Source organism: Muscardinus avellanarius (genome assembly GCF_963383645.1).
Source record: "Muscardinus avellanarius genome assembly, chromosome: 1".
NCBI lineage: Eukaryota > Metazoa > Chordata > Mammalia > Rodentia > Gliridae > Muscardinus > Muscardinus avellanarius.
Genome location: NC_137786.1, coordinates 194,100,105 through 194,172,193, shown reverse-complemented (window position 1 = coordinate 194,172,193; position 72,089 = coordinate 194,100,105). Strand labels below are relative to the sequence as shown.

Here is a 72,089-nt window from a genome sequence, read left to right as displayed (position 1 = left end):
AGTGCATCTTTCTGAGAGGTCTTGAGAAAATACCAGTTTTAAGAGCAGGTGTGGTGGCTCATGCTTGTAATTCCAGCATTTGGGGGGCTGAGACAGGAGGATCGTGGTTCTCAGACACCCTCAGCTAGTGAAGCCCTCTGCAACTCAGTGTTTCAAAATAAAAAAAAAGAAAGAAATAATGGAGCTGGGAGTGTAGCTTGGGGGTAGAATGCCCCTGAGTTCCATCCCCAGTACTGCAAAACAAAAACAAAAACAGTCTTGATTTGGGAGTAGGGAGACATGAGCTAGACATTATTTTGAGACTAGAGAGCACTTCCTCAAGGAAGAGGCCAGAGTAAGAATACTAATGAACTTTGGAGAGGCCAGGGTAAGGGCAATAATGAACTTTGGATATTCAGAAGGTAGTAAAGGCTACTGAGTTCTGGGACGGTTGTAAAATGAAAGTATCAGGAAATGGGCGGGGGGAGATAGAATTTACTTATTTTAAAATTTGGTCAAAGCCAGATATGAGAACATGCCTATAATCCAGTACTTGGGAGGCTGAGACAGAAGGATTGCAGGTTCAAGGATGGCTTCAGTAAGTAGTGAAACTCTCATCAACCTAAAGAGACCCTATTTCAAAATAAAAATTAAAAACACAGGGCTGGCAGTGTAGCTCAGAGGTAAAGTATACCTGAGTTTAATCTCTAGTACCACAAAAAAATTTTTTTTAGTCAAGGATCCAACGAGTACAGTTACAGGACTGTAGAGCAAACACCACATACCACTTGGCCATTATTGGTGGATAACAGGTGCTCAAAGGGAGGAAGAGAGAGGAAAGAGAGAAAAGAGGAAGAGGAGGAAGATTGGATGTCACCTCTTGATCCTTGGGGCCGTGGTGAGTATGGTCCTCTGCTCCCCACAGCACTCTGGCATAGTGCTTGTCTCTCTATTCTGTAGCTGCCTGCTTCCTCATCTGCCTCTGCCTTCAATCTGGGACTCTGCGAATAAGGTCCTCCCTGCTCACCATTGCATTACCTGAGCCTATCACAGTGCCTACACAGAGTAGGCACTCAATAAATGTTTGTTAGATGAAGGTGTAAAAATCATCAGGAACCCCATTCTAAAGACATGATTAGCTGGGCATGGTAGCTCATGCTTGTAATCCCAGCATTTGGGAGGCTAAGACAGGAGGATCGCAGTTTGCAGCCAGCCTCAGCTACTTAGTGAGGTCCGTTGCAACTCAGAGACTCTGTTTCGAAATAAATTAAAAAAAAAAATAGGGCTGGGCCTGTAGCTCAGAGGTAGAATGCCCCTGGGTTCCATCCCCAGTACTACCCCCCCCCAAAAAAAAAGACATGATTAGAGAACAGGGGAAAGAACTGTAAATTAAAGATTAACTCAGGACCTAGTGGCTCCCAGTTTCAACTAGTCACATAACCCATTTTCAAATTCTACACACGTGAAATAGAATAGCTCATCAGTCACCTTTGCTACAGGGAGCTGGGGGAACAAGGGTGGAGCCCATGACACGGTACCTACACCAGCCATATCAAGAGCTCAAATATCTTGTGGTTGTGGAGGCCACACATAACCCAACCAGAAAGAGCTCATGTGTCTGGTATGTCCCCAGTGTGGGGTAGATCAAGAAGGAAAATCAAGACACATGCTACTGGGTGACCTGAATATAGGGCACCAGAGGCCAGGCTTCTAGCTGCAGTCAGAGCTAAGAACCTTACATACCCACAGAAGGCCTGAAGCAAGAGCGCTCATTTTCCTGGGTTGGCTTCCTCCTACATTATCTGGATACAAAAGTCACAGCCTGGTGAAGGAGTTGTGTGGGCCAGGGAGAGGAGTGCCGGACAGGAGCCTGGAGGCTCAGCCTTCACAGTTTATGGCTGTGAACTGTGAAAACACGTGGCTCTCACTAGATATTGAATCACTCTGGGTCTCATCTAAAAAATGGAACTTGGGGCACAGCACACCTGGGTAGCATGCTGGAATAGGGTGGCATGGGAAAACTATTTGAGTAATTCCTCCTGTGCCACAGATGAGAAAGAAGGGAATCCTCAATCCAAAATTGGAATCCAAATTGGTTTGATCCCCATCCTAAGCATCTATGGATACCTCCAGGAGACTTTCTACCCTGTGAAGAATAAAGTGGACTATTGCCTCTGGAAGGGAAAAGCATTTCCACATTGTTACCTTGGTGCAGAGCCTGGGATGATGGACCAAAGAGAAGAGTGAAGAGAGATAGAACAACGTGTCTATGAGTTGTATTCCCAGAGATGTGACACTGCCGTCATTCCCCATTGGGTCCTTTCTTTCAGGTAACTCATTCAAAGCTGGAGGAAGCCGCCATCCCTAGGACTAGAGGAACAGTCTGCAGGCTGCAGGCAGTGGGCGCAGATCCGGAACCTGGGAGGATGGGAGGCCTGGGCTGGTGCTTTGAGTCACAGAGGTTTGCCAAAGGCGGCCTGGGGCTAAGACCATGGTGGACACATTGCATGCTGGTTAGAGAGTTGTTTAGCCTCTGAAGAAGTAGCTTCATCTACAGGCCAAAAAAAAAAAAGGTAGGGGAGGAGGGGAGGGGAGCTGCTCTCCATGTCAACTATAGGAATTCTAATAGAAGTCAAAAGCAGGAAAAAGAACATCCTATTTTCTCGTATATGCTCTCGACTTCTCATTACTGCCCTTTTGTAAGAACTTATCTGAAATCTGATTAGCAAGAATGTCTGGAAAGCATAGGTCTAAGCCTCCTCCAAATTAGAGAGCCATCAGGCAAAACAAAAACAGATAATAGCCTAAGTGCAATGTGATAGATATTGTTCTAGGGACTGAAATATAGCTGGAAACAAGACAGAAAAAGACTCTTTCTTGAAACTTACTTCTAGAGGGTAGAGATAGACAATTAAAAAGGCAAATCTATAAACAAGGTAACGCAGCAAGACACAGAACATCAGTTGGCTTCAGTTTTCTAGAAGTTGAGAATGAGATAAGGATTGATACAGAATTTGTTAAGGGTACTTTCCCCCTCTTCCCAGCCAAGCATAAAGTGGCCAAGTTATCAATTCCATCCAATAAACACCTGTTACTGATTAACTTGCTGCAGCAAGTGTATGAGGAGGCCTGGGGATGAGGCTCATACTGGTTCTGACAAGGAAGGCAGGTGTCTATGTGTGTGTCCCAAGAGGCAGTGAATGAGACAGGCATGGGCCTAGGAATAAGTTTTACACCATATTAATTCACTACAGACCACTGAATTTAAGTCTGTTGATTCTGGGGTTCCTTGTCTGTGAAGTAGGGTGGGGAGGGAATGGGTTAAATACCTTCTGGAATCTCTTCCAGCCCAAATCCAGCACCAAAAACCATTAGCCATTGAGCATGTCCAATGTGGTGGAAATCTTCACCGAGGCTGTTTGATAATGGTTTTTTAGATGACTTTGTGTCCTCTGTATTTTCTTGCAGCAGGTGTTGTCTCCTGAGTATATGGCATGTGGTGAATATTAATAAAAACGGACTGACACATTGACTCACAATTTAATATTTGCATTGTAATTATTTAGGACATCCATCTCCTGAATCCTCAGATATTAGCATTCCAGACCTCTCCAAGTCATACCTCATGGCCTTCCCAGCACACATCCACTGTGAAGACGATTTCATTATTAAGAATTTCATTTCTCATAATAGATTTTCTTTTCTAACTTGGGCTCCGTAGGCAGGGAGCTGATATTACATGATTTATTGCTTCTGGGTTGCTAGCCTTGGACTGTTCTGCCTGTGTACTAATTTGATGGCACGCTGAACTTCTGCTTTTTTACCAGCTTCTTTTCAGAAGAGCAAACTGCAGCCCTAACACCTTCAAAATAAAAATCAGACAGGCAAACAAATAAAAAATCTCCTCCAGAATGTGGAGGCAAAACATTTCTCTTAAAAATAAAGGTTCATATTTGTTCCAAATGCTACTGTGTTATACATGGATTGTTAAAAGTTGGCTGAAGGAAACAACAGACTACCAGCTGTACTGGTAGGAAATGGAACGGACTGATTAAATCTTAATTAGTATTCATGTAGAGTAAACAACCTCTTGTAGTAAACATCTAAGCACAGTCTTGATAAACTTTAGATTTTGCTTAAAGCATATCTATCTACTACTAATAAAAGTATTTTCTATTGACAATGGAATATATATGAAAATACATAATATTTTCTGTGTAATGTGTATATTTAAAAAGTTCTAAAAGACTGGAGAGAGAGAAAAATTAATTTTTAATGAATGCATTATTTTGCTGTGGTTACTGTCACAAATTACCACAAAGTTGGTGACTTTACAGAAATTTATTTTTGCATAGAAATGGAGAGCAGATATCTGGAGCAAATTATCATTGAGCCAAAATCAAGGTGTCTGCAGAGCTGCACGCTCTCCAAAGGCTCTAGGGAAGAATCTATTGCTTGTCCTTCCAACTTTGGTTGGCTGTCAGTATTCCTTGGCTCATGGATGCATCTCTCTGTTCCATATTCTTCTCGCCTCCTGTGTGTGAAGTCTCTTCGGACCTCTTCTTTATAAATATGCACACAATTGCATTTAAGGTCCATCCACATAACCCAGAATAATCTTCCCGCCTCAAGGTCCCTAACTTAATGACATATGCAGACTCATCCACTTCCTTGGTCAAATAAGGTAACACTCACAGATACCAGCATTAGCACAGGGATATTTTTTGGAGGTCCATTTTCTACTCTACTGTGCTGAACATTTGCTCTTTTCTATTTCCTGACTATATCTGTATCTGCACCTCCTCCCATGAACCTTACAAGGAACACACAGTAAGAAAAACCTCTGGGCAGCTGTGTGTGGTTATGCACACCTTTAATCCCAGTACTTGGGAGGCTAAGACAGGAGGACTTCAGGTTCATGGCCAGCCTCAGCAACTTAGGAGGCCCTCTGGAACTTAGTGAGACCCTGTTTCAAAGTAAAAAATAAAATATGTCTAGAGTGTAGCTCAGAGGTAGCTTGTCCCTGGGTTCAATCCCTAGTACCACAATGGAAAGAAAAAATGGTCGAGGGAGTGGGTAGAGCACCTGTACTCCTTGTTTCTCAGGGGTGGAGGCAGTAGCTAAGAACACAAGCTTTGCTGCGTGAAGACTGGTTTAAATGTCAGCTCATTTACATTTGAGTTGTGTGACTGTGGTGAGAAAGTTGTTGAAACTCACGAATCCAAGTTTTTTCACCTATTAAATGGGAATGCTAATCCTGTCTGCGAGGTAGGACTGTTTGCAAAGGTAACACACACAAAATGCTTAGAACAGTATCTCATCTTTAAAAAATGCTCAGATTCCCAAAAGTTGTTAGTTTAAAGCAACTACTTTAGTTGAAAGAAATGAAATTGTCAAACAGGAGGCACAACCAGGCAGGACAGAGAGGACTTGAATTGGACGGGGAGCTCAGGAGCAGGTATGTGTGAAGTCTGGGTAACTGGCCCAGAAAAGGAGAGTCTTACAGTCTGAAGTTCAAGATCAGGCAGGTTGTGTTAGAATAGTCATAATAACCATTGACACACATGAGCAAATCGTTCCAGGCATTTGCATATACAAACTTATTTAACCCCTCAGTAATCCTATTGATCAAGTATTATCGTCTTCTTGTACAGGTGATGCTCGGAGAGGTCACATGACTAGGTCAAGTTGACATAAAATATTGGGCCTTTTAATCCATTCTGTATTAAAATCTTTGTTCTTAACTATAAGGTAAAATGAGAACATGGAAAGTTCCCAGCACTGTGTTGGCAGCATAACATTTTTCCTTGCCCCTGGTGGAAAAGCAAGAGTACCACAGTATCATAACCTTGGGGAGATGAATGTCCCTCAGGACAGCTGGTAGCCAGTATGTTCAAAGTTATCTTTGGCCATCTTTGATTAGGAAGTGAAGTGAAGCCATTTCAGTTTATTTGGAATTAGCTAGTAAAGGCATATCGAGAGTAAAAGACTCCAGGTTTCCCATATTCTAAGTTCAAAGTCAACCATTTTCCATTCCCGCAGGGTCAGTTGAAAGGGACTAGGCAAGCAGAGCCAGCATCACACTCGCTCCTGGCATTACCTCCCCAAAACATGGAAGACAGGAGAGGTCAGAGATGAGGGATGAGGATGAGGTTGGCTTTGGGAGAAGGGAGTACTTGAAAAGAGAGATTATCCCCTTAGCTCACCTTTCCATAGGTTCTTGACAGGTTCCCATTTCTGCAGGTAAGGGCGAGAGGCCCTATATTGGTTGGAAATTATTTAGGTCGAAGTTAAAGAAAAATATGACCTCAAATACCTTGAACCAATGGTTGCTATATTGGTTCATACTGAGCAAGCTTGACCATGCCATCAGGGATCCAGGCTCTTTCTTTCTGTTACACTGTCCTTCATATGTGGGTTTTAACTTTCTAGCTGTTCAGTTTATGGTTTGGGAAAGGCTGTTTCACTTCTAGGTTTTCTGCTGTTTAAGATAAGAAAACATGAGAAGAGAAAGCCTTCTTGCCACTTCCCCCTCCAACACACTTCTGTTCCATTGGGTAGAACTGGTCACTTGCTTGTTCATTCCAGGTCAATGGCCAAGAAGCACGAGAGTGCTGGGACTGGCTTTGACCAGTCAAGATGCATCCCCTAGAGCTGGAGTAAGGGCCTGTCTTCTGGATGTCATGGTGATCTAGCCACTACCTACGGGGGATGAAGAAGGAAGGGGAAAGGCTACTAGACAGATAATAGATAGTATCTGTCCCACCTCAAGAGAGTTAATAGAAATATTTGATGTTTACAAAAAGAGGAGACTGACATCCCATTCCTTGACTGAATATGTGCTTTGTTCTAATCTTGCTTTCCTGTAGGAGTACTGTTAGATTTGGGAAAGGTATGCTGGGGATAGCTGGGGAAGCCCCTGAAAGTGGGCAGAAACCACTCCCCCAAATCCCACAATGTTGAGACATAAGGAAGATGGTTCCTGTTCAGGCCCAAATTTGTGAGCTTGCTGGGGAGCATCACTGATGCTGCAAAGTACTAGCTAGCGCCTAGAGAATGCAGCATGAAATGTGCTTGCCTAGTCAAAGAAATTATGTTTGTGGAGGAAGATAAAATTCCCAAAGGCTCCAGCCAGCAAGGAATGGTGGTACATGCCTGTAATCCCTTTTGGAGGCTGAGATAGAAGGATAGCAGGTTTGAGACCAGCCTCGGCAACTTAGCAAGTCCTCAGCAACTTAACGAGACCCTGTCTTAAAATAAAAAACAAGCTGGGGATGGTGGCGCACGCTTGTAATCCCCGCACTTGGGAGGCGGAGACAGGAGGATTGCGCAGGTTCGAAGCCAGCCGCGCGCACTGGCTTAGGAGACCCTGTTTCCAAATAAAAATATAAAATAGGTCTGGGAGTGTAGCCCAGAGATAGAAGGGCTTCCAGGAACCCCAGTACCACCAATAAATAAATAAATAAATAAATAAATAAATAAATAAATAAATAAATAAATAGGGCTGGGGTATAGCTTGGAGTTACACCTGGGTTCAACCTTGGTACCAAAATAAATGAATTAAAGGCTCCACCTTATGACTAACTTCTGTATGTCCTACTGCCATGTGTTTACATGGTTTTCTTCAATGTCTTTTCATCCCAGTTTTTATCACCATCATCAAGATAATGCCTTCATATTCAAGGAACAATTCTCTTCCAGCTCTCCCCATACCCCACTTTGGCCTCTAGTATTTCTGGATCCAGCTTATGTGAATGGATCTGATCCATGTGACTGTCAAGTGTAAGGTAGAGATTCCAACTTTGAAAGCAAGTACATATTTGTTCTTAGAAGCTAGATCAAACAGAGGTGACAAGCACAGAAGTTCGGGGCTGGCTTCTTCCCTGCACTGAAGCAATGATTCACTGGTGAGAGTCAGGCTGGAACATGACTAGCTGAAATGCCAGGCAGACTGAGATAAATGCCCTAAGAGATAATGGTGCTATTTTATAGAGGGAAAAACTGAGGCTCAGAGATCAATGACTTGCATGGAGGTTGCACAACCTGTACATGACAGAGCCATCTGTCCTGTCTACGACTTTTGAGGTCTTGCTCCTGGCTGTCTCTGCCATGCCATATTGCAGTGAGATTCCAGAAAAGGAAGAATTAATCTCGCTCTATTCCTAACACCTCCTTCCAGCACTTTCTGTTTCTAATGGATTTACCACCTTGGAACCACTGTTCAGCTCATTTGCCATCTCTGCTGGGAGAGTCTTACCTTACCCTTCAAGCATTTCTCTCCAGAGAGTCCTTTTTGTTCACCAGGAGGTTGAATAAGGAGAGGAGCAGGTTTGGGGTAAAAAACAGATAAGTGAATCAGTACACATTTTCTTGGGAGTTGGTAGCAATGTTTATCCAAAGTTTTAATAACCTAGAAATGGCTTCCACTTAGCAATTCCACTACCAGAGTTTATTCTGAGGAAATAAACAAGCATTGTAAAAATACAAACAAGCACAAAACAAAACAAAAAAATCTGACAGGTCTTAGTAAAGAACTAGATAAAGATGGTATATTCATAAAATTAAATTCTATGCAAGCACCCAAAGTTATTATGTCAACTATATTTTTTTAAATAAGTTATACAATAAACAAAAACAGGCTCTGTGCATAGTATGATCCTATCTTTTATAAATAAGTTGTATTTGAGGGGGTATATTTGTATATAGTGTGAACTCTTCTAATTAACTTCCAACCACTTAGTTGACTCACCGGTGAATCAGTCCTCCCCCTTATACCTGAAAAGCCTCCAGGGCTGATGCTCAGGCTGCTAAAGGCTCTGGGTGGCGGGCTACTAGCCTTTGGACCCACCTACTTCCACTTCTACTAGACAGCTCCTATGCTTAGCAGGATTCGTTTGTGCAGTTGCCTGTGCAATTTGGCAATATACTTTTATTATAATTTCATAGTTAAATATTACTTAAAGAAAGACTAAATCTTTTTTAAAAAGCTATTAAGAAAACTAGCTGGGCATTATGGTGTATGCTTGTAAACCCAGCACTTGGGAAGCTGAGACAGGACTGCAGGTTCGTTTGAGGCCAGCCTCAGCAATGTAGTGAGACTCTCAGCAACTTAGTGAGACTTTTTTAAAAAAAGAAAAAAAAAAAGGGCTGAAGGTGTAGCTCAGAGATAGAATACATCTGGGCTCAATCCCCAGTAACCCTCCCCCCACCACACACACAGTTGAGCAGAATTTCATTGGAGAATTGAATCCAGGGGCATTCTATCTCTGAGGTACACCACCCTATGTTTTACTCTTTATTTATTTATTTTTGGTGGTACTGGGGTTCCCGGAAGCCCTTCTACCTCCGGGCTACCCTCCCAGACATATATATATATATATATATATATATATATATATATATATATATTTATTCCCCTCCCCCCTTTGGAAACAGGGTCTCTTAAGCCAGCGAGGCTGTCTTCGAACCTGCACAATCCTCCTGTCTCTGCCTCCCAAGCACAGGGATTACAAGCATGCACCACCATGCCCGGCGTTACTCTTTATTTTTGAAACAGGGTCTCACTAAGTAGCTGAGGCTGGCTTGAACCTGCAATCCTCCTGTATAAGCTACCAAAGTCCTAGAATTACAAGCACCTGCCCAGCTTATTGCATAATTTTGTAATTCATTCATCTGTTAATGGACATTAGATAGGCCTTTTGGCTGGTTCCATAGTTTGGCAATTGTGAATTGTGCAGCTGTAAACATAAATGTGCATGTGTTACTGTGGTAGTCTGGTTTCAGTTCTTTTGAGTAGATACCCAGGAGTGGTATAATTATACTCAGCCATAAAGAAGAAAAAATTATGTCATTTTCAGGGAAGTGGGTGGAACTGGAGAATTTACGCTAAGTGAGATTGGTCAGTCACAACAAGTGAAAGGTCAGATATTCTCCCTCATATGTGGAAGCTAAGGAGAAATTGGAACACAGGAGTGATTCCAGACAAAGGTGGAGAAATCTTAGTGAAGGAGGGAATCTAACAGAGAGACAGTAGGGGGGAGGAAGACTTGAAGAGGGAAATGCATTAATGTATATAATGCACACACAAACTTATTAAAACTAATCAATGTACTGAACATTGATTAGAAACATTGAAAGTGAGGAGGGAGAGGGAATGGAGTAGAAACTGGGGGAATGCTCATGAGTGCTGTGTGCACGTATGCCTCGATCACCCTGAACTTCATCAAGATGTATCAGTACAATGCACCAATACATAAAATAATTAAGGCAGCTGAAGTGTATCCTGGAAGAAGAAGGCCCTGAGTTCCATCCCCAGTGATACACACGCAAACACACCAGAAAGAAACCAGACCGCAGTGCTGCAGCCAGAGCCACGGCGCGGAACGGCGCGGACGCCATCTTTTCTTGCAGCACCAGGCCCCAGAGAGGAGGGGGACTCAGAACGGAGCCCAGAGCCACAGAGGAGATATGCCAGCCTCACACCCAAGGACACGGCAGCAGCGCCTTAATGCTGGCGGCAGTGGTGAGTTACCAGACGGCACCAGACCAACGCACTCAATGGCCCACCAGGCTCCAGAGAGGAGCGGCGGACAGCAAGCCGAGGTGAGCCGCTGCGGAACAGCTGGGAGGAATTCAGCAGATTTCTCGGCACAGGGAGCATCTAAAGCTACCAGGGGCTGGGCTCAGCACACCATGCAGGGACTCAGAGCGGAGTTCAAAAACAGAGAAGAAATATGCCAGCCTCACGGCCGAAGGTGGGGCAGTGGCACCATATTGCCACCGGCAGCAGCAGCAGCGAATTCACCGAGTCCACTACAGCTCCATCTGCACATTCAACAACAGTGTACTGTACTACCAGGGACTTGACCCAGTGGGGGAGTGGTGGTGGCAGAGATATCACACCATAGGAGAACGCCCAACCTGGCACCCCCCATGGTCTAAAGCAGCCTCGATTTACTCCCTGGGTCTGAGACTCTGCGATACAACCCAGTACAGGAGTAGTGGGGACCGAGATACCACAGACTCGAGATCCAGAGCACCATAAGTGAAGTTGTAGTGACCCAAGGGAAGAACCCAGAGAAGGCACAAACTTCCAAAATCATGGGAAAGAGGAATAACAATGGAGCAATGAATGCCCACAACCCCACAACATCAGAACCTGATAAAACAGAAATGCAGAAATTTCTAGAAGATCAAATCAGGAAAATAACTGTAGAAATAATAGAGGTGTTTCGAAAAGAATTCAGAGAGAGCCAAAAAGAGATAAAGGATGCAATTAATGAAGTAAAGGCCTCAATTCAAAGTACAAACAACTGACTAGACCACATGGAGAATAGAATCTTGATCTTAGAAGATCATTCAAAAAATGAATGCATAGTTTCTAATTTAGAAAAAAAATCCGACAGCAGGAATCTGACATTGAAGAAATATGGGCCCATTTTAAGAGAGCTAACCTAAGAATAATTGGAATAGAGGAGGGAAAAGAAGGTGAAACCAAAGGGATAAGTAATATCTTCAAAGAAATAATAGCAGAAAATTTTCCAAACATAGAGCAAGAGGTTGATACAAAGGTCCAGGAAACTTATAGAACTCTCTTTAGACAGGATCGGAGAAGAGGATCCCCACGCCACATAATTGTCAAAATAACCAATGTTGAAGCCAAGCAGAGAATCTTAAAGGCAACAAAAACAAAGGGCCAAGTGACATTCAGAGACAAACCAATTAGAATCACTCCAGACTTCCCAAACCAAGTCATGAGAGCCAGAAGGGCTTGGAGTAACATATTCCCAATTCTGAAAGAAAACAACTTCCAGCCAAAAATTTCCTACCCAGCAAAACTTTCTATCAAATTAGATGGGGAAATAAGAAACTCCCACAACAAACAGAAACTGAAGGAATTTATGTCTTCAAAACCAACACTAGAGAAAATACTCAAAGAGATTAACTACAAAGAAGAAATAGGTAACACACACCAGAACCAGAGAAACAAGAATTTCCATCCAACAGACAACTAAGATTAGTTATCTGTGGAGATTCATTATTTATGTTAGTCTTTTACCTATCTCTAAATTGTATTGTTTGCTTTTATTGTTGCTAATTTTTAGGATTTCTAGTTGGAATACTAATACACCTTCAGATAGAGCATTTGGAAATATTTTATCCCATTCTATCAGTAACTTTTAACTCAGTTTACATTGTCTTTAGATATACACTATGTTTTTATTTTTTAGGGAGTTTGTTTACCCTTTTGTTGTTTGTGCCATTGAAATCATATCCAAGAAATCACTGCCAATTTCAATGTTGTGAGGTTTTATGACCCAGATTTTCTTCTAAGAGTTTATAGCCTTAAGATTTATATTTAGGTCTTTTATATATTTTGAGTTAATATTTGTATATGGTGTTAGGTAAGGGTCTGATTTTATTCTTTTTCATGTAATTTTAATTTTTCAACAATATTAAGTTAAAAGATAATTATTTCCTCCACCAAATGTTTGTGGAAACCTTGTAAAAAATAACTTGACCATATATAGAAGAATTTATTTCTAGGCTTTTTATTTTACTCCACTAATTTATATATCTGCCTTTATAGCAGTACTACACTGTTTCAATTATTGTAGCTTTATATGGTTTGAAATCAGAAAATATACATCTTCTAGCTTTGTTCTTTTTCAAGATCGTTTTGGGTATCTAGAGTCCATATTCCATATTAGGATAGATATTTTGTGAACAATAAATAAATAAATATATGATAGTTTCACCTTAAAAAAGAAAAAGAAAGAAATATTCTCTGGTAAAGAAAGCAAAAAGAAATATTGAAATGTTATCTCTAAGTCATCAAAAGCTTGGTATCAGACAAATAAAACTGTTATGTGAGATTATCAACGTTAATATTGGATAAATTGCTATAATACTAGATGTCAACCACTAAGCCAAGCATGGGAAGGAGGGATGGGGAGGGAACGGGGTGGGGATCGGGTAGGGGCTAACTGGGCAATGTGTGCATGTATGTCTACAAAACTATTATTTTTATCCCATTATGATGTATGAATACAGTGCACCAATAAAAAATTTAAAAAAAAGAATTTTACAGATTCCAAGACCTAATCTACCATGCTACATATCCACCAAGAATATATACAAGAGCTAGTTTCTCTGCATCCTTGCTAACATTTTGCTTTATCAGTATTTTTTAAATTGGCATTCTAATAGGTTTGTACCTATTTAACTTGAATTGTCCTAATAACTAGCAATATTGAATACCTTTACATATGTTTATTTTTCCACTCACATATCGTTTCTAGTAAGGTGTCTAAGTCTTTTGTTCATCTTTTTATTGTGTTGTTTGTTGAGTTTAGGAAGTTCTTAATTCTGAAAATAAGTCCTTTGTCAGGAATCTCATTTGCGAATATTTTTTATTCTGCTGGTAATTTTTATTTTATCCTCTTAATGTCTTTGGCAGAACAAGTTTATAATTTTAATAAAATCAAATTAATTCATGCTTTCTTCTTGGATTGGGCTTTTGGTACTATATCTCAAAACTTCTACCCTTTGGTCATGAACCTTTCTCCTGTTTTCATCTAAAAGTTTTATGGCTTTACCTTTTACATTTAAATCTATGACCTATTTATTCAGAGTCCATGTACAAGGTGTGAATATAGGTCAAGGTTCACTCCATTAGCTATTGACCTTCTGCTAGTTTGTTTCTGCTAAGTGAGATAATAGCAGCAGATTCTACAGGAATCCCTGGAAGAAGATAACACTCAGCAGTTATCTGTACTGCCTCTTGTAGGAAATTAACTATCTTCCCATGCCGATCTAGAATGAACTTGATGTTATAGAAACCAAACAGACCAATGAGTCTTTCTTCTATAATCATACTGTGCAATCAAATACTGTCCCTACTGGATCCCAAGGAAACTCCTGCTGCTACTTGCAACACAGCCTAGAGAGAATTTCTGTTTGAAGTAGAAAGGGAACACTGGAAATTCCTCTTACACATGTTAATGCATTGTTTATGGGTTGAAAAGCACATGTTAATAGAATCATGATCCCAGAGGTATAAAGTAGGAGTTCCTTCTACAGACTTTCTTCAAAGGGCAAATTTTTATTCAACAAATATATACAGAGTAGCTACTACATGTTAGTAACTAGACAACATAGATGAAAGCAAACAAAACAGACTCGGGCCCTGCCCTCTAGCAAGGGAGGGACGTGGAGTCCAGGTAATTATATAGACACAGACAATACTGTGTACCAAGAGCTGTGGTAGGATGCTGAGGTAATACATGATAGTGATGTCTACATACAAGGAAAACAGGAATGCTTTCTGGAAGAAGTGATACCAAACCTGAGACTTAATAGATAAATTGCAGGGAATTAGGTAGAATGGAGTAAGTAGGATGAGAATAGAAGTAAGAAAGAAGAGTCTTCCAGGCAGGAGAAAATAGCAGATAGAAAGTCCCAGAGGTGAGAGCAGTGTGGTGGAGCATGGAGTCTTAGGTGTCCAGTGTCACTGGTGTGTAAGGGTCAGGGATGAGGCAGGATGGCTCAGGCCCTGAAGGACCTTGAAGGTCAGGGTAAGAACTTCATTTTTAAGAGGACACCAAGAATCCAATGGTGAACTCTGAGCAGGAGTCTATAACCAGTCTAAGTTTGTATTTTAGAAATCTCATTCTGCCTCCATATGGAGATTGAATGCTGGACATGAAGGGAGCAGGCTGGGACACTGATTAGGAAACTGTTGCCAGAGATGGTGAGATCAGATGGGGCCTGGGAACAGAGAATAGTTGATACATTTACATTGCAGTAGACCCCAAGGCTTAAGGAGGAGGGGAAGGAGGAGTACTTAAATACTGTCTTGAGAAATGTGGGGCAGAGAGTCATGCAGAGAAACAGAAGAACTGAGGGGCCCTGGTGGGGAGAGCGGGTGAGGCGGGAACACTGGCCTGCATATTCCCAGTGAGAACTCTTCTTCCTGTAACTTCACTGTCTTGGTCAAGCTTTGTCCTGAGGGGCCCAGCAGAACTATGACCCCTCTGCTAGTCCCCAGCAGCCCTTTGCAGACTTTAAGACATGGGTCACATTCTCTCACGTTTCTTTCTCTCCAGCTTATTCATCCCTAGTTCCTACAGTCACTTTCCATTTGGCATGGATTCCTGCACTCTGCTCTTCCCAAAGAGTTTGTTTGTTTTGTTTGTTTGTTTGTTTGTTTTGTGATACTGGGGATGGAACCCAGGGGCTTTCTACCTCCGGGCTACTCTCCCAGACCTATTTTATATTTTATTTGGAAAAGGGTCTCACTAAGTTGCTGAGAGCCTCACTAAATAGCTGAGGCTGTCTTGGAACCTGTGTGATCCTCCTATCTCAGCCTCCCAAGTACTGGGATTACAAGTGTGCGCCACCATGCCCGATTTTCCCAAAGAGTTTAATCATGATGTGTCCAAACTCTTTGGATAAAGTCTGACAACCCAGAACAGAATGGTCCCCTTCTAGAGTATGGAATTCTGTTGCTACCGCGCGCGCATGCGCGCGCGCACACACACACACACACACACACACACACACACACACATTTGCTCTTGTCAGGGAAGCTACTTCCTTCCTATGAAGATTTGAGCTAACTGACATATCCCAGTGAGATTTGTGGTCACCTTGGGCATTGGAGACAGGCCCGGGCCCAGAGTCTCAGCAGGGGAAACAGGTTTGATGAGGCTCTCACTGACTCACCCTGCAATGGCAGGCAAGCAGGGTTCTGGAAGCATGTCATCTAGCCTCAGCCGGAAGTGTGTGTGTGTGTGTGTGTGTGTGTGTGTGTGTGTGTGTATTGCATTTCCTCTTCCAGTGAGAATTCAGGTATCAGTATCCGTATCTGTTCACTGACTCTCCTGGGTATATGACTTGGGGTGCAGGTGTGGAGCACAAAGATGGGAAACTAGCTCTATCTTTTTCAAAAAGCATGTAACCTTTTTGGGAGAAAGAAAAGATAAGTAGATAGATGGATAGATAGATAGATGGATGGATGGATGGATAGATGATAGACAGACAGATAGACTGGTCAGAGAAAGCCCTTAAAGAGAAGATGGGCCCACAGTTGGACCTCAAAAGGTAGGGACAAAATCAGCTGATGAGAAAGCTAGACAAAGCACCAGGGTGGATGAAGGCAAGTGCAGAGCATCTAAGGAGCATCTGAGGAGGACCTAGGAAAGGAAATGAAGACACTATGGTCACAGCAGGGACTTTCTATATGTGAGTATTAAAAGAAAATGTTGTGAAGGTAGGTTGTAGCCACATTTGGAAACCAGCTTTAGAGGCTAGACTCTCTTATGGGCTAGGAGAGCCACCAAGGCTCATGGACCTAAGGAGATGAATCGAGCCATGGAGGGCTTGATATCTGGTCTGGTGAACCTAGAGAAATCTATCCTACACTCTGTTGACTCCAGGAGACCACAGTTCCAAAGAGGATTAAACCCTTCCATAAAGTGGTCCAGGAAATCCAGAGAGGCACCCGAATGGCCTAATAGCTTAGCTTCAGATGGTATTTCCAGTAGCCCTTTCTAAGAGGAATACGGACAGAGAGGAGAATGAATCTGTTATATGAATGTCCTGGGAAGTGTTTGAGAGGTAAAAATAAAACCTGAAAACTGGAATCAGTACTGATTACATAATTTTCAGGGCCACATATTTACAGGTTATTAAGAGTTTCAAGGTGGCGGTATTAAGCCAAGCACAGGGCCCTTCTAGCATGAGGCCTTCCCAGCATCACAGGCTGCATGCCCGTGATGCTGGCTCTGCCAGGGTAGCGGCAAGGGCAGGTTCTTATCTAAATACACGCAGTAAGTCTGAAGGGGGCTCCCACACCCAGTAGGCTGACAGGTAGTCATTTTCCTCTTCACCCTGGGCAGGTGGAAGCTTAGCATTCTGGTTTACAAAGTTAGCTATGGCTCTTGAACAATAGAGAAGGGGCAAGAAATCTGAGTCTAATCCTGGTTTTGCTTCAAAAATTATGAGTCATTTATTTATTTATTTATTTATTTATTTATTTATTGGTGGTACTGGGGTTCCTGGAAACCCTTCTACTTCTGGGCTACACTCCCAGACCTATTTTAAACTTTTTTATGGAAACAGGGTCTCTTAAGCCAGCGCGGCTGGCTTCAAACCTACGCTATCCTCCTCTCTCCACCTCCCAAGCGCGGGGATTACAAGTGTGCGTCACCACGCCTGCGTCATTTAACTTTTGTGTTAGTGTGTGTGTGTGTGTGTGTGTGTGTGTGTGTGTGACTTGGAATTGAACCCAGAGGCTTCTACCTCTGAGCTACAGCCCCAGCCCTATTTTTTTTTTATTTCAAAACAGGATTTCACAAAATTGATCCTCCCGTCTGTCTCTCAAGTACTGTAATAGGTGTGTACCCCATGCCTGACTGAGTCATTTTACTTTTAGGCCTTTGTTTTTTTTAATCATATTAAGTATTTGGTAGGTTTTGTTTCTCTACCTTTCCATAAAGAAGGCCAGTTCTGGAATATCTACATCACGGCCCCTTGTTGGCATATTTAAAGGAAGAAATGAGTTCCAATGATGGCTCTTTGATTGCAGAATGAGCTCAGTGAAATGCATTTGTATCTCAGTGCAAACTGCAGATACTTTTTTTTTTTGCATTGCATAACCTTCTTTTTTTGCAATACGTTCTTATTTCACTAGAAAAATTATCTTTAACCATTCTCCAAAGAATGTGTTTGAAGAGACTTCTGGTCTATTTTTAACTATTCTGCCAATTATTTGTAGGCCCAAAGATAGCTAACTTCTCTCTGTGCCTCAGCTTCCTCTTCTGTAAAATGGGAGAACTGGACCAGGAGACCGCTAAGGTTTTTTCCAGTCCTCAGTGCTGCATTTCTTTGAATCTATAATGTAACGAGGAGGGATGGGGGGAGGAAATAGGGTGGGAATTGGGGAAGAGCTAAAGGTCTTGTACTCCATTAAGATGTATTACTACAATGTGCCAATAAAAAATTAAAAATAGGAAGAAAAGATAAGGATATGCATAACTAATAAAGGAACTAGTCCAGGACTTAGCTTCGCATAGTTTTAAGATGCACTTAACTGTGTCTATCAACTGATGGAAAGCTCGCCGAGATCAAGAATAATGTATGCTCTATCTTTGATTCTTCAGTTCCCGGCACAGCACCTCACATTCAAGTTAGAATTGAATGGAGTTGGACATGGTGGCACACACTTGTAACCCCAGTACTTGGGAGACTGAGACAGGAGGATCACAGATTCAAGGTCAGCCTCAGCTGCTTACTGAGATCCTATTTTTTTGAGGTACTGGGGATGGGACTCAGGGGCATTCTACCTCTGAGCTACACCCCCAGCCCTATTTTTATTCTTTATTTTGAAACAGGGTCTCATTGAGTTGCAAAGGGCCTCACTAAGTAGTTGAGGCTGTCTGTTAACAGTGATCCTCTTGTCTCAGCCTTCCAAATGCTGGGATTACAAGCACCACCACACTGTCTCCAAGACCCTACTTTAAAATATAAAATAAAAAGAGCTGGCAGTACACGTTGGAAGTAGAATGCCCCTGGATTCAATCCCAAGGACAAAAAAAAATTTGAATGACCTGAACTATCAATGGGTAGACAAAGTATCTGGTATAAAAACTTAAAACAAGTGGACCAAGGAAGTAAAAGCAGATGTTATCAGAAGCCTCAAAAGAAATTGAGGAGCCACTGCGGAACAGCCAGGCGGGATTTCTCGGCGCAGAGGACATCTAAAGCTCCCAGTGTCTGAGCTCAGCACACGCTGCAGGGATTCAGAGTGGAAATCAAAACCAAGAAAAAAAAAAAAAACGCCAGCCCAACAGCTGAGGGCGTAGCAGCGGCGCCATATTGCCATCGGCGGCAGCAGCACCGAATTCACTACAGCTACATCTGCGTACTCAAGAACAGTGAGTCAAATTGCGGGCCACAGCGGAGAAATCCCAGTACTCTACTCACTGGGACTTGACCCAGTGGGAGAGGGGCGGTGGCAGTGATATCACACCATAGGAGAACGTGCAACCTGGCACCCCCCACAGTCTAAAGCAGCCTCTATCGACTCTCTGGGTCGGAGACTCTGTGATACAACCCAGTAAAGGAGTAGTGGGGTCTGAGATACTACTGACTCGAGATCCAGAGCACCTTAAGTGAAGTCATAGTGACCCAAGGGAAGAACCCAGAGAAGGCACAAACTTCCGAAATCATGGGAAAGAGGAATAATACTGGAGCAATGAATGCTCACAACCCCACAACATCAGAACCCGATAAAACAGAAAATCAGAGATTTCTAGAAGATCAAATCAGGAAAATAACTGTAGAAATAATAGAGGTGCTTCGAAAAGAACTCAGAGAGAGCCAAAAAGAGATAAAGGATGCAATTAATGAAGTAAAGGCCTCAATTCAAAGCACAAACAACCGATTAGACCACATGGAGAACAGAATCTCGCTCTTAGAAGATGATCATTCCAAAAATGAATGCATAGTTTCTAATCTAGGAAAAAATATCCGACAGCAGGAATCTGATATTGAAGAAATATGGGCCCATTTTAAGAGAGCTAACCTAAGAATCATTGGAATAGAGGAGGGAAAAGAAAGTGAAACCAAAGGGATCAACAATCTCTTCAAGGAAGTAATAGCAGAAAATTTTCCAGACATAGAGCAAGAGGTCGATACACAGGTCCAGGAAACTTATAGAACTCCCTTTAGACAGGATCGGAGAAGAGGATCCCCACGCCACATAATTGTCAAAATGACCAATGTGGAAGCCAAGCAGAGAATCTTAAAGGCAACAAAAGCAAAGGGCCAAGTGACATTCAGAGGCAAACCAATTAGAATCACTCCAGACTTCCCAAACCAAGTTATGAGACCCAGAAGGGCTTGGAGTAACATATTCCCAATTTTGAAAGAAAACAACTTCCAGCCAAAAATTTCCTACCCAGCAAAACTTTCTTTCAAATTAAATGGAGAAATAAGAAGCTTCCATGACAAACAGAAACTGAAGGAATTTATGTCTTCAAAACCAGCACTAGAGAAAATACTCAAAGAGATTAACTACAAAGAAGAAATAGGTAACACACATCAGAACCAAAGAAACAAGAATTTCCATCCAACAGACAACTAAGATTGGTTATCTGTGGAGATTCATTATTTATGTTAGTCTGTTACCTATCTCTAAAGGGTATTGTTTGCCTTTATTGTTGTTAATTTTTAGGATTTCTAGTTGGAATATTAATATACCTTCAGATATAGCAATTGGAAATATTTTATCCCATTCTATTAGTAACTGTTAACTCTGTTTACATTGTATTTGGATATACAATATGTTTTTTATTTTTTAGGGAGTTTGTATACTCTTCTGTTGCCTGTGCCATTGAAATCATAACCAAGAAATCACTGCCAATTTCAATGTTGTGAGGTTTTATGACCCAGATTTTCTCCTAAAAGTTTATAGTCTTAAGATTTATATTTAGGTCTTTTATCTATTTTGAGTTAATATTTGTATATGGGATTAGGTAAGGGTCCAATTTTATTCTTTTCCATGTAATTATTATTTTTCAATAATATTTAGTTAAAAGATTATTATTTCTACCACCAAATGTTCATGGAAACCTTGTCAAAAATAACTTGACAATATAGGGAAGAATTTAGGCCTAGGCTTTTATTTAACTCCAATGGTTTATATATCTGCCTTTAGAATAGTACTACACTGTTTCAATTATTGTAGCTTTATATGGTTTGAAATCTGAAAATATATATCTTCTAGCTTTGTTCTTTTTCAAGATCGTTGTGGGTACCTAGAGTCCATATTCCATATTAGGATAGATTTTTTTTCTGAAAAATAAATATATAAATATATGATAGTTTCACCTAAAAAATAGAAAAAAATAGATTCTCTGGTAAGAAAGAAAGCAAAAAGAAATATTGAAATGTTATCTTTAAGTCATCAAAAGCTTGGTATCAGACAAATGAAACTGTTATGTGAGATTATCATTTTTAATTTTGGATAAATTGCTATAATACTAGATGTCAACTACTAAGTCAAGCATAGGAGGGGGGATAGGGAGAGAACGGGGTGGGGATTGGGTGGGGGCTGACTGGGCAATGTGTGCATGTATGTCTACAAAAGTATGTATCCCACTATGATGTATGAATACAGTGCACCTATTAAAAATAAATATAAAAAAATTTTCGAATTTAAAAATAAATAAATAAATAAATAAAAATTAAAATTAAAAAAAAAAGAAATTGAGAACTGTCAATTCATACAATTGAGAACTGTCCAATCATACAAAGGCAACAAAAAATTTAAGGCTAAAAACAGACTTCAGATTTCATAATGAATTTACCAGTGAAATGGTTATAGCATGAAAAAGTGTGGCAAGAAGGCATAAATGAGTCAAGAAATTTAGTGCCAAAAATAGAAAGATATAAAGGTCTATAGGCACACTGCAAAATAAAAATAGTTTTTTCTTATTTATTAGTCTTTTTATTTTAAAGAGATTCAACATATTTGTTAACCAAGATGAAGAAGTAAAGAGAGATTGAAGATCTTATGGAGGGAGGGAGGAGGCAACTAATGAATTCATGTCCTGGAGAAGCCCAGAGAGGAAAGGGACGAAGGACACAGCTCCTCCAGTCACCCATGTCTCTGATATCCACCTGTCTGACACATACATACACATCCAGGGCGTGTGTATAAAGATTGGGTGAGGTGACATTTACAGTTCCCTCCTGCTAATTCTGAGACCACCATGTGCATGAGTCCTTATCATGCCCCATAATTCCCAAGTAGATGATGACAAACTACACAAAGAATGACTCTGAAATATAGTCTGGAGCCTTTGACATATCCTGGCCTACCAACCCTACTATGTGATCAAAGAAGGGAAGGACCCTGTGAGACCCACTCTACCTGTGTTGGAACATGGCCCAAGGTAGGAAGGCGGCATAGTAGGAAAAGCTCCAGACTGGGATTTAGGAATTGAGATCTTGTCTCTCTTTGTAATTCTTTATGTTCTCTTGGGTACATCCCTTCTTCTCTGTAGACAAGCAGGAATTTGGAATTGGTGACTGGTTTGTTTCTACAGGCTCTAATACTTGAGCATTACAGAGCCATCCTGGAAGAACTAGCACTGCTCTCTGGCTTGTGGGTAGCTCTGTGATTGATGTGATCACTTAGCTACAAGGAGCAAAACAGGTTTCATAAGGGTAAAGCAAGTAAATCCTTTGAAATCTTCACTCAGTCACTGGAGAGTTCACAGTATCAGCATCAGCTCCAACAGGAAAATCCACATGCCTGCCAGTGACATTCTGGACCCTCCCATCTGGGCTGTGGCGTCACCATGTTTGGCAAAGTGAGGTTCATGTGTGGCTGTGTCCTGATGACGCTGATGAAACTCAGCATCGCCTCAAGGGACCGAGTTTCTGACTGAATTTCAAGTTGTGAGTTCATAACTAGGGTTGCTCTTTCTTAACCAATCTCCATATAGTATTGATGGGAGGCGTATGTATCTCTGTCATTGAATATATTATGACAAATTATCCAGTCATTTAAAATGTGTATTGAGCAACTTGTATATTTATTAAAGGCATTGTACCAGATGAATGAGTGGATGGATGGATGGATGGATGGATGGATGGATGGATGACAAATGAGGAAAATCTCTGGAAAGGAACTTGACAAAGACAGGAATCCCAGGATCTATTCTACAACATCATTGTTTATTAGCTAGGCACACGAGAAAAGATATTTTTCAGTTACAAGTGACAGAAACTTAAATCAAAGAAGTGTATGAAGGAATAAAAAAGAAACATATTGAGTAACATAGCCAAAAAATTCTCAAGAATTCAGTAAAGTCTTTTTTATCCTATAGCTCTAGTTTCTTTCATAATAGCTTCAGCTTTAGACTTTATATTCTCACCCAGTGGTCAGGGTCACCATCACCAACTTCAGGCTTATATTTTTCTAGCTGTACAACCCAGAGGAAAGAGGGTTTTTCCCTTGGATGTTCTAGAAAAAGTCTTCAAGAGGGTTCTCACTGGCCCAGCTTTGACCCTCATAATCATCTCTGAACAAATCTTGCAGCCAGGAAGGTAGGTATTGGACACTAATGGGCAGGGCTTGTTATGGACCTGCCCACCGAATCCAGAGGTGATGTCATCCTCAATTAAGGCCCTGGACTGAGAGTGAAGGCAGGATAACATTTCCAAAAGAGAAGAGAATGGATGAGGGGAGAACAAAAACCTCAGCTGTTCTCTCACTAGGTGACCACGTGGCAGTTCTTTTGCCACGTGGAACCGCTTGGTACCTCCCTGGATTACACTCACTGCACAGGCTTCTTGGAGGTGAAAGCCCTCTGATGGAAAGGGTTATTCTTTTCACATGTCCTTCCCTCAGCACCCACCCTGGATCCTCCCTACACTTGGCCTCAGATCCCTCCCTTTTTGACCTGTGCCACTTAACTTTCCAACCATTCAACTTGACAGCTAGTCATCAAGTACACCTGGAGCACAGAGACTGCCCAGACTATGTCAGGTCCAACCAGAAATACTGCAATGAATAAGACTCTTGCTCTACCCAGGGACTGTCAATTTTGTGACAAATATCCTTCTTGTGTTGTTCCCTAGTTGTTTTCTGTGTAAGTCTCCAAAACAGAAGTATAAACTCCTCAGCATCAGGGCCATGCCTCACCCTTCTCTCAGGTCACCAGATCCCTCCAGGTCATTTCATCCTGCAGGCACCAGCCAAGGGAACCAGAGCCCTGAGAGTCCCTTCTGTGAAATGGTTGGAAGCCCACCCCATAGACCCACCTTGCTGGGACAGACCTACTCTCTGCTCCCTCACAGCACCTGCCTTGCTCCCATTCCTCCTGGGACCCTTAGTCACCTCATCATTGGCACCTTCACTGGCTTAGCAATGACTTCTATCTTTGGCTCCTGAAGTCACTAGAAATGTGTGGTCTTGGCTGTCCTTGGGAGCTGGCTGTGTGTCAGATGAGAAAGGAAAGGATCCTCCTGATGTGCCCAAGTCTGCAAAGGGTACACTGAAACCCTTCCTTCACTTACAACCTTTCCAGGTCTGTACTAGAGACCAGCTCAAAGGACAGCTTACAACTAAGTCTAAAGTAAATCAAAGCCAATGCAACTCAGCAGGGACTAACTGAATGACACTCTCCTAGACACTTACAGAAAGCAGATGATTTTTCGTTCCTTTATTTATTGATCTTTTATTGGTGCTTCATAATGGTATGTCAGAGATACACAGTGATACGATCATATAGGCACACGATGTCATTTGTTCTGTTTTCCACCCCACTTCTCTCCTCTTTCTCCCTCCCCACAGATGACAGTAAGATTCATCGTGATACATTCCTGCATGCACATAATGCTATTTGATTTGTTTTCTTCCCCAAATCTCCCGTTTCCCTCCCCTCTGGCTTCCCTCAGTCCTCTTCCTCTATTCTACATTTCAAGAGGTCCCTTTACTTTCATATTTTGTTTCTAGCTTTCACATATGAAGAGAAACACATGGCTCTTGATTTTCTGGGTCTGGCCGATCTTACTTAACATAATATTCTCCAATTCCATCTATTTTCCTGCAAATGACATAATTTTGTTCTTTATGACGGAGTAAAACTCCACTGTGTGTATATACATTTTCTTTATCCACTCATCTGTTGATATGGATGCCAAGGTTGGCTCCATAACTTGGCTATTGTGAACTGTGCAGCTATAAACATAAATCTGCATATATTACTATAGTATTTTGATCTTAATTTTTTTGGAAAGACACTGGCGAATGTTATAGCTAGGTCATATGGTGGCTCCATTCCCAATCTTTAGAGGAACCTCCAAACCGACAGCCATAGCGGTTGTACTCATTTACCATTCCACCATAAGCGTATAAGCATTCCTTTTCCCCACTTCCTCACTAAGTAGCTGTTTTTTTTATTATTTTATTTTTTACGGGTTTGGGGATGCAACCCAGGGGCATTTGATCTCCAAGCTACCCCCCCCTGCCCTATTTTTTATTCTTTAGTTTGAAACAGGGTCTCACTAAGTTGCAGAGGGCCTCACTAAGTAGTACCTGAGGCTGTCTGAGAACTGCGATCCTCCAGTCTCAGCCTCCCGAATGCAGGGATTACAAGCGTGCGCCACCATGCCGAGCTTGTTTTTTTTCTTTTTCTTTTTTTTTTTAAAGAGGAACATTTTCTGATCCATGTGCTCTTCACTGTGGCTTTCCCGTGCGCTCCCTCTAAGGGTGAGCATCTCTCTGGCATGATTCCATCTTCTGTCCTTTAAACTCAGAGGTGAAGTTACTCTCAGGATCTCAGCCTTTCTCTGTCTCTCCCCACCTCTTCTTTCTGACATTAAAATCAGTCTTTGCCTTTCATACCCGCACAGGGAAGGGGTGGGGCTCGGCTAATGAATGTTTGGGAAGTCCTTTAAGATCCTGGATGAAAGGCACCTTATAAACTACAATAAAAATAAGAGGGGTAATTACTATCCAGGCTAGTGCCCTATAGGATAATTAAAGAGTTTTCCCCTGCCATATTTTGAATTCATGTAGAAGTCCATGGGCTAAAAAATAAAAACTGATTTGAGATTCAGGGACCACTGTTATGTTTCCTCCATTTCAGTACCATGTAGCTGAGTCTTATTTTTTCTTTTTTTTTTTTTTTTTTTTCAGTGCTGGGGACGGAATCCAGGGCTGCTACATGCTGGGCAAGTGCACTTAGCTGTCTCTCTCTATCTAAATTTAAGTAGGAGTAGTACTGCAGCAGCCCAAAGCCAGAAAGGACCTTTGAGATAACCTGTCCAACTTCCTCGGATGGAGATGAAGCCACGAAGGCCCAGAGAGGTGGTGCAACTGGCTCAAAGCTGCACAGTAAATGCAGCAGAGCCTCGGCTCTGGAGGCCCAGTGCTGGCCACCCTCATTCAGGGGTTTCTGTTACTACTCCTAATCAATAATACATCCTATTCAATCTCTGCATACTGGAGACCTATTACACAGTGGAGTGCTGGAATGAGAGAGGATTAGATCCAGTTCAGGGCTCTGTCATGTGTGAAAGGCAGTAGTTGGCAAGTAAGGTTCAGTGGCCTCATATATTAAGTGGGAATGAGAATTCCTGCCTCATTGGGTGGCTGTGAGGAGCACTGAGAAGTGAATACAGAAGCACCTGGCAAGGATTGCATCTTCAGTCTGTGTTGCTAGAATGAATAGTCTTGGCAGCTCCAGAGTTTGACATAGTGCACTTGCTTTGAATAGTGTTGTTCAGTCTATACTTATTGAGCACCTATTATGAGTCAAATGTTGTGCTAAGCTCTCCAGTTCTTTATCTCATTTAATCATCGTGGCTTAGGTTGATTAGTGAACTTTTTCAAGGCCACAGAGCTGAAGAGTGGCATATTCCTAGCTTTATAAGAGCTGAAGAGTGTCATATTCCTGGGCCCCTTAGGTGGGGTCTTTCCAGGCTCTGTGGAGATTGACACTTTGTCAGTTGCAACTCTGTATAGTGTAAAGTGTTGCTGTTACCCCTCAGAGTTGAGAAAGTTTCCCTGGAAAAGAAGTGTCTGGCAGCCCCAGGCTGGTGGCCTGTAGGGAAACTGGCTCAGCATGCTTGGCAGGCCGGGGACAGAAGCACACTATTTCTCTTCAAAGGACAGGTCAGAGAATTAGTACCTTTGAGCTCAGGCTGTTTGATTGGAAGAGGGAATGTTAGGCGACCAGCCCTTTACGATTCGACTCACAATCTTAATGGGTTCCATTTGTTTCAGGTTTAATTTTTCCCCTAGTTGAAACCAAAGGTTCAAACCTGCTGTGTCACATTCTTTCTGTCTCTGTGTGTGGAAGAAACCAGGGTCCTGAGAAAGGCCACTGGGTGAGGCTGGCAAAGGAGGAAGACACTGATTCAAGAGTTGTTACTCATCCATGATGATTTCCTCACCAACCAAGCTTCTCCAAAAACCCCCAGAAACTGGAATGACCAGGGGCTAGCTTCTGAACAATCCCGCTCAGGGTGGATGACTGAGTCAACCTTCCAGGGACTTTCAGGTGGACCAAGAGAATGACAGTGCCTGATACCATCAGAGCTAAAAACGACTCAGAGGCCACCCTGCCAGCCATCTGGCAGGAATTTCCCTCTTTCTTTCTTTCTTTCTTTCTTTCTTTCTTTCTTTCTTTCTTTCTTTCTTTCTTTCTTTCTTTCTTCCTGTGTGTATTACTGGAGACTGAAACCAGGGGCATTCTACATCTGAAATACACCCCCAGCCCTATTTTTATTTTTATTTTGAAACAGGGTCTCACTAGGTTGATGAGAGTCTCACTACTTGCTGAGGCTGTCCTCAAACCTGCAATACTCCTGTCTCAGCCTCCCAAGTACTGGGATTATAAGTGTACACCACTATGCCCAGCTTCCTGGCAGGGATTTCCTTGGGCCTTCTGGAGAGTCAGTTATCTAACATCCGCAGTGAAGGTGAGCTCACTCTTCACATCATTAGATGCTTGCTAAAAGCCACTCTGTAGCTCTAGCCACCGTCCATCTCCCTGTAATTCTCAACCCTGCTCACGGGTCTGCCCTCTGGAACTGCAGGGTCATGCATGTTCCCCTGAAGTACCATTGGTAATATGCCAAACTGAAGGCAATCTTTTCCAGGACTACACCTGCTATGAGAGGGATGGTGTGGTATAGCCCAAAGTCACAGCTTTAACTATCAGAAAACCTTGAATTTGAATCCCAGATCAACAATTTCTACACTGTGTAGCTTTAGAAAATTTATTTAACCTCTCTGAAATTTAGTATACACATCTTTAAGGCAAATAATAATCAGTAGTGCTTTTCTGTGTTGTGAGGCAAACATAGAAAGTGTTTGCCCATAGCAGACATTCAAAGCAGTAATCTTTATATGGCAAGATTAAATCATTATAAAAACACTTATTGAGTGCTTACTGTTTTCAAAGTACTTTTCTGGGTACTGCATACAAGAAGGCAGAGTAGAAGAGTGGAGAGACAATGGACTTTTGTGTGATAAAGACTCAAATTTTTATTCCAAACTCTATCATTTACCAGCTCCATGACTGCAGACAATTGATTGCCTCAAAACCCCTGGGTCACACCTGTCTCATTTCTGAGCAGGGATGTTGTACAGATTAAAAGAGAAATTGTGCTGGGCATGGTGGTGCATGCTTGTAATCCCAGCATTCGGGAGGCAGAAACTGGAGGATCGCAGTTCAAAGACAGATGGCCTCAGCTACTTAGTGAGGCCCTTCGCAACTCAGTGAGATCCTATTTCAAAAATAAAAGGACTAAAAAAAAAAAATAGGTCTGAGGTGTAGCTCCAAGATACAATGACCCTGGGTTCTATCCTCAGTACTGAAAAAAAAAAAAGAGGTGTTGTACATAAAACATGAGCCCCAGTGCCTGGCTTAGCTTGAGCACTCAACCTACTGGCCACAAGATCAAGGGAGCCAGGAAGGCTGACATAAGGCCAAGATCAAGCAAGACAATCAGCCACTTTACTAGGGAAATATAAAGTAATCTTATTTAATTTTAGGGTTTTTGACATTGGACTTTGGACTTCTTTCTTTGTTAACTTCTTTTTTTTTAATCTGGGAAACAGATCTTGTATATAGAGGTACAGTCTTGTTCCTTTGGCTGTATTGTGCTGTGGACACCCTTAGGAGTCTTCTACATTAAGGATAAAAATTTTGCCAATCAGATGGGCATACACTTGGCCAAAGAAAAGTCTAGTCATGTCACTGACTCTTATGAAGTTGCTTTAATTCCTCTTTGATGTAAATGGCTGGTAGCTGATGGTTTCCAGAGAGAAGGCTCCCAGCCTGCAGCTGAAGCATGATGAGAGGGTCTGGCCTTCCTTGAGAGTAGAAAGGGTCAGAGCTGGGATTTAGGGCTGGCTACATCTTCTATTCATAGTGGGGAAACTAAGGCAGAAGATCAGCCATGCAGACTGGGACAACATTAAAGAGAGAGGATGGGTAGAAGAATCAGAAGGCACAAGGACACAGAGGCTCCTGGCCTGCAAATACCAGGCTGGGGCAGTGCCAGGACCTCTGAGCCTACTTCCTGACAGTTACACTTGGCTCAGGAATTAAGTCTGTCAGTTCAGGGTCTCTGTGGGACTGGAAAGGAAGCAGTTGACAGAGATGCCACAAATAAATGTGGTTGTTCTCTTCATTTGAGCCACTAGACTCAGAGAAAAAGGTGTGAAGGAATGAAACAATGTCATTTTGCCCCATCCTGGAATACCCAAAAGGTATAAAGTACCTGTCCTGCTTTTGCTCTAGATCATATGGTGGAAGAAAATTAAGCTTCTCCACCCAGGTAAGTTACCTGGGGGCTTGTAAAAATTCAGATTCTTTTTCAGTAGACCTGGATGGAGCCTGAATTCTGCATCTCTCTCAGGTGATGCTGAGGTTTTCCTGAAACTCTCTACCTATGAAACATTATAAAAATTACATTAGATATATTATAAAATATCTTTAAACATATTTTTCAATCAATAGGAGAAACTTTAAGGAAGGGCAAGACTAGGAGAGAAGGCAGACACATACAAAAACATGTGAAGCTGGCACAAACTGTGTAGAATTCTACACCATCTCATGGCTTAGAACTTTACTAGAAATGGAGGGAGAACACTGCACTCATCTTCATACCCAGACAGAGTAGGGAGGCAAATTGGAAATGCTCTGAATAAAGCCAGGATTCAGAAGGAGCTAGACGCCGAGAAAAAGTGTGATCAATGAAAAATAAAACAAAAGCGCCTGCATAATATAAGTCAGCAGCAAAGAAAAGTACCTGTGTTCACCCTGATTTGGGAGTAGTTAGGAAAAATAATTCCTGAGATTTTGGAGGTACTGGCTGACCCTTCGTGGTTAAGGGATTGGACATGATGCCTATTTAGGCATAATCTGAAAACTCCCAACATGATCAACTGAATTTAAAGTAGTCTCTGAAAAAAAAAAAGCCATAAAACAGTTTGACTTGATTGGCTATCAGTATGTCTTGATGCCTGACAGAGCAATCACAAATCCTCCCTGGAAGAATATACCCTTAAGCCAGGATGTAAATCCTCTAAACTTGGGGTTCACAATGAAAACCACAACATACACAAGGAAACAGGACACCATGAATGATTAGCAGCAGACAGCAAACTGTGGACTCAGGCAAGCAAAGACTTCAAATATTGGGATAAATACAGACTATAAAACAATTATGCTTAATATGTTTAAAGAAATAGAACGTGGTACAAAAATAAGTAAAGGGTGAGAGTCTATGAAAATGACCAGGCAGATATGAAAAACAAAATGCCTACTAACAATAAATAATTTTCTTTAGTTTTCTCTGAAAACCAACATACTTTCTATTATAGAAGTCAGCAAATGTTTGCCTCACCTCTGGCTATTAAATGCAACCAACCCAGACCTGTGCTACACCAGCAGCAGGAAGCAGCTATCACAGATGTTTTTCCAGAATCGCCCTTCTGCCTGGTCCATCCTTTCTCATGACACTTCTCCCAGCTTTTAGGTTCTCTTGCTTTCTTTCCCAGTTCCCAGCACTGACTTCTGGTCTTCCTCTTTATTTATGGGATACAATTAGACACCCTTCAGGTCCCCCTTCACTTCCACGTTTCACGGAAGCACCTTCAGTCCAAGTGTGAGGGAATCTTAAACATCACAATGCCATGCTAGCAGCAGTTATAATTCCGCCCCATTCTTTCTCCACCATTTGCCTACCTGTGATGAGCTCCTTCTACTCCTGCTGGAGATGAGCTCACATCACCAAGTTGCAGTCACTCAGCTAAAAATTGGCAGAGCCAGGACTCAAAACAGGACTCATACCATCTTCCAATGTTTATCAGTATTCTTTCCACACTTTCATCCTTGCCTCCAATTAAAGCAATGATAATAACTAACCAACCTTTCTGTTCTTTTATTATTTTGGTGAACTCTTGCTGGCAATCATCAGATTAAATCGAAACCGCCTTAGTCTTACCCAGTTGGTTGGGGAACTTTGGGGCCATTGCCACTTGTGGTGTTATAATCAAAGGAGTGTTCATGTGTGTCCTATATGTCTGAATATCAGGGCCACAGTTAGCAGAGACAGAAGCACAGGTATCTTTGAGCAAAAGTCACCTCTAAGTATAGCGTGGGGAAAGTGTATGTATAGGGGAGGAACCTGCCCCTGTGAATTCTACCTTTTTTTTTAATGTGGCACTGAGGATTGAACCCAGGGGCATTTCACCCACCTCCAAGCTATACCCAAGTCCTATTTTATTTTTATCTTGAAACAGGGTCTTGCTAGGTTGAAGAGAGTCTCACTACTTGATAAGGCTGTACTCGAACCTCGAACTGGCATCCTCTTGTCTCAGTCTCTCACGTACTGTGATTAAAGGCATGTGGCTTCACACATGGCTGAGTCCCACTTTTATATTATCCCACACTCATCTTAGAGTAGTTATCTTGAAGCCCCACAGAAAAACATTCCCCCCCCCTCAGTGGCAGCTGACATTTATCGAGTCTTTAGCATGTTATAGTACAAGCTTTCATTTTAAACTCTGAGAACACACACACACACACACACACACACACACACACACACACACACACACACACACGCAACAAGACAATTTGTGAACCCAACTAGGTATAATGTGAAGTTTTGGGTTTGCTTTATTTGACTCCTAGAGAAAGAGCTGGAAAGGATGCTCACACTGCCATCTTGTGGGGAGTTTAAGCACTGCAAGTCCACCCGACCAGCCCTGCCATTCAGAGCTGCGGAATGACACAGGTAGGTGCTGCTGCCTGTTTGTCCTAACAGAGGCAAATGAAAAACAAAACAAAACAAAAAACCATCAGAGCAGATGAATAAACAGGGGCCCTTCAGATAACAAAAGTAAAGGACATAAAACAGAGTACTGTAATAGGATGCCTGGGGAAAAGGGATCTGTGTCAGGGTCCAAGTTGTGTTTTCAATAGGCTAGGTGGCATATGTATGTATAGGTGAGCTGAGCCTTGAAAAGCAATAATTTATCAACTATGAGAAGGTCGGGGTCAGCATCTTAGACAGCACAAAGGCCCAGAGGCAGACAGGAGCTTGGCATGTCTGAGCACAGAGAAGCCAGCGTGGGGATGGGGAGGTGCCAGAAACAAAGAGATATTTCCCAGTAAGTGAGGTAGAGGAGCAGGCAGCTCTGTAACCACACCTCATTCATGTGGGGAAATGGAGTCTGTTTTATACTTTTAGTACTTTGATTCCCACCCCTGTACCTTTCCCCACACTCACTCCTTCAGTAAATCCAGCCAGCTCTAAGGCTTCACATCTGTCCCCTGCACAGCCACCAGGACCTGGGTTATCATCCTGCAATAGCTTCCTAGGCATTGCTTTGCCACTTACAAGCCAAAGACGACCTGTCTCATGGATGTAGAGCATCCCTTCCTGCTTAGAACTTTCAATAGCTTTGCATCCAGAACAAACCCAACTCTTAGGTCCTGTTTTTCCCACCCTGGCTTTGTTCCAGGCAGCGTAAAGCCTTAACTCCTTTCTGCCTCAGGGCCTTCGCACTGTGTTCCCTCTACCAGGAGCTTCTTCCCCTGCTTCTTGACAAAGCTGTTGCTTTTCATCCTCCAGGGCTCAGCTTAAACTTCTTTCCAGTAGAGCCCTTGACTGACTCCCTATCACACCACTGTATTGATTTCCTTCATAGCACCTACTATAGCATGTAATTATCTCACTTTTTGGTTGTTTTCTTTTTTCTTTTTTGTTTTTTTGTCTTGGGCAGGGACCGTAACTCTTTTTTTTTCTTTTAACAATTTTTTTATTGAACGTAAATAGTATAAACTATATTTAGTGCCCTCTCCCTCCCACCTCCATTTTCCCTTCCCCCCTCCCACCAATGGTTCCTCTAATATGCCCAAACTAGGAGACACAGAGGATACCAGTGGGACTCCAGATAATGGAGGGGAAATATCAGCAAAGTTTGAATGGACTGTAACTCTTTTGTTCAATGTTGGACAATCAGTGTCTGACAGAGCTCCTGGTATTTGTTTGATATTTGTAGAATGAATGAATGACTCCCAGGAGGTAGGAGCCAACATGGGTGCTAGGTCTATGCTATTGGTATAGACTTTCCTTCTCAAATTTTGTTTTCAGCACAGGACCTCTTTCGAAATGGAATCTTATGCCAAGCCCCAAACTATAAATGTGTGCCCTGCCCTCCTGGTTCTGTCTCTATGTCACCCAGAGCCCTTACTGAGCCGAGTTGTTCTGAATTGCCCCTCAGCCCAACCCTGTTCTGATCCATGGAACAGAAGCAGAATGGAAAATGACATTTGAAATCATCATAAGCAATTAAAGGAGGTAGTAAGAGTCCAGTGAATGAGAAAAAAATTTCACAAGGAAACCTGTGTAGAAACAGAATGATTCATTCCTGGGTGTGGGTGAGCTCTGTAGTTTGTTACTTCAGAGTTTAGTGAGAGACTGGCAGTCCCTCCCCGGCACCCTTTCCCCTCTCCAGCACGTCGCTGCACTCCTCCTAACACCAAGCAGCTAGTGGGTACCAGAGAGGGTGAGCAGCAGGGCCTGGCATCAGGCATCCTGCCAGGTTCGTAGGTGTGTTGACATCTTTTGTGCCCCATTCACTTATCCCCATCTCACTCTTTCAGTTTGGTTATTTCTGGGGCAGTCACCTGTGCCCAAGTGTTGCCTGACCCCTGCACAGAATATCTCCTGCTTTCGGATGGCTGCTCATCAGCTGTGTGACCTTGTGCAAGTCGCTCAACCTCACGCGCCTCAGTTTCATCATCTGGAAAAAGTGGATGATAATGATACCAATATCATGTGATTGCAGGGAAGATCCGTGAGTTAATGAATGCAGAGGGCTCCCAGTAGGCCTGGAACAAGTGAGTGGTAACAAAAAGATCAACATGGTTGTAATAATAATAACAATGACAATAGTGGTTATTATTATTATTATTATTATTATTATTATTACTACTTGAGAGGTGAGGGCTAGAGAGGGAGACCAGGATTCCTAGATCAGAGTCCAAAACATTAAAGCTATTCTTGCTGAGGACAGGAGCTGACATTGGTCTTAAGACCCATGTGATAAGTCATTTACAGAGGAATGGATGGAACTGGAGGACATTATGCTAAGTGAGATTAGTCAGTCACAAAAAATAAGAAATCGAATGCTCTCCCTAGTATGAAAAAACTAGGGAGAAGTGGGTCATAGGAGGAACTCTAGATGAAAGAGATTCTATAGATGAGCAAATAAGGTGAGCTGCGGGCATGGGAGGGGAGAAGAGGGAAATTTTCGAATGCACATGATGTACTTAAACAAACATGAGAAGGAGGCAGGAGGAGGGAATGGGGTTGGAACTGGGTAAGGGCTGATTGGCTGATGTGTGCATGTATGTCTCCACCATCTTATATCCCATTAAGATGTGTGACTACAATGCACCAATAAAAAAATAAAAATAATTCAAAAAATAAAGTATTATTTACTGCTTCCCCCTGCAAAGAAAGAAAAGAAATTGGGCAGGGAAGACCGGAACTACCACCTGTTGAAGGTGCAGAATCTCAGAATTCTTATAATAACTCAAGAGAAGACACTCTTGCTATCTCCTTTGTAGAGATGAGGAAGACGAGGCTTCGAGAAGTTATGGGAGTTGCCTGAGCTTATGTGAGTGATTGAGGACAGCAGCCTGGTCCACTGATTCTGGGCCTGGTCCCTGTGGCCACCCTGAGAGGCTGTAGATGTAGGAAAGTAAAGTCTCATCCTTATTGATACCTCACTGGTACTGTCCAGGGAGAAGAGACAGACAGCAGAGGGTGCCTGTTAGCTCCTTATAATTGCTCCCAAATGCGGCAGGTGAACCCCTGTCATGGCTCAGACCAGGGCCCCGGGCACTGCTCCCTTGATGTGCGATGGGGGGCTGGGCTCTGGGTAAGGTAGTAGGGGTTGGCATCTGTTGGAAGGAGCACTGAGCCAGAGTCAGAAGCTGGATTCTGGCTTGGCTCATTATATGAATGCCAGCATCCCAAACCTGGATAGGTAATAGGTGCTCAATAAAGATTTGTTTGACAAATGGATGAGTAAACCTATGGGTGAATAGCACAGTCCCTATTCTCAGGGAGTTTTCAACCAGAGAAAGAGATAAGACAGACCCAAAGACATCAGTCCAGAACAGCAGCCCTTCGTCAGACATGGGGCAGAGCAGGCAGGGAGCAGGAGCTTGGTGAGGAGCAGTCTGAGGGCTGGATATATTTACATAGGAGAGCTCAATAGGGCCTAAAGGGCAAAGAGGATTACAGAGGGCAGAGAAGGGAGAAGGACAGAGGACAGAGGCACACTGTGCAGGGCTTAGGAGGCAGGGACAGTGTAGCATTTGGCAAGTATGTGAGAAGACAGCTTGGATGGCAGTCATCTTTATTTTCTAGCACATTCTCTTCTAATAAGTCCTTGCCCTCCATGCCCCAAAGTATTTCAGCCAACTGTATAGTTATCTGTAAATTGGAATAAGTTTGCCTCCCCAACACTAGTTTTCTAAAGTTGGACCAGCCACGAGAAGCTGTCTTGGCACAGAGGCCCCAGAGGTCTCCTCAGCCAACAAGCAAGGCCTGAGAGCCTTTCCACCCTCAGGAGTTGGTCTTCAGCCTCCTGAGCTGTAGGCCCAAGTGGAACCAGGTCTATGCCTGGGCTTCTGCCCTCCTTAGTCGCCCAGCCCTCTGTGGCCGAGTTCAGACACACCCTGCCCACTCCCTGAGAGCCAATCCCTCCCATGTCTCCCTGCTCCACCCTGGCCAAACACTGGCAGAGGGCAGCTGGGGAAAACTAGACTGGCAGGCCTCCCCAGGCAGCAGCCAGATCTGCAGGGAGCTGGGGAGAAGAGGGTGACATGGGGGTCACCTGGGGCTCCTGAAAATCAGAGACACAGGGTAAAGAGCTGCTGTCTGCTGAGACCTAAGGGGCAGAGAGTCTATATCTTCTTGTCCCTAACAAAAATCTCCATAGAGTAGAGATAATTATTCTAGCTGTAACAATCTACCTATCCATCTCTACTTGGCTTTCTGGTTTCCAGCCTGCACTCACACGAGGAGTCTACCCAGAGAGACAAGAAGAATGGAAGTGGGACCTGGGGCTTCCCTCTGGCACAGAGCAGGGGCAAGGGAGAGCCACAGTCCTTGTTTGCTGATGTCACCCCACTGCTCGGCCCCAAAGACTAGCAGTGGCAGAGGTGTGCTGAGTGGCTTCAGCCTGGCTGGCCTGGAGACTTGTATTCCAAGGCCAGTCTTCAGAGACCTCCCTAGGGGAAACGATGGGCTGATTAAGATGGCCATAAGAGCAAGGATGCACGGTCTTATGTCACGAAGCTTTGCACGTGCCAAGCACCCACCCAGGCTCCTCACGGATGAAGGTGTTTAAGGGGTTTCACCATCAGTAGGATTAAGTTAGCAATCCTGACTAGGATTTATAGACATAGGAGATCCAGGATTCCAGACCAGAATCCCAGCAGTTGACTTCATAGACATTGCCCTTCTACTAGCAGGAGTTCATTTTTCCATTGCATCACTGTCATGGCCCCTGCTGGCCAGCCAAGGGTTACAGGATCCTAGCAAGGGTCCTTGACTGCCACCTAGTGTCAGCATGGGTTAATGCCACATTTCTTTTCTATTCCTTAGTCTGACTTGATAGCTCAAGGACCAGAAGTAGGGTAGGAGTTAAATCAGCGATGAGTACACACAAGTTTTTTACCCCAATATGATGTTTGAATATAATGCACCAATAAAAAATTTTAAAAGAAAAAAAGGAAATAAATAATATTTGGTTATAAAAAAAAAACAAAAACCAGAAGTAGAAATGTTTAAAGCTTGCTCTTAACTTTTGCCTTCATCCTCCTCCAAAAAACTCCCCACTTGAACTGGGTGTGGTGATGCCTTCGAGATGCTTTTCTTGAAGGCCGAGATAGGAGGATCACAATTTCAAGGACAGCCTCAGCGACTTAGTAAGGCCCTTAGCAACTTAGTGAAATAAATAAATAAATAAATAAATAAATAAATAAATAAATAAATACAATGAAATACAGTTCCAAGGCAAAATGCCTCCTGGTTCAATACCCAGTACCCCCTCCCCCCCAACAACAAAAAAACCAACAAGAAGTCAAAATATTAAAAGCTTGCTTTGTACTTTTCCTGGCTTCAGATCTTTTTTAAAAATTCCCCACTGGAGTTGGAACATGCCTGTAATCCCAGTTCTTGGGAGGCTGAAACGGGAGGATTGCAGGTTCAAGACCAGCCATAATAATTTAGTGAGGTCCTCAGCAATTCAGAGAAGCCCTGCTTTAAAACAAAACAAAAGCTGGGCGTGGTGACGCACGCTTGTAATCCCCGTGCTTGGGAGGCAGAGACAGGAGGATCCGCAGGTTCGAAGCCAGCCGTGCTGGCTTAAGAGACCCTGTTTCCAAAAATAAAATAGGTCTGGGAGTGTAGCCCGGAGGTAGAAGGGCTTCCAGGAACCCCAGTGCCACCAAAACAAACAAACAAACAAACAACAAACACAATAAGCAAAAAGATTGAGAGAATAGCTCAGAGGTAGAATGCCTCTGGATTCAATCCCCAGAAACCCCTTAGATCAAATTCCTCACCCAAATAAGCTAGGCATAGAAAGACAAATACTACATGATCTCACTCCTATGGGGAATCTAAAAAGTTGATCTCATAGACGTTGAGAGTAGAATGGTGGTCACTAGAGGCTGGGAGGGTGGGATGAGGAAATGCCGGTACTACGCATAAGGCAGGTACTAAGTTACAGTAAATGGGAGCAGTGTGCTCTGGTGTGCTATTGACAGCAGCGTGTCTCTAAATAATGATAACACACTGCATACTTAAAAAATCTAAAAGACTCTGAACTACATTATGATGTGAGCCTACAATGCACCAATAAAGCTAGAAGAAAATTTGAATATTTTTACCACAAAGAAATGAGAAGTGTTTGAGGAAAGAGATATGCTTACCCTAATTTGAATATTGCATGATGCACACATATACCAAAACATTGCAAATGTCTGTTTTTGATGTTTCCAGTAAAAATTAATAAAATGTATGCTGTGCCCATGTATGAAGTTATCACTACCAGTCCCTTTTTTATGTAAAAGGAGGTGTAGACAGTAGGGTAGAGCCTGAAGGGAAGCACACCAAGACCTATGCTCATGTTTCCTTGTATGACTTTGAACCTCATTTGATATATAATTATAATGCACCAATAAAAATACAAAATAATTAATCACCCAGGTATTTAACCGGAACAAAATTAGCAATTAACAAAATGTTGGTGAAGGTTTCAGGAGAAACTCTAAATTTAACTTGAAAATTGGCAAAGAAACTTGAGACAGAATAACAACTATATCTATGTCACTGTCATACCAGGTGTTTTACATTGTTTCCACAATCACATTAATTCAACAATTTTATGAGGTATATATTACACTTATTAAACAGATTTCAAAACCAGGGCTCTTAGAGGTTAAATGACTCAATGTTAAGCAGTTAATATGCAGAAAGACTCTTGGCTCACTACTGCCTTAGTTTGCAATGCATGAAAAATTAGCCAACGATTCCCACAATACTCCTGGTGAACTGCAGGTAGATATTAGTCCTATTTTAGGAATGAAAAAATGGAGACCCAGGGAAGTTAAGCAACTTCTAAAAGTCACACAATGAGTACTGCAAACAAGTTAAGCACTGGAATTTATGTTTAAATTGTATCATTTACTAAAAGTGTGGCCTTGAGTAAATCATTGTTTTTTCTTCATTGTTTAGTGAAAAGTCCCCTTTACCCACCCATCTTCCAAGCTAGCTGTATTGCAAGTCAAAGTGTGGTATTTTAATGGATCTGTTCTCAGCTCTTGTTTCTTACCTATTGGTCAATGAGTGCATACCTAGGTTTGTACCAGATGGTCTTCAGAGCAAACTGCAGGTCTTTCTCCTTATGCTTCTATTTTAGAATCATTATCTCTGTATGTTGTTTCTTTTTAAATTTAAAATCAACTTGGAAAAGTTGCATATAAATACTGTGAGGCTTTTACTGGCATTACATTAAATATACAATGGAAAAAATGAAGGTAATTTATATCTTTACAACGTTAAATTTTTCTACCTATGAACAGGTGCTGTATCTTTATTTAGGTGTTAATTTTTGTTGTTTCTATACATGAGATTATATATTTTTTCTTTCAGATTTGCTCCTAAGTACATTTTTATATTGTAACTGATGTCTTTTAAATTCTTTTTGTTACTTTTCTACCACTGAATTTAATTAATATTTTAATAATAATAAAAATAATTTACTTGTATATCCATCTTATAGCCATATAATATCCATATAACTACATTATATGTTTTGTTATTGTTGCCTTTAGATTCTCTCCTTGTTTTCTACCTTGGTCAGTTTGACTATTGTGTGAGGTGGGGAAAATTTTCTCTGATCTTGTTGAAATGGGGTTCTATTAGTTTCCTGTATCTGTGTATTGACCACTTGCTCTATGTTTGGAAATTTTTCTGCTATTACTTCTTTGAAAAGATTGTTGATACCTTTGGTTTCACCTTCTTTTCCCTCCTCCATGACAAGTATTCTAGGTTAGCTCTTAAAATAGGCCCATATTTCTTTAATGTCCAATTCATGCTGTCTAATTGTTTTTTCTAAGTTATCTACTATGCATTCATTTTTGGAATGATCATCTTCTAGGAGCAAGATTTTGTTCTCCATGTGGTGTAATTGATTGTAGCTTGAATTGATGCTTTCATTTCAATTATTGCATACTTTATTTTTTTCAGACTCTCTAAATTCTTTTTGGAAGTCCTGTATAATTTTACAGTTACTTTCCTGATTGACCTTCTGGAAATCTCTGCAGTTCTGTGTTGTCAGGCTCTGTTATTATGGTGTTGTGGTAGTTTATTGATTCCATGTTATTCCTCCTTCTCTTGATTTCAGAAGTTTGTGTCTGTTGCTTTTGATAGATTTCTCTCAGTCTCTAGGCGTCAGCTGATATATGTTAGGGCAAGTTGTGTTGTGTTCGACAGTGAAAGTTGAGTGAGGAGGGAAGTGAAGTCATAACTGGAAGAATAGGATAAAGTCTCAAATAGGAGCAAATAGAATGAGAGTATGAGTTTGGTAAGGTAATACATACTAGAGATTAGAGTTAATGAAAATGTAGTAGTATTCTAGTAACCAATGTAGAGTTTCTTGTATAGTGATGTGAATTTAATACAAGATAAGGAAGAGAGAAAAGATTAAAAAAATAAAAGAAAGAAGAGAGTGGGTATTTACAAAGGAAGAAGCTTGGGAGAGGTTTGGGGGAAAAAGTAAAAAAAAAACAAACAGGCATACATACTCACACACACACAAAAAAAAACCAAAAATCCAAAACCACCCCAACAACCAATTAATACAACTCTAAAGATACATGACTTTTTAGCAGACAGGGCCTCTGCAGTCTCTCTCTCTGTGCAGATACCGAGTGCCACCAGCATCTTTCTGCTGTAAGCCTGTTTCTCTGAGTCTTTCTCAGTCTATACAGATGTTCAGTGTTGATGGGCTTGGCTCTAGTGTTAAGCGCAGGTCACGCTCCATGCTTTCCGCAGATGTGGAGTCTCAGTCTCTCCCAGCCTCTGTAGGTGGCTTATGTCTCTGAGACCAAACTCAATGTAAGAGTCTCTGTTCTCCACAGCTATGGCTGATCTGGTCTGACTTCTCCCTGTTCACCACAATTGTGTGGTCTGTGGTGATCCAGAATCTCCTACTAGTTGGGTCAAGTGTTAAGCATAGGTCTCTTCCCCACACTTTCCACTGATCAGAGCCCGAGTCTGTCTGAGCCTCTGCTATGTCAACAGCAGACTCTATCCCCACCTTCTCCAAACTGAAGCGCAAAGTCTCAGACCCAAGGAGTTTATCGCAGATGTGTGAGTCCCTGGGGATGCTGAGGTGGGTGTTCTCCTGTTGGAACTATGACTTCACTTACAGTGTTATTGAGGACAACTCTGAATCTCTGGAGGGCATGGTAAGCTCAGCCACTACTGCTGCAAGTTGTAGACTCTACCCCCTCCTTTGCTGGGTGGAACTCCAAAGTCTCAGACCCAGGGAGTTTATCGCAGCTGCAGCTGCATGAGTCCCTGGGGGCACCACACTGGGTGTTCTCCTACAGGGACCGTGGCTACACTTACAGTTTTGGTGCATGCAGGTCTGGATCTCTGGAGGGCACGGTGAGCTTGGCCGCCACCACTGCAAGTTGTAGCAGGTGTTTGTGCGGGAGGAACTGATGACTTACAATTCCAGTGATCTGTAGCTGCTTACTTGAGGTCCTTGGATGTTTTCTTGATTGTCCCTGAAGTCAGTCAGTGAGGCAAGATGGTGCTGCCACAGTGCCCTCAGCCTTGAGTTGGGCAGGTTTCTTTTCTGGTGTTGAGCTCTGCTCTATCTGGAGGGCATGGTGAGCTTGGCCGCCACTGCTGGAAGTTGTAGCCAGTGTTTGTGCAGGAGGAACGGATGGCTTACAACCCCAATGGTCTGCAGCTGTTCACTTCAGGTCCTTGGTTGTTTTCCTTTTTGTCTTTGGATTCAGGTGCTGTGAGGCAAGATGGTGTTGCTATGGTGCCTGCTGCCACAAGGCTGGCCAGTTTCTTTTCTACTCTCTGATCTGTCTTCTAATCTTCTTTTCCCCTATCCTTTGTATCTATCATTTTTATTCCTCTACTGATAGTATTTTCTGGCTTTGTAGAATGCTGTTTTTGAGACAATGGAGATCAAGTGTCAGCAGGACTAGTATGTGCTGCTTCCTTCGGTTGCCATCTTCCTGGAAGTCTAGTTTCATTCTTAAATATATTGATATTCAATTTTCTCAGCACCATGCATTCAAGAGGCTTTTTTCCCCAATATGTGTTTTTTGGCACTTTTGTTAAGAATCAGAGAGCCGGGCATGGTGGTGTAAGACCCCTGCAGAGGGGAGACCCTAAATCAACCTCGGGATAAGCGACGACGGCAAGAACCACGAGAAACTCTACTTGATGCAAAAGCAGAAGGTAAGAATTTTTATTAGGGGGCCAGTGCACTGGGGCCGACTCGTATCTCACTTAAGAGCAGAGGAGTTCGGCCACGAGCAACTGAAAGTGTGGATATTTTTAGGGAAAAGACCATCAGTTAGGGGAGTTTGGGCTAAGTTACATGCGTTTACAAAATATTACAGAATCATTTGAAAAAGTACATTCTGTTAGTCAAGTGTTAGATAAGATACCAGGTGTAGTCAGCAGGCTCCCGGCACAGGGCGCACTGACCCGGTCAGTATAGATAAGATGCTAGGTACGTTCCTGGAACAGGGTGGGCTTATTGCATATTTTTCATTCTTAAGCTATGCTTCTTAAGCTGCAAGCTGCAGTAATATATACTTTTTCTTTTTAACTATTAGCTGGCTGTTTTAACTATTAGCTGGCTGCTAGGGCTTGCGATTTTTCTTCTAAATGGGGCTTTCAGTGGCGCACCTTGTAATCCAAGCATTTGGGAAGCTGAGACAGGAGGATCAAGGTTCACGGACAGCCTCAGCTACTTAGTGAGGATCTTTGCAACTCAGTGAGATCCTGTTTCAAAATAAAGAATAAAAAATAGGCCTGGGGTGTAGATCAAAGGAAGAATGCCACTGGGTTCCATTCCCAGTACTTCAAAAAATAAAAAAAGAATCAGAGGACTATAACCATATGGGTTTGTCTCTGTGTCTTCTGTTCTCTTCCATCAGTCTATGTGTCTGTTTTTATGTCAGTACCATGCTGTTTTAATAACTAAGGTGTTAAGATTTGAATCTGAAATGTTCCCACAAAAGCTCCTGGAGGAATGTCTGGTCTCAAGGTTCAGTTGTGGGGCATGGCTGAAGGAGGTGGTCACTTGGGACATGGCCTTGAGGACTGTATTTGTCTCTGGCTATTTTCTGCCTCCCTTTCTGCTTCTCAGCTGCTATAGCTGAGCAGCTTCCTTCACCATGCCCTGTCACCACAATTGTTTCTGCCTTAGAGACATCAGTCATTGCCTGAACGTCTGTAACTGTGAACCAGATAAACATTTCCTCTTCTAAGTTGTTCTTGCCAAGTATTTTGGTTACAGCAACTAAAAGCCGACAAACACAGACAGCTCTGTAGTATAATTTGAGATCAGGCATTGTGATGCCTTTAGCAATGATTTTTTTTGGAGGGGGCGGGTCTGAGGGTGGAACCCAGGGGCATTTAACCTCCGAGTTACTGGCTAAAATTTCCAGTACTACATTGACTAGGAAGGATAAGAGTGGACATACCATTCTTATTCCTGATTTTGTTCATTTTCATTTTAATTTTTTATTGGTACATTATAGTTTCACATAATAATGTGGATAATATTGACAATGGTATATATTCACACAGTACTTGATGCCCTCTCCCATCCTCTTCCCTCCTTCCAATAATGAGTGTCCAGGTTGACCATGCTACATTCACACTTATACACATATTCAAATGTAGCTCCTCCATTAATCAACCTCAGCTTTCTTCTTCTCCTACCCTTCCTTTCTAGCTTTGCTAAAGTTTCCCCTCCATTATCTGGATTCCCTCTGGTATCCCTAATACTCCCTAGTTTGGGTATATTAGAGAAAACATATGTCCCTTCTCTTTCTGTGCTTGGCTGATCTCACTTGACATAATGTTCTCCAGGTCTATCTTCTTGTGAATGATATGATTTTGTCTTTCTTTATTGCTGCGTAGAATTCCATTGTGAGAATTTTTCATAATTTCACAATCCATTTATTTGCTGATGGAGACCTATGTTGGTTCTATATTTGGGCTATTACAAATTGTGCTGCTATAAATGTGGGTATGCATATGTTACTAATTTCAACCCCTTTGGAAAGATACCCAGGAGTGTTATATGGTGGATTATATGGTGGATCCATTCCCAGTTTTCTAAGGAATCTCCACACTGATCTTCATATCAGCTGAACTAGTTTGCACTCCCACCAACAGTGTAAAAGAGTTCCTCTTTCCCCACATCTTCACCAACATTTGTTGTTATTTGACTTCTTTAGGCTTTCCACTTTAATTGGTGTTAGATGGAATCTCAGCGTAGTTTTCATTTGCATCTTCCTGATGGCTAATTATGTTGAACAAAATTTTTTCATGTATCTATTGGCCATTTGTATCTCTTCTTTTGTGAGGTGTCTATTCAATTCAGCTGCCCATTTCTTGATTGGGCAGCTGAATTTTTTTTTTTTTTTAGTGTAAAGTCTTTTGAGCTGTTTGTTTATTCTAAATATTAGCCCTCTATCCAAGTAGTGGTTGGTAAATATCTTTTCCCATTCTATAGGCTTTCTCTTTAGGATCTTGATAGTTTCCTTTGATGAGCAGAAACTTTTTAGTTTGATGCCATCCCACTTGTTAATTCTTGTTTTAATTTCCTGTGCTGTGGAGGCCAGGAAGTTCAGGATTAGGGATTCTCCTTCTTGCATCTCTTATAGGTCAGTATTCATGATTTCCTTATTTCCTCACTGTTCTTCATTTTCATATTTTCAGGGTTCTTGGACTTGTTTTTCTGATGTTTTGGCATCTTCTTTTTTTGTGTGTGACTCTGTGCATAATCTGTCTGATTCAATCTTAGCAGTAGGGATTTAGAGGTATCAGCAGATTTACAAATATAAATCAAAGACAAAAAAACAACCAAAAGAAAAAAAAAAAGAACAACAACAGAAAAAGAACAAAAAGAACTAGCAACAGTGAGAAAGAAAAAACAAAACAAAAACAAAAACAAAAAACAAAAAACAGCAGTCCTGCTAATTTACATATATAGGGCCTGGGCCCATATAATATCTGTATGTGATAGATTCTGGAGTGTATTCCAATGTCTCTCATTTGCTTTGTAACCTATTGTCATGTTTTGGACCCACTTTATGTGTTTGCATCTCTCTCACCTCTGACAGCTTTGTGTTCAGGTGTTAGGGCGTTAGGTGTCACTGTAGATGAGTTCCATGTAAACTCAGGATTCTGTGTTTTCCCACCCTGTGCTCTGACTTTCTGGCCCTGGGCTCTACATTTTCTGGCCCTAGGTTCTTTCTCTCTGGCCCTGGGCTCCACGCCCGCCAGTCCTGGGTCTGTGATCTCCAACTCTGTGCTTTGTGCTTTCAAGCCTTCAGCTCTGAGCTTTCTGTGTGTGGGCTCTGTGCTTTTAGGGCCTGTGTTCTGCTCCTTCTGACTCTGGGCTCTGTGCCTTCTAACTCTAGGTTCTGTGATTTCTGGGCCTGGGCTCTGTGCCTTCCCTCCCTGGCCTGCACCTCCCTGCCCACACCGGTGTAGGGCATCCAGTGTAGTCTGAGAGTGACCCACCTGTGACCCTGTGCAGGTACCGTGTCTTGAGCATGATGGGCCTTTCCTGTGTCTCTGGAGGTTCTAACCACCTCCGGGATGGGCTGCCAGGTCTTAGCCCACCCAGGTCCCCACAGCTGTTCTGGGTGGTTGTCCACCGGGTAATAAGTAACACAATGTGTTTATCTTGCTATCCTGCTGGCTGGGTCTCTGGAGGGCACAGTGCACCACTGAGGGTGCTGGCCTCTGATGAGCACATGGCTTTTGGGTCTTTTTCTGTGTCCCTGAAGCATGGTGCTGGTTGCTTAAGATATCGGAGCTCTGCCATCCCTTTCTGCACTTCAAGTTCTTGGATTACCTGTCAGAACTTCTTGGGGCTGTATAACTGGATCTGGCAGTCATGGTTCAGATGATGGCCTGAGATTGGCGTTGGCCGTCACACCAGGTCAGTTGCCTGCTCGGTCTCTTTGCAGTGGATCTCATGTTTAAAGTATTGGGTTTCCTTCTGCTATGGTTCCTGTTTGTGTTTTTGTTTGCAAATATCTTCCAATGTTTTTTTTTTGTTGTTTTGTTTTGTTTTTTGTCAAGAAGCTGACTTCTCGGTAGTTAAATTTTATTTGTTACAACTACTGAAATGTGCTGTATTCCACAGTCACTATTTTGAATTGCTCCCTTATTCCTGATTTTACTAAAAATGCTTTTAGGTCTTTCTCATTCAGTATGATATTAGTACTGGTCTTGTTATATATACCCTTTATGCTGTTGAAATAAGTTATTTCTAATCCTAGTTTCTTAAGGGTTTGTCTCATGAAGTGGTATAGAATTTTGTCAAAGGCCTTTTAGATATCTAATGAAATGATCATGTGGTTTTTGTTCTTGGTTCTATTTATGTGGTGTATTACAGTTGTTGACTCCTGTATGTTAAATCATCTTTTCATACTTGGGATAAAACCAACTTGATCATAATGTATAATATTTTTAAGGTACAGTTGAATTCAATTTGATGATATTTTATTGAGTATTTTTGCATCTATGTCAATCAATGACACTGGTCTCTAATCTTCTCTCCTTGGAGTATCTTTACCTGGTTTTTGGTATCAAGGTAACATAAGCTTCATAGAAAGTTTACAAATATTTCCTCCCTTTAAATTTCATGAAATAATTTAAGGAGTATTGGCACTAGTTTTTCTTTAAAGATCTGATAAAATTTAGCTATGAATACATCAGCCTCCTCTGTTAGGCTTTTTATTATTGTTTCAATCTCATTGTTTATAACTTATATATTTAGGTTTTCTATCTCCTCATGGTCCAATTTTAGTAGAAGATTGTCAAGAAATATTTCCATTTCTTCTAAATTTTCCAGTATTTTAGAATATCAATTTTCAAAATATTATTTAATGATTTTCTGGATTTTAGTTGTGTCTGTTTTAATATCTCCATTTTTAGTCTTATTAATCTGAGTCTTTTCTTTCTTTTTTGTTTATTTTATCTGGAGTTTATAAATCATATTTATTTTTCTGAAGAATTGACTCTCTGTTTTATTGATCTTTTATAATTTATTTCAGCCTATCTTCAATTAATTTCAATAATAATTATAATTTCTTTCCTATTCATTTTTTTTGTGGTACTGGGGTTCCTGGAAACCCTTTTACCTCCAGGCTACACTCCCAGACACCTATTTTTTATATATTTATTTGGAAACAGGGTCTCTTAAGCCAGCAAGACTGGCTTCCAACCTGCTTGATCCTCCTGTCTCCGCCTCCCAAGCGCGGGGATTACAAGCGTGCGCCACCACGCCCGGCTTCTTTCCTATTAGTTTTAAGATTGACTTTTGTTTTTCCAAAGACCTTAAGATATATCATTGTTTATTAAATAACTCTGGTTTTTGTTGTCGTTATGTTTTAATGTAGGCACTAATGGCTACAAACTTCCCTCTTAGCACCGTATTCACTGCATCTCTAAGATACTGGTATGTTTTGTTTCCATCTTTGTTTAGTTCTAGGCATTTTAAATTTCAGTCTGACAGATATACATGTTGTCTTCCATTTTATCTGTTATAAATAAACATGCTATGAGCTTTCTTATTCAAGGCTTATTATAGATATATGTTTTCATTCTCTTGGATAAATAATCTGAAGTAAAATTTCTGAGTTACATAAAGATAAATGCCTAACTCTGTAAGAAATTGCCCACTGACATAATGTGGTTACACTGTTTCACATTATTTAAGAATCAATGCTCAGGCTCATTGATTCTTATCTGAGCCAATGTTAAATCTCCAGAAAAGCATTCCTCAGCAGTGTTTTATTTGTGTTTTAGAGTTAGTTAAATATTTTCTCTTTCTTAGAGAATTTATTATTTTCTTATTTTTTCTTTTCTATCTCCCTCCTTATATTATCCAAATTCCTTAATTCCTTTTGCATGTTGTCTTCATTTCTGTGTGAACCTTTAGCATATTAATCATAGTTATTTTAAATACCCCATGCATCTCAAATGGTCTATTGTATTTTTTTATTGCAGTACTGGGGATTGAAACCAGGGGTATTCTACATCCAAGCTACACCCTCAGCTCTATATTTTATTCTTAATTTTGAAGCAGGGCCTTACTAAGTTGGGGAGGGTCTCAGTAAGTAGTTGAAGCTGGCTTTGAACCTGTGATCCTCCTGTCCCAGCCTCCCAAGTACTTAGATTACAAGCATGCACCACTATGCTCAGCTCTACTGTATCTTAAATCCTCGGCATCCTACACTGGAGGCAACTGATACTATTTTAATATTGATGAATTAAAACATAAATACTTTTATTGTTCAAATATATAACTAACAAAGAACAATTTAAACAAGTTGTTCATTCTGGAGAATAAAATTCAGGAAGACTTTCACCTTTTTTTCTGGTGCACTTCTGTGTCCATTGAAAGAACATGTAAATGAATATATGTTACTGCTAAGATAAAGAAAAATGATGGATGAGGTCATGGAGGTCCTTAAAACACATAAAATGTTGTGTTTCATTTTTAATTACCCAGGCTCTCAGAAGAGATGCCTATTTCTTGGCATTGCTGGTCAGCTTGCAGAAGAAAGCTCCAAACAGGCACTGGGAGTTTGGCTCAGTGGCAGAGCACTTTTGTAGCATACTCCAGACTCCAAGTTCAATCTCCAGGACCATTTAAACAAAAAAGCAATAACTTGCAGAGAAGTGGAGTTGACAGGGAAAAGCTGACGGGGCAGAGATTGAGAGATAGGAGCAGAGTCCGACCAAATGTTCAGAAACATCTTGTGAGGAACGTGACTCAACAGACTCCACACCCTCATTTGCCAGTTGGTCCCAGGACAGGAAATCACAGGGCCATCTAGCATCTTGATAAGCCTGACAGAGCATCAGGGTTTACTCTCTGCATGTACCTCGGCAGGGTAGAAAGTATTCTACAGAAACTGTCAACCCAGGAGCCTCTTCCCTTCAGCACAGGCCATTATACTTATCCTAGTAAGAAGACTAGAAAAAAGGTAAGACTTTATTGAGAATTTAAGAGTCACCGTTCTCTTTTTCCTTTTTGTTCAAATCCACATCCCTTTACCTTGGGTTAGAGCATCCATGGAATCACAATAGTCTCTAGCAGCAAATGACAGGAGACATGAAGCTGCCTCCAAATGTGACAAGTTTGGGCACTGGCAGGCTAGACTGGAGCATATAAGGAAGCTGTGAACTGGAGCTTTTCACTTTCTTTTTTTTAACCTTCTTCCCAATCTACCTTTCATTTCAACTATTCAAATTTGCTGCTGTGGTGTGGGATCTGCTGCCTTCCTTAATTTTGGGAAGCAAGATAAGATACATGCATGTTTCCCTAAAACAAACTACTATGAATAAGTGAGTCACCTGTTTAACTTGCTTTACAAAGGCTTCTGTCCTATGTGTCCTATGCCTGGCTCCCAGCTGGAAGCAGATGGTCTACTATGGGATCATTAAGATGAATTTAATCAAAGGACATTTTACTAAAGCAAGCAGAATTAGGGAAAGAGAGATGGGATGGTGAACCACTCTCACTACCAAGGAAAGGAATGCGGGGGAAGGGGGGGTCTAACATTATTAGTGTTTAAAAGACCATAAGAAGAGATTCTCAGAATTTAAAGATGGCTAAAGCTGTATCCGTAGTTGTAGCTATGGTTGTAGGGCAAAGCCACTGAGAGACTGTATGTCCTTATAGTAACACTGTGATGAACAACTTGTAGTCTAGCAGAAAGACAGGAAGGAAATTCAATCCCCAACTTGCTATTCTCTTGCTCTCCAAACTTCTGTCAATACATCTCTTTGACTAAATGTAACCGGGAGAGAAAGTCAAAAGAATACCATGCATGAGGCACAGATGTGTTTCCATCCAGGATGCAAAGGAGGGTAGGACAGAATGGAAATGAGGTGCTGTTGAATAATTGGGAAAATCTATCTCTTCCTCTAGACTCTTATCTCTTTGTATTTTCTGAGACTTTCTCTATTTCATTGTATCTCTTCCCAGTTTGTTTAATACTTCATCTGTTTCTACCTCCTTATCTAGTGACACATTCTTTGAAAAATCCTCACTATGATCATAAGTTATTTAAGAATAGGTTGTAGCAAAAAGCATTAGCCAGGCATGGTGCCACACACCTATAATCCCAGTACTTGGGAAACTGGGATTGTAGGTTCAAGGCCACCCTCACCAATTTAGAGAATCTCTCAGAAACTTAGTGTTACCTTGTTTTAAAATGAAAATAAAATAAGGCTAATGGTGTATCTCAGAAGTAGAACACCCCTGGGTTCAACCTCAGTATCGAAAAAAAAATGTTGAAGGTACATAGGTATTTATAAGTATTTTAAGTTTAGCACTTTTGATTTACAAAGAGACACATGTGAGCACATTTTATTTTATTGTAGAATAAGTGTACCTCCAGAATGGTCTCATTTAATGCTCATTAATCAGAATCATCAAGAATTTAGTAATCCTGTTATATAGTTAATATTTAAACTGAAAAATACATGAAATTTTATTTTAAGCCATTTTTAACCTTTGACATCTCAATCAGTTAATTAAATAAGTCAATTACATTAGTATAGAGGAATCACAAAACTCACCTTTACTGAAGAATTTAAAAACTCAATGTAAAGGAGATGGAAAAACTGTATTTTATGTATAGGAATACTGATGAAATAGGTTAACAAAACATTTCACATGTAGAACAGAACATAATATTTAAAAATATTAATATCAAATATTAATATTGAATATCGAATATTCAATGTATTTTTAATGCCTACTAAATTTCAAATATGCCCAGAATATTTATAGAATAAGGAAAGAAAATATTTAAGTATAAAATCTACATATGAAATCAAAAGCCAATCACCTGGTTAAAATATCTATTAACTACTTCTGTATCATCTTAAACAGTTAGTGAAGCATAAGAAAAAATAAACTTATCTGAAAATAAATTTAAGGGAATTTTTGGATTCTAAATGCCTTTGTAGAGAAATTCACTCCCAGACCTATTTTTATACTTTTTTTTTTCTTCTGGAAACAGGGTCTCTTAAGCCAGCGGCTGGCTTCAAACCTGCACAATCCTCCTGTCTTCGCCTCCCAAGCAGGGGATTACAAGCATGTGCCACCACGCCTGTCCTTTGTAGAGAAATTCAAAGAGGTATAAAAAGAAAAAAAAATACTAAATGAAAATTTCTATGTAATTGTTTCTATGTTCCTACCCTTTTCCTAGCACTGTTGTTCTGATGCATCAATCCTGAGTACTCTGAATTTTGATTTATAATGATATTCCTTCAAATATAATTTTATAGAACGAAATTTTGGAAGGAAATTTTGGAAGGGAATCAATTCCATCATTAGTTGTACAATTATAACTATGTTGCAAATATGCTACAGAAAAAAGGAAAAGCTCAAATTAATACTAAGAGTGGATAAGCCAGGCGTGGTGGCGCATGCTTGTAATTCCAGCATTCGGGAGGCTGAGACCAGAGGATCGTGGTTGGCTGATAGCCTCAGCTACTTAGTGAGGCCCTCCACAACTTAGTGAGAACCTGTTTCAAATTAAAAAAAATAAAAAATAGGGCAGGGGATGTAGCTCAGAGGTTGAATGCCCCTGGGCTCCATCCCCAGACTTGAGAGAGAGAGAGAGAAAGAAAGAAAGAAAGAAAGAAAGAAAGAAAGAAAGAAAGAAAGAAAGAAAGAAAGAAAGAAAGAAGAGTGGATAAACACAGCTCAAAGAACATACAGGTGCCAGTGGTGGTGGTGCATACTTGTAATCCCACATTCGGGAGGCTGAGATGGGAGGATCGTGAGTCCAGTAAAACTAGGAGAATGGAAAACAATGTTAGTGGCTAAAACCAACAGCCAATAAATATTTTTCCTGTGCTAAGCCATGAAGTAATATGTTACTTGTTGGTTTTCCTTATGGTAAAGCTTCAGCTGCATATTTATCCATAACTCTTCAACAGCATAGGTTGTTATTGATCTGAAGGAGATTTGGTACAAAACAGTGGACAGAACCAATCGGAACGTGGTACTTATGAGATGTTTCCAACAGCAGGATTTTATCATCCCTTTCGAATATGGGTTTGTTTCTTTCTCTGGAACTTGTGCAAAGTGTTATGATTTCATAATCTGAATTAATATCACTGTCTTTTACACTAGTATTTGAAACCAGGTTCATCACAGAGCCAGTCGTAGTACCACCTCTACATGAAGCATTGTTGGTACTTATGACACAAGGTTGCACACTGGTGTTATGTTTTGGATCTAGGATGTCCTCCTAGACCTCAGAGGGACAAGGTATCCATGTTGGAGGTCGGGCTTGGTCACTCAGGAGGGGAGCTGTGGGTGTGGCCTAGGGAATTACATATGGTCCCTCCTCCATGATGTGAGGGCAGAGCCCTGTCTCCTCTAGTCAGTAAGCTGTGACTCTTCACCTGCTTCTGAGTAGGTTCTTGTTTTCCACCTGAAATTGTGCATTGAGCCCTCATCAATAAACATTAAAAATATTCTCCTCTCCAAGAGAATTCCTAAACAAAATGACTTAATTTGAGGAACAAAATGTATTCAGTCAGTTGAGGAAGAAAATAAATGGGTTCTATATTATATGCCTCAGAGCTAATCACTTACTAACTCTCTTAGATGTTTCCATGCCTCAATGCCCTCTATTCAATCCCTTTGTCACCTTGTTTCCTTTCTCAAACTTTCTTTTTACAGCCGGGCGTGGTTGCTCATGCTTGTAATCCCAGCGCTTGGGAGGCTGAGACAGGAGGATTGCACAGGTTCGAAGCCAGCCTCAGCTTAGTGAGGCTCTCAGCAACTTAGTAAGACCCTGTTTCCAAATAAAATATTTTAAAAATGGGTCTGGGAGTATAGCCCGGAGGTAGAAAGCCTCTGGGTTCCACCCCCAGTACCACAAAAAAAAAAAAAAAACTTTCTTTTTAATCTACAAAAGTATGAAAAGCTCAGCTTATGCTCTCCCTAAATCAGAGCCTTAAACTCTTCTTTATACTCTGTAGAACTAACACTGTATCTCCTTGAGATGGAGAAATGAAGTATCATTAACCATCTCTGCAGGCATCAGAAATTCATTCTATCACACCAGAGTTTTTTGTAGAAGCAATTATGGGGAATGAAATTTTCTGGTGACTAATTTCGCTTAAAATTTTTGTGTAATAATACTTACCTCAAATTTTCAGTATGGTTGTGTTCCCTATTAATTTGTTCATTCTTTAATTGATGTCTTGACTACTTACTGTGCCCTCTGCTTGGAGCTGAATACTGGAATACAACAGACAAGAATAAAGCACTTTCAGTCCTCACAAAGCAAAATCACTGACACAGTTCTTCCTAAGAGTTGTAGCCATTTCTATACCTACCATTTTCTTCCTGACTCTAAATCTTGACATCCTTTATCCCTGGTGGAAGGACCACTCTCAGTCACTGTTGGTGGTCATAGGTCATGATGGGGTTTCTGAATTCTTGATCCTGAAGGGAGATCCCTCTTCTGAAGAATTCTGGGTCCATGTCAGTAACAGACCTATGTTTCATTTGAAAGAGCCCAAGTTTATTTTATTTAATTTTATTTTTGATACTAGAAATTGAATTCAGGAGAATTCTACCTCTTAGCTAAACCCCAGTCTTTTTTATTTTTTATTTTTGTTTTAAAACAGGATTTTGATAAATTGCTGAGGGTCTCACTAAGGTGCTGAGGCTGGCCTTGAGCTGGTGATCCTTCTGTCTCAGTATTTCACATACCAGGATTACAGGTGTGTACCACCAGACCCAGCTCAGCTCTGACTTTAGAGTTAAAGAGTACTGAATTTTAATCCAAGTTTCAGAATCTTCTGGCTTCAATAAATTACTTAACCTTGTCAATCATTTGTATCTTTGCCTCTAACACAAGAACAGACTGTCAGTGTCATGGCCAAGTAGAAGGTGCTTAAGTCTTGTTTGTGTTCCTAGGAGGACCAGTGGAAGGTTTCTGAGCATGGATCCAACCACCCTATCCTGGGCGACTGAAATAACAACAACAAATGGCAGTGAAAAGGACAGATTTCCAGTTTTCCAGTTTTATGAAGAGACCCTTATCTTTTATTCTCTGGACCTCATCATAGCCTTCATTGGACTGGCAGGAAATGCTGTAGTACTCTGGCTCCTGGGCTTCCGCATGCGCAGGAACCCCTTCTGTGTCTATATTCTCAACCTGGCTGTAGCAGATTTTCTTTACCTTTGCTGCCAAATAGTAAATATACTGCTGAATTTTGCCACCTTGTATTACATTGACACTGACATCCACAGCTTCTTTATCACTCTGACCATCACTGTCTACATCGCAGGCCTGAGCATGCTGAGCGCCATCAGCACTGAGCGCTGCCTGTCAGTTCTGTGGCCCATCTGGTACCGCTGCCACCGCAGGAGACACACGTCAGCTGCCATATGTGCCCTACTCTGGGCTCTGTCCATGCTGCTGAGCATCCTGGAAGGAGACCACTGTGGCAACTTGTTGAGGGGGTTTGACTATGATTGGTGTCAGATATTTGATTTTGTCACAGCTGGGTGGCTGATTGTTTTATTTGTGTTCCTCTCTGGGTCCAGCCTAGCCCTGCTGCTCAGAATCTTTTGTAGTTCCAGGCCAAAGCCACTAACCAGGCTGTATATTACCATCTTGCTCACAGTTCTGGTCTTCCTCCTTTGTGGTCTGCCCTTAGGCATCCAAACATTCATATTATCCTGGATTGTGTTGTATACTAAAATATCCTTTTGGTATTCTTCTCAAGTTTTAGCTCTCCTGTCCTGTATTAACAGCTGCACCAACCCTTTCATTTACTTCTTTGTTGGCTCCTTTAGGCAGCGGCTGCAGCAGCGGCATTCCCTCAAGCTGATTCTCCAGAGGGCCCTGCAGGACACTCCTGAGGAAGAATCTGGAGGTGGTCATTTTAGTGAAGACCTGGAGATGTCAGGAAGCAGACTAGAACAGTGAGGAAGAGCCTGTGCTTTGATGAGACAAATTTGCTGAGATCACCCATGACCTCTGATCTTAAACAGTTAAAATAATAACCATCCTGTTGAGGACTGAGGCTGTGCCTGTTAAACACTGACTTCACTTGAACTACCTTAGGGCCTGTACTCCATCGCCTGTGAGCTCTACCAACTCTATGTACAATGTTCTTCCTACTCTTAACCAATCTGTCTTCAGCAGAAGGCTGAGAGCTGTTTAGGGTAGGTCTAAATGCTTTTGGTCATTTCATGTGAAAAAGACTAAATGAATGGTGCATTTTTGACACATGTCTTGGTCAACATTCTCACTGCTATAGTCCAAAGTAACTGACCACAAAAAGGAAGAAAGATAGATCTGCTGACAGTTTTTGGAGATTTGGGGGTTTATTTCACATGAGGCTGGCATCTGTGGAGCTCAAGGCAGAAAGAGAGAAAGGGGGGGAGAGAGAGAATGAGTATTTGTTTCACATTGTGGAGACCTCAATGAAAGAGAGAAGGAGAAGGAGGAACCGTATGATCTTCAAACACCCTTCTTCAAATATTTCCACCTTGTTTCTATGATGGATAAGGGAATATTATATACCCAAACGATTACAATAGGTTTCTTTTTTATTTTCTAAAGTTTTTGTTTTAAAACTAAAAGTATTAAATTTCATTCCTGCCCTTCTTTTATTTACACAAGACTTAGGGTATCTCCCTAGCTTAATAAGTGTTTATTGATTATATGTCTTAATAAATAAGTTGAAAATTTTTCATTTACCAGAATTAAGACAACATCCTTGCCAAGCATGGTAGAACACTCCTGTAATCTCAATACTTGGCAGGCTAAGACAGGAGTATCATAAGTTTAAGGCCAACCTCAGTAATTTAGCAAGGCCCCCAGTAACTTAGTTATGACCTCTTTCGAAATAAAAAAAAAAAATTGGAAGGGCTGGTAATGTAGCTTGGAGGTAGATCACTTCTGGGTTATATCTCCAGTAATTAATAAAAAACACCATCTTTAAGTGTATTGATTTCACTAGTTTTCAGATTTGTTATACATGCAGTTGTGGTTTATAGCCAGATGATGCAACATCCATGCATATTTAATGTTGGAATACACTGTCTTCCTATGGTTCCTTTTTTTTTTTTTTTTTTTTTTTGGTGGTACTGGGGTTGGAAGCTCCTCTACCTCCGGGCTACACTACCAGACCTATTTTTATATTTTTATTTGGAAACAGGGTCTCTTAAGCCAGCGAGACTGGCTTCGAACCTGCGCGATACTCCTGTCTCCACTTCACAAGTGCGGGGATTACAAGCATGTGCCACCACGCCCGGCCTGTGGTTCCTTTTCACATCTCCTCCATTAGAGTTGCAGGTGCATCCCTCCCCCATGCCTTTTCCCCTTTGATTTCAGAGATTCTTTAGGAATCCTCTTCCAGTGGGGGCTCTTTAATCCTCCTGGCCTGTTTCCCATGGCATTTACCAAACTTAGTGCTCTGGAAGGACAGGGACCATGCTAAATTTACCTTTTTTTCTGAAGAGATCTCAGTATTAACTTTATTAATTTTAATCACACACAAATTCTTATATTCCACATTCTATAAAAACATTAAATGTTTCATCATTTAATACTTTTTATTATTTAAATGGTGGCATAATTAAGAGTGACATGCACAGATTAGGTAAGTGTATACTTGATGTATTTTAGCAAATGAAAACACCTATGTGACTCCAAGCACAGGACACAAAACATTTTCATACCTCTAAAAGTTATCTTGTGCCCTTGTAACTATTTCTTTTATTTCCCAGGGGTAGCCATTGTTTATATTTCTATCACAAAATATCAGTTTTACCTGATATTTCACTTTATATGTTAAGAACACATATTTTCTTCCTAGCTTCTTTCACCCAACATCATTTTTAGGGGATTGATCCATTTTTTTCATTTCTTTTATCAGGCTCATATAGCTGAGTACTATTTCACTGAATAGAAGTTCCAGTGCCTAACAATTTTTATTTTGACTAATATACATGTTATCTTCAGTTTTTGACTGTTATAAATAAAGCTTCTATGAACATTCTTATTCAAGACTTTTTGTGGACATGTTTTCATTTTTTGAATAAACATAGAGTGAAATTTCTGGATCATAGAAAGATGTGTGCCTAAGTATATAAGAACTTGCTCGCCTAATTTTGAAAGTGCCTAGACTAATTCATATTCCCACAAGCAATGTATAAAAGTCCACTTGCTACATATTCACCAATAACCATTATATTGCTAGTCCTTTGGATTTTGGCCATTTTATTGAGTGTAAACTAGTATTTTGTTGTGGGAAATTTGCATTTCCCACTTACTCATGAAATGAGAACCTTTCTTCATTCATTGAATAATTATAATTGTTTTATAAGTGTCTGCTTACATTTTTATTATTTCACCTTTTCATCATTAGAATTTTATAGGAATTTTTGTATGTGTTAAATACAAGTTCTTTGGTAGTTATGTGTACAATAAATATGTCTTTATTTTATAGTAATTGATTTTATAAGAAAAGATTTATTAAGGCATAAGTTATCAAATATACTTAAAAAGAAGAAATCTCTGTCTAGCTTGAAGGGAATGGGTCCTCAAGGCTCACCATCTAGCTCATATCCCAAAGGAGGTGCTATTCAGGAGAGACCCAAGATACACTGATACTTCAATTAGATTGAAGAAGCTGCCTGATCATGGTGCCTTTCATCATTTTAGAGCACTTTTTGGTTTTTAGAAAAAGAGCACAGAAAGCACACAGGGTTTCACTTTACACTCTTCCCATCTGCAACCCATACAGAGGCTCTTCTATTATTGACATTTTTTGTGTTGTTGTATATTTACTAAAATTGATAAGTCAATGCTGATACTTTATTATCAACTGAAGACGATAGTTAACAGTAGGGTTCATTTTCTGTGTTGTACAGTTCAATGGATTTTGACAAAAAGAGAATAACATATAGAATGACATATAGAATGTTTTAAAGCCCCAAGAGTATTTGTGCTCCACCGATTCTTCTCTCCCCCTCCCAGACCCCTAGGAAAATGCATGACTTTGTCTTCTCCAGAATTTTATTTATTAGAAATTATACAGTATGTAGATTTTTAAACTTACTTTTTCACTTAGAAATATGAATTTAAGGTTCTTCTATGTCTTTTGATAGCTTGATACTGCATTTGTTCCTAATGATGAATAATGAATAATTTTACCATGATTTACAAATATTTTATCATAATTTATTTATCCATTCACCTGTTGAAGCAAGAGAAAATTATGTCATTGCAGAAAAATGAATGGAACTGATGATAATCATGTTAAGCAAAGTAAGTTCTTTTTTATACATGGAAGCTAGAGAGATAAAAGGAAAAACAGATCTCATGAAAACAGAATAAAGACCATTAGGGTAGGAAAAGAGGATCAGTAGGTCAAGGGGTAGATACAGGCAGAGGCGAGAGAGAAAGGAATAGAAGAGAGACCAAATGTTGAAAATTATTTTATGAAGAGCATGTTTAATGATGCTATACTCTCTTTTATCAGCAAGTATCAGAACAGGAAATCACAAGTCTGTCTGATATTTTGATAAACCTTTCTCTAGCACCAGGGTTCAGTCCAGTGCCTGCAGTCAGCTAAACTCTTGGTGATCATTGAAGCCATATATTGGCCTCTCTAGGTTGGACTTATGACAGTGACTAGCACCATTAGATATCTTTGCAGATATAAGAAATTCTTTCAAACACAGGAGAGCTTTCCATAGTAGAAATCATGAGCAATTTCCTATTTCCTATGTGTGTCTCTCCTGGGCACTATTTTCACTTTAAAAATATTTGCATGACATCTCAAATTTTCAGGTACCCTTGGGGTACCTGCCCCATTAATTTATTCATTTATCAATCACATTTCTTAACTGTCCATGGTGACCCTCACACAGAGTTTGGCACTGGGAACTCAGCAATGCATAGGATAAATTTTTCCTATCTTCCTTGGTTTCTCTTCTTTGTGGTTTTCAAACGTTGAAATGGAGACATTGAGCCATTCTCACCTCAGAGACCTGGCTATTCTCACATATGTCCTAGCAAGAGGTTACATTCTTTTCACAATCCTAATTATGATTTCCTTTTTCCTTTTGGGGTGGATCCTCCCACTCAGTGATAGTGGCCAAGGGTCATGCTTGGAGCTTCCAACTTATCAGGTTTCCACCTGAGAGGATCCCGTTGTTCCAGGATAAAAAGTTGGGCTTAGGATTCTGCATCTGTCCCACACAGTTTAGGACACTGAGCAGGTGTGTTGGGGCTATCAGCTATTCCCATGTCACTAGATAAAGGGGAGTGCAGATAGCTCAGGCTTTAGCGTCAGCAGAACTGGGTGTGAGAGGAGGTTCCAGAATGTCCTGGCCTGGATGAATTATTTATTTCCTGCAAACCTGTCTTTCCTGCTCCTGTAACACAGAAGCAGCAATTCCCACATAGCAGGGTGGTCTTAAGAATCAGAGATCATGCAGCAGTTTCTCATGACTTATTTGTGTTCCCAGCGGCACCAGTGGACCTTTTATAAACATGGATCCAACCATCACAGCCTGGGAGACAGAACTCACAACAGTGAATGGAAGCGACCCGGCTTCTTCCTCACTCATGGACACAGAGATCCTGGTCCTGGGCTCGCTGACCCTCACCATAGCCTCCATTGGACTGGCAGGAAACGCAGTTGTGCTCTGGCTCCTGGGCTTCTGCATACGAAGAAACCCCTTCTTAGTCTACATCCTCAATCTGGCATCTGCTGACTTCCTCTTCCTCTGCTTCCAGATTATAGATTATGTGGACAGATTCATTTGCCTCCCCTATCCCTTCCACTCCTTTATCCCGCCCTTTTTCATCACTGCATGGACCCTTGCCTACCTTGCAGGCTTGAGCATGCTCAGTGCTATCAGCACTGAGCGCTGCCTGTCAGTCCTGTGCCCCATCTGGTACCACTGCCACCGCCCAAGAAACACATCAGCAGTTACATGTGCCTTGCTCTGGGCCCTGTCCCTGCTGCTGAGCATCCTGGAAGGAGTTCTTTGTGGCTTCCTGTTTAGAGAGGGTGACTATGGTAACCATGGTTGGTGCCAGACCCTAGATTTTATCATAGCTGCATGGCTGATGGTTTTATTTGTGCTTCTCTCTGGGTCCAGCCTGGCCCTGCTGATCAGGATCCTCTGTGGCTCCCGGAGGATGCCACTGACCAAACTGTATGTGACAGTTGTACTTACAGTGCTGGTCTTCCTCCTCTTCGGCCTGCCCTTTGGGATCCATTGGTTTCTCCTACTCTGGATCAGGAATGTTCAATATTCTATCTCCTTTGACCTCACTCCAGTGACACTTTTCCTGTCCTGTGTTAACAGCTGTGCCAACCCCATCATTTACTTCTTTGTTGGCTCCTTTCGGAAGCAGCGGTGGAGACCAGGAACCCTCAAGCTGCTCCTGCAGAGGGCCATGCAGGACACTCCCGAGGAGGACGAACAAGGAAGCAGGTTTCTTCAGAAAACCCTGGAGAGTCAGAAAGAGTCTTTGGGTAGCAATTGAGAGACCCTGCTTAAATCACATATACATGGCTTTAAGATTGTGTTTTGCCCTATGAGTTTTGGAGATTTTCATAACCTTGTTCAATGGGTTGCCTGATGTGAATCGTTTAATAAAATAACTGTCCTCATCCTAAGTGTGACAATGCCTCTTAAACACTGACTACAGTCAGTAGACCTGCCTTACTCAGGTGCTTTGCCCCATTTTTTTATGAGTTTCACTAATTCTGGGTCCATGACTATTTCCACTTTTGGGGAATCTGTCCTCTAACAGAAGGTAGAAAGCAGTGCAAGAAAAATATACATTTCTTTCATCACTGAACCTGATAAGACTAAAAGAATGTCACATTTTGACATTTATTTTTCTGCTCCTTACAGAATTTTTTCCTAATGATATTAAAAGAATTCGGTATATTGTCTCCATAATTCCAGTATATTTGGGAGGCCTTAGTATATCTCCCTAGCATATTAAAAGTTTATTGAGAAAATTATAAATATAACTGATGTATTTTTGATGTTCAGCCTGTGCTAAGTCTCCATTTACCAATCTGAGTCACTATCTTTATGTTTTTCACTTTTATTTCAACTTTGGCAAGCATGAATTTAAGTTTTATGCCCAAATAAATTATGCTGAAGGAATTTGTCTTCAAAACCAGCACTAGAGAAAATACTCAAAGAGATTAACTGCAAAGAAGAAATAAGTAATACACACCAGGACCAGAGAAACAAGAGTTTCCATCCAGCAGACAACTAAACAAAGAACAGTTTTTAAGTGAATACAGACAGCTACACGACTTCAAACTTAATCAAGATACAAAATATTTTCATATATCTCTGTAAGTTCCCTTTGCATTTCCCAATCATTCCTTTTTAACCCAGAGTCCAGGATTGCTATTTCTTTTTGTATTTATAAATAAATTTTTGTGTTTGCATTTAAGAATATAACATGTTATAAGGTATATATTTACAGTAAAATATTTTTTACAGTAAAAAAATTTTTTTGGGTGGTACTGGGGTTCCTGGAAACCCTTCTACCTCCGGACTACACTTCCAGACCTATTTTTATATTTTCTTTATTTGGAACTAGGGTCTCTTAAGCCAGCAAGACTGACTTTGAACCTGCACGATCCTCCTGTCTTCACCTCCCAAGTGCGGGGATTACAAGTGTGCGCCACCATGCCTGGCCACAGTAAAATATTTTAAAGTTGAAAAATTAACATATCTATGATATCACATATTCATTTTTCTCTTTATAGCAAGAATAGCGATAATCTAGCATAAATCTTGAATATAATAATTATTATTAAATATAGTTCTTAGATTGTATACTTCATCCTACATATTAATTACTTCATATTTTATTTACCTACATAACCCCATTTTTTGTCTATCATCCCAAATTTGATAATCACTGTTTTACTTCCTGTTTATATTAGACCTTTAAAAATTCCACATATGAATGAGGTCATGCAACATTTCTTCTTATTATTTGGCTTATTTCATCTTGCACAATGTCCTCTTGGTACACCATGTTGTGAAAAGCTATCAAAACTTCTCCTTTTTAAAGTTTAATAACAATCGGCTGTATATGTATGGCACCGTTTTATTTTTTCCTCTATTGGGCACTAATATTCTGATTCCTTAGCTGTGTGAAGAGCACTGCAACGGACATTAGAGTACAGATACATTTACTAGGTGGCAATTTAAGTTTTTTTGGACATATATACTCAGAAGACAGATTTCCGGGTCAGGTGGTAGATTTATTTTTCATTTCTTCTGGAGCCTCCATAATCTTCCCATAATGGTTGTACCAGTCCACATTCTCAGCAACAGTGTGCAAAGCTTCCTTTTACTCCATACCCTCACCAATGCTTGTTTGGATCTTAACTATCTCTCAAAGGCACCTGTGTCCCCAACTTGGTCCCCAGCTTGGCACTATTGGGAGGTAGAGGAACGTTTAAGAGATGGAGTCTAGTGGGAAGTCTTCAGGTCATTGGGAGGGTGCCCTCTAAGGGGATGGAGAAGCCCTAGCCAGCCCCTTTCTATTTCTGCTTTTTGCTTCTCAGTCAAGAGGTAACTCCTCCATCATGCCTACCCATGGTATGCTACCTCAGGCCCCAAACAAAGCCAAATGATCATAAACTTAAATTGTCACAACCAAACCCTCAACTTTTTTTTCCTTTTAAATAGTTGATTATCTCGGGTACATGTTATAGTAAAAGAAATCTAACGCATCATTTCTTCTGATTTACTTAATAATAGCTATCCTAGCAGGTGTGAGTTGCTCTCATTATGGCTTTAGTTTTCATTTCCCTGATTATTAGCTATGCTAATCACATTTTTTGTATAATTTTGTCATTTATATGTCATCTCTGGAGAAATATCTATTAAAATCCTTTGCCTGTTTTAATCGGATTATTTAGACTTCTGCTACTGAGTTTTAGGAGTTCTTTATGAATCTAAGATATTAACTCTGGTACACATTATCTGAAACGCAATTTGTTCAAATACTTTCCCCAATATGTGGGTTGTCTCTTCATTTTATTGCTTAATTCCCTTGCTATGCAGAAGATTTTTTAGTTTGATAGAGTCCTATTTACTTCTTTTTACTTTTATAGCTCATTTTGGGCTTCTGATGGGATGTCCAAATATTATTGTCAAAGCCAATTTTCTCCTATGTTTTCTTCTAAGAATTTTATAGCTTCAAGTCTTATGTTGGATCATTGATTCATCCTGAGTTAATTTTTATATGGCATAAGTAAAAGGTTCAATTTTATTTTTTTAAATGTGAAAATATGGGTTTTCCAAGAACTTTATTGAAGAGATTATCATTTTTCTTTTGTGTCTTTTGGTGCCATTGTAGACATTTTTATTTTTTATTAGTCCATTGTAGAAGATTAATCAACAATGTGTACATGTAGGTACACACAAGTTTTTTACCCCAATATGATGTATGAATATAATGCATCAATAAAAAATTTAAAAAAGATTAATCAACAATAAATGTTGAAATTTTTTCTGTACTGTCTACTCTGTTCCACCTGCCAGTCTGGTGTGTGTGTGTGTGTGTGTGTGTGTGTGTGTGTGTGTGTAGTACTAGGGATTGAATCCAGGAGCATTATACCTCTGAGGTACATCCCCACCCATATTTTTATTCTTTACTGGAAACAGGGTCTCACTAAGTTGCAGAAGGTCTCATCTGTGGTCCTCCTGTCTCAGACTCCAAGTACTGGGATTATAAGCATACATCACTACACCCAGTCCAGTGTGTCTGTTTTTATGCCAGTCCCATGCTTTTCTGATTAATATAGCTTTGTAATGCCTTTTTTTTTTTTTTTTTTTTTTGGTGGTACTGGGGTTCCTGGAAACCCTTCTACCTCCGGGCTACACTCCCAAACCTATTTTTATATTTTTTTATTTGGAAACAGGCTCTCTTAAACCAGGGAGGCTAGCTTAGAACTTGCACAATCCTCCTGTCTCCGCCTCCCAAATGCGAGGATTACAAGCGTGTGCCATGCCCGGCTGTAATGCAATTTCATATCAGGAAGTATGATGCTTCTGACTTTATTTCCCTCAGAATTGCTTTGGCTATCAGGGTTTCATGTGAATGTTAGTTTTATATAATTTTATTGGTACAATGTAATTATACATCATAATAAGATTCAAGGTGATACAAACATACATGTACACATCACTTGATGTATTTCCCTCAGTGCTTCTTTGATGAAAGGACCAGAAGCAAGAAACATATATTGCCTGAAATGTTAGAGTTTAAAGACTGCTATTGTGATTTTGATTAGATTTCATTGGACCTATATTTTGCTTTATGTAGCATAGACATATCAATACTATTAATTGTTTCAATTCACAAGCATGAAATATCAGGAACTGAAAACCTTCTAGTAAAGACAAGACAGGATAATATGACGGCACAGCTTAATTCTACCAAATGTGTTCAAAGAATTCATATCAATACTTATTAAGCTCTTTAAAAAACAGAGATAGAGATATTACTTCCCAACATATTTTATTTGGCCAATACTACCTTGACACTCAAGCTAAACAAAATCACAAGAAGCTGGGTGTGGTGGTGCACGCTTTTAATCCCAGCATTTGGGAAGCCCAGACAGGAGGATCTGGGTTTGTGGCCAGCCTCAGCTACTTAGTGAGGCCATTTGCAACTCAATGAGACCCTGTTTCAAAATAAAGAATAAAAAGTAGAGTAGGAGGTGTAGTTCAGAGGTAGAATGCCCCTGGGTTCCAACCCCAGTACTGCAAAAGAAAAAATCAAAACAAGAAAAGAAAAATTCAGGTCAATACTTTTGATGAATATTGATGAAAAAAATCTCAATATAGTATATTAAATTCAACAACACACCAAAACATTATACATCATGATCAAGTGGGATTTATCCCTGGCATGCAAAGCTTTTTAAATGTCTGCACATTATTCAATGCTAAACACATGATCATGTCAATTGATGCAGAAAAAGTACTTGATACAATTCAACATCCTTTCTTGATGCAACTCTTAACCACTGAGGTATAAAAAAAAAACCTCCCTACGTGATAAAAGCCATTTATGAAAATTTCACCACTAACTTTGTAATTATTGGGAGGGGATTTTGAGATGGAGGAGATTCAATGAAAGAAACAGTTCAAATAATGCTATGCACATATATGCAATTATCAATGCCAGTCTTAATAACATGTATGGGGAAGAGGAGGGATAGGGGTGAAATCTGGAGGGAAACACGCCAACCACTGTATGAATGTGTGTTTCTACCACTTTGAACCTCACAGTGATATATAATTACAATGCACTAAAAAAGTACAAATAAGAATTGTCAGACAAAAGAAATGAAAGTATCACAATAAAAAAGAAGCAATATTTTGCATTTGCAAATGATATAATCTTATATGTAGATAACTCCAAAGACTTCGCCAAAAAAAAAAAAACTATTAGGTCTACTAAATAAATTAGCATATTTGCAGGATATAAGCACACAAAAGTCCATGATATTTCTATATGTGCATAATTACTTAGCCAAAACAGAAATAAAGAAAACAACCACATTTACAATAATATAAAAACTTAGAAGAAACAAATATGATTGTGAAGGTAAAAGATCTGTACACTGAAAATAGGGATTGATAAAAAAAATAAACAGAAAATGCAAAATAGTTCTCCATTTGCTAAGGAAAGTAAATTTGCAATTAATATTTCTATTAAAATACCAATGTTATTCTTCACAGAGCTAGAAAAAAAGTCCTAAAATTCATATGGAAGACAAAAGACCCAGAATAGCCAAAGCAATTCTGATCATCATGAACCATACTGAAAGCATCACAACACCTGATTTTGAATTATACTACAGAGCTATAGTTACAAAAATAGCATGATATTGGCACAAACAGATACACAGACCAATGGAATAGTGAATAGAATAGAATAGAATAGAATAGAATAGAATAGGAGAATATACAGGGACAAATCCTCACATACAGATTCAGTTGGTTTTTGATATTTGAGGCAAAAACTTATGCTAGAGAAAAGACAGCACAGCCTTTTCCACAAATGGTGCTGGAAAAACTGAATATCCATAAGTAAAAGAATGAAACTAGGTCACAGTCTCTCAACCTGCTTAAGAGTTAACTCAAGATGGATCAAAGACCTAGAAATTAGACCAGAAATTTTGCAGTTACTAGAAGAAAACACTGAACCAACTCTTTAACATATAGGACATGGTAGAGTCTTAAATAAGACCCATAAAGCTCAGGATATAAAACCTGGAAAGAATCAATAAATGGGATGGCATCAAATTAAAAAGCTTCCGCACAGCAAAGAAAATAATCAAGAGCCTGAAGCCACTGTGGACTTCAAGTATCAGCATGAGACAGACAGGCAACAATTAGCCTTACACAGACAATTTAACTGGAACTTACAGTGGTGTATAAGGTAAAATAAATAAGTGTACATATTAGCTGAAGCAAATGAATGAATATTTTAGTTTTTGCATCCATTTGCTCTCTGCTATAACTATTCAACTGTGTGGTTATAATGTGAAAGCTGCCACAGACAATATGTAAATAAATGGGTATATATATATAAATATATATATATACCCATTTATTTACATATTGTATATGGCAAGGATTGATCTTATACCATCATCATAATCTTCTAGAGATGTGACTTCTCAGAATGAAACCCTGGTAGAAACAGAATCACTACGTTAAGGGGGCGATGAAATCTCCATAGTGTCCCTAGGAAGGCTTGCTGCACTGCTCTTCAGCTCAGCTTCGTCCTCGAAGGCCTTCTCCAGAACCAGCTTCAGTGGCCGCTGCTGATGCTGATACCGTCTATAGGAGCCAATAAATAAGTAAATAATGGGATTGGAGCTGCTGTTAATACTAGACAAGAGCAAAGTAGTCTTCTCAGGAAATGATGAAATCACATGATTTTTCTGAATCCAGCACCATAGAAACTCCAGGGTGCCTATAGGCAGGCCACAGGAGAAGAAGACCAGGATCGTGAGCCCGATGGTCACATAGAACCTGGTCAGTTTCGCCCTCTGAGAGCCAAAGAGGATCCTGACAAACAGGGCCAGGCTGGACCCAGAGAGAAACACAAATAAAGAAAATCAGCTATGCAGCTGTGATGAAATCAAATAATGCCCTAAATTCACAAACAGGAAGCCACAATGCTTCACATCCAGCATGCTCAGCAGCAGGAACAGGGCCCAGAGCAAGAACATGTGACTTCTGATGTGTGTCTTGGGTGGTGGCAGCGGTACCAAATGGGCCACAGAACTGACAAGCAGCGCCCAGTGCCAATAGCACTGAGCATGCTTAGGCCTGCAAGGTAGGAACAGATTGTCATAGTGGACAAGTGGTGGAAGGCAGAAAAGGGAAAGGTATGAATGAGTTCCTGCAGAGAAAGTACAACTTGAAAGCAGAGGAAGAAGAATTCAGCAGCTGCTAGGTTGAGGATGTAGACCGAGAAGGAGTTCCTGCGCATGCAGATGCCCAGGAGCCAGAGGACAACCACATCTCCAGCCAGTCCAATGGAGGCTATGATGAGGGTCAGTGAGCCCAGGACCAGGGGCTCTATGCTGATGGGTGCAACAGAAGTCAGGTCACTTCCATTCACTGTTGTGAGTTCTGTCCCCCAGGCTGTGGTGGTTGGATCCATACTCATAGAAGTTCCACTGGTGCTTCTAGGAACAGAAACAAGTTGTAAGCATTTTCTGTATGATCTCTGATTCTTGGGATCATCTTGCTGTGTAGGAATTACTATCTCTGAGTTAGAGGAAAAGAAAGAGAGGCTTATAGAGATTAATTTTTAAAAGTCAGGGCAGCCCTAGAATGAGAAGTCAAACCCACTTCTTGTTCACTTTAAATGCTGAGCTCTGCGTATTGCTGCATGGGTTCTCTGCTGGCAGGAATATTCAGTAGTCTAATTATGCACACTAGTGCAACCAATCACTGCCGGAGATTGTACCATATCTCCAGAATTTCTTGAGGAGGGAAGAGAAAAGTCTGGGGTAGGACCTGAGATAATAGGAAAGGACTATGGACTCAGGAATTATTCTTTCCTGGGCTAGAAATTTTATCTCAAATGCTGAATTTTGAAAAGACAAAGGTAATCCCAGACCAAGCTCATGGCTAAGAGTGGTCTAGCCATGAAAAGAAAGATGACTTTGTGTTTGAGACATGAAGGGAATGTGAGCTCTTGCTAGGGCAAGTGTGAGGATAGGGCTGGTAGGCTAGAAACGGCCCACTGTGTCAGCCACTGAAGACAGAAGCACTATTTTATTACCTACTATCTATATCTTTGTGCTATACATTGTATTATCCATAGTTATTAAGAGAGTGTGTGCATGAATGAAGACTGATGGTAGGGAAAGACTTGGGTCAAATGGAAAAACAAAAATGAAAATACAATTAAAGGTATTAGGACACTCAGGCATAATTAGATGAAGAAAATTTTATCATTCTTGTTGTATATGGCTATGTGAGTTTAGAAAAATTACTTCTGCGTGTATAAATAATTGAAATTGGTCACCGAGGTGGATTTCAAATGAGGACTCAAAATGACTTTGCTGAGCACTTAGTAGCATTTTAGTGCAAAATATGGGAGTAGGATATGAGAGCTAAAATGACCAGAAATGTATAGGATAAAGAGGTTAGTGAGGGTTGAGCATGGTGGCACACACATATAATCCTAGTACTTGGGAGACTGAGACAAATGGGCCTCAGATTAAAAAAGAAAAGCCACATCCTCCTCTAACGGTGCAGAGAGACATGCAAAGAGAGCACACACATTAGGAGTTCTCTCACAGACTCGGTTGGCCAGAGGAGGGCATGGGAAGAAAACTAGAGCCTCTGTTATTCTAACTAAGAGCACTAAGAGCATTCAGACTGAACATATGTGTTTGGAGCCACTTGGAGACTCCACCAGTAGACTGGAGGGTATGATGGGGGGGGGTAGAATTTGGACTTTCAACTCATGAGTCCTGTTTTGAAGTTGTCGATGACATTGCTTCTCCACCTGCCTTCTCATCCTCTCCTACTGCTACAGCTACAGCTATGGCTATGCCCTTTATGCAGTAACTGCTTCTCCTCTTGACTCTAAAAGTGTAGAGGTGGCTGTGATGCTTCAATATTGCTTGTCTTCAAGGGGCTTTACCTTTTTCATTGTCAACTTTTTGTAACCCTGTTTATTGTTGTAAAAAGCTAAATAAAGAAATGCCCCTCAGTTACTTCAGTTTGGGCTAGTGGCTTTCTTCTCATACCTCAAATATGCAAAGGAGAATAACTTGGAAAAGCAGGTAAAACAATGAAGCCCGAGTTTCCAGCGGCTCACCTTTGGGATGCAATGCCTGCATGTCACCTTGGTCCTCAAATAAATGTAGCAGGCAGCATGACATGTCTCCCCATGACAACATATCTGAATGGTTGGAATAAAGGGGAGAAGGTGGGGAGATGGATTGGGAGAGAGTGGTCTAAACTGCCCCATTGAGAACACCCACAATGAAGGCTGCCAACACCCGGTTTTCAGAAAGATGCATCATGCCTTTTGCCTTGCCTGAGGGAAGGTCCATGACTCACTGCATGTAGTAACATAAGGTCAAATAAGAATGCGGAGTAAGGTACCAAATCTTAAAGAACTTTGAAAACAAGACAGCTATAGGAATATGCCTTGCCTTTCTTCCGTTCTTTGTTCTGGGGTTGAGAGCTGACTCGTGCTGAAGGACCTTTCTTGGATTGAGTAATACCCGAGGAGCCTTCTCTATCTCCTAAATCCAGAGATTTCTGCAGGAGCTGGTGTAAAAACTGGTGACTAAGCAAGGGTTGTCAAGATGAGGGACAAGCCTTGTGCTTTCATGCAAAAGCACTGTGGACAAATCAGAAACAGAGCAGTTTGAGTATAATGCTCAGAGAGATGTGTCTGGGCATCTGCTAAATCACTACTCACATATCAGCCTCGCCCATCTTACTTCCTCTGGTCTATCTCTCTATAAATATTTGTTACTATAGACTTTAATTTTTAAAATTTGAGACAGAGTCTCACCAATTTGCTGAAGGCCTTGCCAAATTGCTAAGGCTGACTTCCAACCTGCAAACATCCTGTCTCAGCCTCCCAAGTGCTGGGATTATAGGCATGTGCCACCATGCCCAACTTATTCAGGACTTTTTTTTTTTTGCAGGTCTGGGGATGGAACCCAGGGTCATTTGACCTCCAAGCTACACCGCCAGCCCTATTTTTTATTTTTTATTTTGAAACAGGGTCTCGCTAAGTTGCAGAGGGCCTCACTAAGTATCTGAGGCTGTCCGCGAACCGCGATCCTACGGTCTCAGCCTCTTGAATGCTGGGATTACAAGCGTGCGCCACCACGCCCGGTTTATTCAGGACTTTTGTCAACCATAAGCCTAGACAACATAAATGTCAAGCACTGTGAGCTTACTTGTGAGGCTTTATAAGTATATTACAGTCATCAAATGCTTTCTGTGGCCTGATTCCCCCTTTTTCCCCATGTTTTATTTATCTAAATAATCATTTGTTTGGATGCTTTATTTCCTAAAGATAGATAAGTAAATGAAAATCTCCTTGAATCTCATTCTCCAGAGGCCATGACTTATAATATTTTCCATTTATTTTTCTTTTGCATCATATCAATATTAAATATTTTTATTTTTACATTCTTCACATTTATAGGTGGGTCAACTGACTTTCCTAATAAAATTCAAGGAGCTCAGTTTATAAAGAATATTCTTCCAGACATGGTGGTGCTCACCTGTAATCCCATTACTTGTAAGACTGAGACAGAAGGATTACAGATGGAAGGCCAGCCTCAGCAACTTAGCAAAAATCAACAACTTAGGAGACCTTGTTTCTAAATAAAAAATTGAAAAGGGCTTGGGATGTAGTTCAAACTTTGAATGTCCCTGGGTTCAATCCCTAGTACCAAAAAAAATCTCATAAAGCATATACTTCTTCCTACAACTGTACCATAAAATTTGTTATTTGTTTTTGTTTAGTGTAAATATGAAAATTTTCAAGTATTATCACCCATAGCCTCCATTCTTATGCTCAATGATACTGTCAAATTAAACTACTTTTCATTTTTAAAATGTTATTTTAAAATTCAGAGAAATTCTTCAGTGGATTTCTTCTTCCCTAATATTTGTAATGGATCTTTTTATGGACTGAACTGTTTTCTCTCCAAGTTCAAATATAGAAACACTAACCTCTAGTACCTCAGAAATGAAGATATTTGGAGATTATATATGTCTATATAAAATAATCTTATATATAAGTTTATATATAAATCTATATAAAAGATTAAGTTAAATTAAGTCAGCAGGAAGAATCCTAATCCAATATGATACTTTAGTATAAGAAGATTAGGACACAGACATATAAAGAAAAGAATCCAGAAGAGATACAATCTATGAGCCAAGGAGAGAGCCCTCACATGGAACCAATTCTGCCAATGCTTTTATCTCAAATTTCCAGTGTCTTGGAAAGTGAGAAAGCAAATTTCTGTGTAAGCCACCCAATGTGTGGTGCTTTGTTCTGAAATTCCTAGCAAACTAATGCAGCTATGCTGCAGGCATTATTTCACGTATTGCGTTTCAGTGTGAAAAAAAATTGGACGATGCCCTTTTTTTGAGCATATTCTTAAAAGGCTGCATGAATAGAAAAGAATAGAGAATAAAAAGAGAGATCTGTAGGGGTCTCCATCTGTGAGAAGTCTGGAGGAGGGGGAGGATCCAGGGAAGCATATAAAAAGAATGGATTAACAGACATGTGTAAAGGTATTTAGTATATAATGACATCTATACTTCAGTGTAGTGAGAAAACATAGGAAGGAGCATCTGGCAGAGATGGAGGAAACCCAGAAAGGGTAGTGTTCCAGAATCCCAAATGATAGAGCTGTTGATTAAAATCAGTGCTAGTGGTAGCTAAGAAGTGAGAAACTGACCTTTGGCTTAGCAAATTTGAACCCTACTAAGGTGGTTGCATGTATTTTGTGTGTGTGTGTGTGTGTGTGTGTGTGTGTGTGTGTGTGTGTATGTGTGTGGTACTGGGGTTTCTGGAAACCCTTCTACCTCCGGGCTA

The 72,089-nt window shown here is 40.7% G+C and overlaps 2 protein-coding genes and 1 pseudogene across 3 annotated transcripts; 2 read left to right on the top strand and 1 right to left on the bottom strand.

Moving 5' to 3' along the window:
• Positions 1–53,885: 53,885 nt before the first annotated feature.
• Positions 53,886–54,878, top strand: LOC308275579 (mas-related G-protein coupled receptor member X1-like; the record flags this gene model as incomplete). Its single annotated transcript, XM_080713941.1, has 1 exon — positions 53,886–54,878. The coding sequence occupies one exon, from the start codon at positions 53,886–53,888 to the stop codon at positions 54,876–54,878; it is 993 nt and encodes a 330-aa protein (XP_080570067.1).
• Positions 54,879–59,459: 4,581 nt separating this feature from the next.
• LOC308259416 (mas-related G-protein coupled receptor member X2-like) lies at positions 59,460–60,464 on the top strand (the record flags this gene model as incomplete). Its single annotated transcript, XM_080690409.1, has 1 exon — positions 59,460–60,464. The coding sequence occupies one exon, from the start codon at positions 59,460–59,462 to the stop codon at positions 60,462–60,464; it is 1,005 nt and encodes a 334-aa protein (XP_080546535.1).
• Positions 60,465–66,696: 6,232 nt separating this feature from the next.
• On the bottom strand, positions 66,697–67,655 carry LOC308259411 (mas-related G-protein coupled receptor member X2-like; annotated as a pseudogene). The gene has a single exon. The product of its transcript is annotated as a mas-related G-protein coupled receptor member X2-like (transcript).
• Positions 67,656–72,089: the final 4,434 nt, after the last annotated feature.